Source organism: Phocoena sinus, chromosome 3 (assembly GCF_008692025.1).
Source record: "Phocoena sinus isolate mPhoSin1 chromosome 3, mPhoSin1.pri, whole genome shotgun sequence".
NCBI lineage: Eukaryota > Metazoa > Chordata > Mammalia > Artiodactyla > Phocoenidae > Phocoena > Phocoena sinus.
In genome coordinates, this window is record NC_045765.1 from 157,944,894 (window position 1) to 158,016,982 (window position 72,089).

A 72,089-nucleotide genomic window follows, 5' to 3' on the forward strand; every position below is an offset into this window, starting at 1 on the left:
TTGGCATTTACTGAGCACTTAGGCATTTGATAAATATCTAATGTGCAAAATTTCATAATTGATGGGTAGAATTTGAAATATATTCTATCTGAAACTTAACCTATGTGACTCTAAACTAAAATATGACCTTCCATTTCTACAGGAGACCAATTGCTGAGGAGTTCACTTTTCAAGCAAAGACTGCCCTGCATTTCAGTTCTCATTTATAATTTGAATGAGCATTAAACATAACCAGATTAAGCGAATGAGAGAATCAATAAAAAGGGGATTGCGTCTTACATGAGCTTTTGTTTCAGAATTCAACTTATGAAGCAAAAATCACCTATAATAGAAATTGTCCTTGAATATGAATATGGAAGATTAAAATAATTCAGAAAGTCCAATCCATCCAGCTTTTCTGTAGTGTTCAAATAGCACACTATTGTGTGTATGTGTATATGTGCGTTGTGTGTGTGTGTGTTCGTGTGTGTGCTGGAGAAATACACGAAGTTATTCTTTTGGGTTGAGTAGCCATAGTGAATGAGAGAAGAAGTAACTTAAAACAATAGAATTAACTATCAAATTTAGAATGTTTTTTTCCCAGCTATTAAATATCCACAGGGTTAAGATCAGCTGAGGAAATTATTGACTCATGAGTCTGATCTCGTTTATGCTCATATGACTCATTACAGTGTCATACAAACCCTCATTAAAAGGTATAGTAAGGGAAAAAAAAAAAAGGTATAGTAAGTAGAATTATTTGCATTTTCTTTTATTTCATCGTGTGTTTGGCATTTTCTCCTCCACCCCCTCCATAATTTCAGGATGGCATTTTCATCAATTAAACATATGTTGAGAAATATTATCAGAATTTACAAAACAATGTACTCTGTTAACTCTTGGCCTTTAAGCATATGTGATACCATTATTACTGTAATATTCAAACTCCTAAGTGTATAGAGACTTAATTTATTTAGTTGAAATCAATCTGTGATTTGGGAAAGTGGGAAAATAAAGAAGAGGGTTAGTTCATCAATGACAGAATCTGAAAGGAAATTACCCCAAGGGACAAGGTAATAGTGCTATCATTGTGTTAGAGCATCCTAGTACTAGAACTCCACAGATGGGAAAGAAATCTGTATTTAGTGAGTTCTCATGGGAGAATGTTTGAAGGGACAGATAGATCAGAATATTTAGTTATTAATGATATTATTAGAAAAGATGGCAGGTGGAGAAAATCAGAATAAAGTCCTAGTTAGTCAGTATGAAAAACTTCCTAGATAATCATCATCTACTTAGTTATGGAGCAATATGCAAAAAATATTCCTTGAGACACTACATAGGGGTCATGTCATATTCACTCAGGTTACTAAGTTTAGCCAAGATTCGAAAGGATGCAAATTAGTCTCCATCTGTCAAAAAGGGCGATTAGCATAGAGTTTGTGGAGAATGTCCTGCTGTAGTAGCAAGCTTAAAGCTTAGATGCTTTAGTCCACAGAGCCAGAAAACCTCTGTATTCTACACATTCTAAGCAATTGGCCAGACATTGGGGTAAGACAATTTAGGGCACTAGGAGGAAAAATTAATGAGGTAAGAGACTACAATTAAAATGACATTCTTCTCTTTTTTTCTAGTTGTTTCTGGAAAAGTGTTGCTTGAATGAGTACTTTGTTCTGGACAGGGTCTACACTCATCCCTCTTCCCTAAAAGTCAAGGGCTTAAAAAAGATACTGTCATATGGATGTCACCTTTCCGACATCTTTTTTTTATGAAAATATGGACCCAAAATGCTAAAAGAAAAAGATAGCAATCTTACCAATGTACTCTGCAGAGTAAACTGTCACATACTGTTAATAACCACTCTCTCTGATTCATTTATATGTTTTTCTATCAAGTCACACATTTGTTTGCAAAGGAATATCTTCTATGCAAAATGTGAACCACATTTCACAAGAAGTTTTACACATTTTCTTACCAAAATACGATCACATTATTCATATTGGTTGGCACTTTGCCTTATCTCCCTCCAGATTTATCATAGGCGTTTTAGGCTAATAAACACAATCTACCTTGTTTTATTCTAATGGTTGCCTAACATTCAATTGTGTAGATATGACATGATTTATGTAATCATTCCTCTTCTGAATAGCATAAACTTTTTGCACAGATTAGCTATTGTAAAAATGCTGTATTGACTGTATATATATATATATATATATATATATATATATATATATATCCCATGCTCTATTCTATATCAAATAAATATATCTAAGGGAAATTGTTGAACACTAAAAAATATGTAATTAACATTTAAGGGATGCAATTCAATTATTTTTCAAAATTGGAATTAATTTATATTCTCATCAGCAATAATGGATATTTCTAATCCTGCCCCTAATGTCTTCCCAACAGTGCATTCTAACAGCTTTTTAGAATAATTTTGCCAGTATTTTCACTTTAAAAGTTTTCTCTATGTATTAATTTACATTTTTAATGCTTAAGGTGGTTGAGAATAATTTCAAATATTTATTGACCATACATATATCTTCTTTGACAAATTGTTTTTCACTTGTTCCTGATAGCTCAGACATATTATTCAAAGAATTTTCAGGGCTTCCCTGGTGGCGCAGTTGTTGAGAGTCCGCCTGCCGATGCAGGGGACACGGGTTCGTACCCCGGTTCGGGAAGATCCCATATGCCACAGAGCGGCTGGGCCCGTGAGCCATGGCCACTGAGCCTGCGCGTCCGGAGCCTGTACTCCACAACGGGAGAGGTCACAACAGTGAGAGGCCCGCATACCATAAAAAAAAAAAAAAAAAAAAGAATTTTCATTAGACATTACTTTGCCTCTGAATAAATGGCAAGAATTCAGCAATACACATATTGATTTGGACACTCAGTGGAGATAGTGACCATAACTCCAGGTCCACAATGTACATAAATGTTTTGGTCTCTCATGCTCTGATGATATACTCAACTTTCAACCAAACGTTGAGAATGCTGTAAAGAGAAACAAGAGTCAGGCCGGAGAATTAAGCAGGGGTCAGTCCATGTAGTGTCTTGTAAGGCATGTTAAATAATATTCAGGACTTTTGTTATATGGAAATGTATCTGTGTTGCCTGGACAACTAGCAGGGAGCACTTCGGTTCTCCCTGAAAAACCAGTTTCCCACATGACTAGTGATTACTTCTCCCCACAGTATGCACCTAAATCCAACCCTAGACAGGCTCCTAAGTTCACAGAAGCAGGGCAACTGTCACCTAAATCAAGATTTATGTTACCTCATTGACATATTTGTCCACACTGAAAAAGTCGCTAGCTTTTTGAACTATGAGAAGGGAAAGGAAGCACAGCCTGGGTTCCTTTTTCTGGAATGTAAACCCATGTTGTTTGTCCATAAGCACACTCTGGCCACTGCTATTGTCTTTCTGATTATAATGAGTTTAAAACCCAAGTCTTCTCTTTTTTGGCTGAACTTGTAAGTTTCTTTAATGAAAGGTTTTTTTAATGTTTTATTTATTTATTTATTTATTTTCCTTATTTGTTTGGCTGCATTGGGTCTTAGTTGCGACACACAGGATCTTCGTTGAGGCATGCGGGATCTTTCATTACGGTATGAGGTCTCTTCATTGAGGTGCTTCGGCTTCTCTGTAATTGTGGCGTGCAGGTTTTCTCTCTCTAGTTGTGGCACGCAGGCTCTCTCATTGAGACACATTAGCTCAATAGCTGTGGCGTGTGGGCTTCGCTGCCCCACAGCATGTGGGATCTTAGTTCCCTGACCAGGGATCAAACCTGTGTCCCCTGCATTGGAAGGCAGATTCTTTACCACTGGACCATCAGGGAAGTCCCAATGAAAGGATTTTTTTCTTAATGCATACTATGTAAAATAGTGGAATTAGCTAAGAACCCCCATTGCCTATCAGGTGGCAACTGCTAAGAAACCTGTCTTGTAGGATTCTTACCCAGCCTAATTCCAATGTCACTTTTTAAATTAAAAAATGCACATCCAACACATTTGCTTCTTGCTTATTTCATTGTACTCCTATGGCAAAATCCCAATCCTAGCTAAATCCATCTCTCAGAATTTTCCTTAAGTAGAGTGGGATCTGACTGGTGAAAAACATACAACCATAATGGCTGGTGTCACTGAATGACAATTTATCTCAAGTGACTCATTAATCATGCTGTTAGTCTATTACTTTCCCCCCAAATATGAACAATTTCTTTCCATACTCAGGCCCAGCTAATCCTCTTTTCTTTTATTTCATTGAGTAAACCGAAGCATTAGTAAAGAACTTCCAAGACTTGCCATTGTCCTATCCATTCAATAAGCTACATCTGTGCCCATAAATTGCCAGCCTTCCTTTTACCATGAACACACAGTGTGTGCATCTGTCTAGGGTCAAATATTCCATATGTATTGTACTTCCTCCATAGTTGATTTCATCCATTCTTTTGAATTTAAATGCCTTCTCTAGATTGACCACTCTCTTATGTATATTTCTATCTGACAATTGTCCACTGAATTCCTTCTTAGTGCTCTCATGAGGATATATAACCATTATTTCAAACTTAATATCCCAAACTAAATTCTTCATCTCTCCAGCCCCCAAACTCTGGTTCTCCCACATTGTTAGAAAAACAGCACATTGATCCTTTCAGTAGTTAGAATCAAATATAGTAATTTCTAAACCATTCTTTTTTTTTTTTTATCCTGTATTCAATGTATCAGCAAAATTGTTGATTGTGCATTGAAATAATCAGAATTCAAAAGGTTTTAATGCAAATGTCTTGGTTCAAAAACCACCATCTCTTTCTTTCCAGGGTAGTTGCAATAGCTTTCCTGGTGATACTTAACCCCTTCCAGGATATTCTGCACAGAGTAGACACAGTGTTTACTTTAAAACTTGGTCATGTCAGTTCATTTCTGCCATGGAAACCAATGACTCCCACCTCCGGAGAGTAAAATGCCTATGAGTTTTCAATAACCTACAAAATCCTATGCTATTTATCTCCTGTTACCTTTGGGATCTCCTTTCCCACAGTCCTCACCTGGATTGTCAGTCACGGTATAGGTACCTACCTTTTTTGTGCCTTTTTCTGGGAATATTCTTCATCAAATATCCACATGATACACTTCCCCCTCCCCCATCTCTTTGAAGCCTTTCTCAAATATCACCTTCTCACTGAGGTGCCTGACCTCTCTATTAAAAATCACACCCTCCAGGCTTTCTCTTTCCACATTTCCACAATTCTTATTTTTTCAATTTCATCATATTGCTTACCACCATTCACAATCATATACAATTCCTCTCTCTCTCTCTCTCTCTCTCTCTCTCTCATTTTCAAAGGGATCTGTAATTATCCATTTATCTCTGGTCCTTTACATAGAACACTACCTGGTTAGTTAAATAAGGCAGGCTCTTAATGAACGTTTTCTATCTTAATGTTACCGTTGGTTCAACAGGATAATTCAGCATTATTTTTAGTAGCTGATACAAAATAACAGCAAGTAGGGAGGCTTTAAATTTTATAATTGTTATCAGGTAAGATGATAATTTCACATATTTTCAAGCTTTTAAAATTAGGATTAGAAAACATGAAAATATGTTCTACAAATAAATACAAAGCAAATGTATTTAACAATAATGATATTGTACGTAAATAAAATAAAATCCTCAGGCACACATATAGAACTCTACGATTCTTCAGATACTTAACTAACAGGAATGAAGATCCTATCAAAATGTGAAGATATGGTTACTGAGTAAAATATATATATTTGCTAACTCCAATCTAATGGGATTTTTTTTTTTTTTGGTTAAAATCTAGTTCTTAAAAAATACTCAACTATTTAAACTAATTGATCAGTTCAGTTACTAATTCAAACAGATTTCGTTGCATGAAAGAATATTCTTCTCTGCTAAGGGAAACAGTAATAAAAAACTAAATGAGACATAGATATTTTCCTCAGGAATCTTAGTCATCAGCTCTTTGAAAGACAAATATTTTTCCAGAAGAAGGTATCATCTGACATAAGTAGCCAGGGAGAAGCTTTGCAAGACGGCATTAAATTTAGTCAATTTGACACAGTATGGGATTAAACCTTCTGCCTTGAAAATTGAGTAAATTTTTTCAGTGCCCCGAAGTTGATTGAATATGAGAATTTGACTCACACTAAACAGATTTAGTGACTTCAAATAATACCCATTTATTGTCTCACAGTTTCCATAGGTCAGGAGTTTGGTCACAGCTTCTGTGGGTTCTCAGATTAGATCTTACAAGACTGCAATCGAGATATCAGCTCAGTTGTTAATTCTCATCTGAGGTTTGAGGCCTCCTTTCAGGATTGTTTAGACCATTGACAGAATTCAGTTATTGCTTTTGTAGCACTGAAGTCCTTGCTTTCTTACTATCTGTAAGGAAGCCAGGGATGCTATCAGGTTATAGGTTCCCTGGAGATGTTTTTGTCCTCTATAGTTTGTAGCATGGAAGTTAGTTTCTTCAAGGCCAGATGGCATCACTTTGATTTCTTCTTTTCACAGTCTTCTGTAATAGCCTTGAATAGTCTCCCTTATCATTTTAATGTGTCAGAATATTTTTTTCTTTACAAGATGAAATGCCTCATAACCAAATAGAATTACTGTTAATTGTAATGTTTGTGAAAGGAAATGAACATTCAGTGTAATGTGGAGTAATGGGGGCGGGAGGAGGGGCAAATGTTGGATATAGGAGTGAAGGAGAGACTCTCTTTATAGATCAGCATCTCCAGTGAGACCTGACAGATGAAAAGAGCCAGATATTTGAAGACTCTCAAGGGAAATATTCTAGGGAGCAGAAGAGTAAATTCAGCATACCAGTGCCAGAAAAGTACTTGAGGTCTTAGAAAGAGAGCAGAGAGGAGAGAGTACCATGTAGCTAGAGTCAAGTTAGTGAGTGAGAAGTATGACACACTGAAGAAGAAATGAGATTGACATGAGAAAACATCAGCAAACCCAAACTGAAAGACATTCTCAAAATAACTCATCAGTACTCTTCAAAGTATCAACGTCACAAAAGTCAAGGAAAGAGCGAGGGACCATCACACAATGGAGGAGACCAAGGTGATAGGACATCCAAATGGATCCCAGATTGGATTATTGAACAGAAAAAAATGACTTTGGGGAAAAGTAGTTATATTTGAATAATTTCTGCAGTTCAGTTATTTGTATTGTACGAATTTGAATTTCCTGGTTTTGATCATTTTAATATAGCTATGTAGGATGTAAACATTAGGGGAACCTGGGTGAAGAGTTACAGTTATCCATATTATTTTTACAACTGTTCTGGATGTCTAAAATCATTTGTAAATAAAAAGGAAAACACAAACAGCAACAACAAAAAAGAAATAAGATTGACATTATCATTTCAGTGAGAGAAGTAAACTTTTTTCCTTTGATGTTAGACAGTAACTTGCAGGGACATTTGGGTGGCATGTTTGTATCAAGATCCAATCAAGGAAACAGTTTTAAGGAATAAGCAATTTATTCTAGGAATCAGACATTGCGCATTTTGAGAAGGAACCAGGGACAAAAGGGTCCAGAAAAGGAAGTTGGACAATCAGGAAAAAGTCACAAACCAACCCACCAGAAGTTCTAGTATATGTGGCATATCTAAACTAGGTTAGATCACTTATTACTAACGTTCAAATCACATTTGGCATTCCTTCAAAGGCCTATAAGTCATTTTAAATTTATTCATATAACTAAAAATACAGCCCTTCTCCATTTGACTGCAGATTTCATAGGCAGAAAATATACCATTTTTCCAAATACATTCCTGGGTCTTAGCATAATATCTAGAACTTATATTGTTTATGGAGTAAATTATTTAAAATTTCCAGACTTTCTTTCATGCAAATGTAAAATGAAAAAGTCTAACTTTCAAGTGTTGATGTAAGAATTAAATATAATAATGATTAAATAACAACAGTACCCGGATTACAAGTACTGAATATCATTAAATCACTTAAGATCTCATAATAATCGTTTCTTAAGACAGATATTCAATCAGAGTGCATTTAATGAAACCGTGTCACAGCATTGTGCTAAACATTGAAAAATGCAATCTTTTGAGACATTCAAAGTACATACTGTTATTATCATGTGAAGTTGTGAAAGCAACATAGGGTTGGATTTAGAGACAATGTTTAAAATTTTCCCTCCTTGTCTTACCTGGTCTTTCAATTTGGTAAATTACTTATCTTGTCTGAATGTCAGTGTTCTTATATTTTTAATAATGGCAATAATACGTATTGGCAAGGGTTGTAGTGAAGATTAAACTACAATATTTATAAAGCATTTGCTTAAGGAAGACACTGAAAAGTATTGTTTCTATATCCTATTTAGAGAAAGATGAACCTTCAATAAAAACAGACTTAATGTCACTCAAAACATTTCATATATTATATTTTCTAAGAAACTAATTGGTTACAATACAATTCAAATTTAATGTCTACACTACAGACATATTTTCTAAAGTACCAAAAATAAAACCACTTCTCAAATGCTATTCCCATAGACTGAAACTGACTTAGTAGTTTGAAACTAAAATAAAAATAAGTCAAAGAACAGTTTTTATCAACTAAGAAGTGAGTAAAAAAACTATAACGCATCAAATATTGCCACGACAGGAAGTGAAATCTGCATATTCTAATTAATTTTAACGGGAAAGTTGAATACTTGAAAGATTGCACAGAACTTTGTGTGCAAATGATGACATTTCACAACTCATTCATGAAAATCTTTTGAAGAAGAGTCCATACATCATTTGAAAGTATATGTCAGTGCAATTCCATCTAAACTAAATGACATTTTCAAAAACTTTTATATCTTTATTTAATGGTTTCTTCCAGCACTGTAAGTATTAATAGATTATCAAATTGAAAGATGTTTGTTCTGACCTTCACATAGCTCCATTTCTCTGGTGACTTAATGTCTCTTACAAAGTACCGGAAGTGCATTAAGTACTTTCTCATTTCTCTATGATTCCATGATGCTATTGCCACAAGGGATGAATCAGTGAGTGGCTAAAAATCCAAATAAAAGCACACAATAAAATATATTTTTTTCTGAAACCTTAATTCATAATTCTTCAACAGAAAGACATCTAGATATTTCAAATCTACACTCTGTTTTCCTGTGAAATTTTGTTTACTTAAATGTTAAATATTTGGTGGAGAATAATAAGATATATATATGATTCATATTTATTTTTAGAAACTAAAAATAGAAATTAAAAATGATCAGGGAACAGCGGTTTGGCCGCATAAAAGATACATAAGGATCTTTGAAATATACTCCACAAAGTCTTATTTATAAAGCAAATTAATATCTTATAATATCAGATATCATTTTTATTTAGGGAGAGCATCAAGGATGTGCTCTCACAAAATGATGAAACTACAAAAGAAATGGTGGATATATTAAGAGGATAAAGAAGTTTAGCTCAGCAGAGTAGTCATGGAAAGTACTATGAAGTTAAATTTACACTCAACCAAGAAATCAAGAGTTCAGATAAAATCAGAAAGTGGTGGGGCTGTGAGAAGGAAATCTACAAGAAAAATAATAATACATTAAGTAGATTTTCAAGAAATCTATTAGAGCATAATGTGAAATTAATATAGGAATAGGTACATAAAACACTAACAAAATGGAAAATTCAAGGGAAGTATTAACTTCAGCAAAATTAAGTCTAAGAGTAAGAAAAGTTAACAGTATTACTTGGCTCAGCACTGAACAAATGTTTATGTAGAGGCAGTATATCACTGTACATATGAGCACAAACAATGGAACTAGAGGACTTGCGATTGAATCTACTCTTCAATTTGTAAGTCATGTGTCTTGGTTTCTTTATATGTACATTAATAGCACCTTTACCATTAAGTGAGTTTATAAATATAACATGCTTAGAACAGTGCTCTGCACTGTTGCTTTTTGTTTTTTGGTAATAATTCCTATTGTATTAACTAAATTTATGAAACAACTCATTCAGAGGAGATGAGCTAAAAATAATATGTTTATTGAAGAAGATTAAGAGCTAAATCTTTAATCATACAAATAGGCAGTTAATAATTTATTTCTTTCAGTTATTGAATTATTAATTAAATAAATTATTAATATTAAAGATTTTTTAAAAAATACTGAATATATTGATTGCCAAAAGAGAATTTTTGCCAAATTGCCAAAAGAATTAAAAAAAAAATGTTGGTAAGTATTATGCCTAGAAGATTTGGACAGCTGCTTTTTCTTAGACATGTAACATTGATTCTTAACCTATGTTCATAAGTTATATTTATAAATAATTAAGAAACACTTGTGTAAATATATTTTTTAAATATTGTTTGCAAACAATTTTTATGTCAGATTTGTTCTCAAATGCATGAGACTAAAGAGAAAAAAAAGATAAGGAGGAATACTGTGTATTTATGTTGAAGGATAATACTCCATGGGATTTCTATACATCTTTTAAGAGGCCTTGTTCCAGATTTTCAAGGATATTTGAATAGCAAACAGCCTTGGAAAATGGAAGTAGGGTTTCCTTCCAGGGCAGAGGACAGATTCATTTTCTGACCAAGATAACAAAGATAATACATACCTTCAGGGAAAAAGTTCAGAAGGATTGCTAATTGCCCTCTTACAAGACTTTTTTTTTTTTTTTTGGTTTGTATTTTCTGAGCTTAAGATTCCTCAGATGCGGTTCAAACCTATTTGTGCAAAATCCACATAGGATGCTCCGTGGGAAACATTCCTATGGGAACTGGGGAATAAAGCAAAGGGATGCAAACATGATGTCAGGCTGCCAGCTGTGCTGTAATGACTCTATTGTTTCTGAACCAGAGTTATGTCTTCTGCCAGTATCTATGAAACGGTGGCAAACTGATCTGTTAGCTCATTAGTAGGGTAAAATCTCAGTGTCTTCACAGCTCTTGACATCTTGAGTTTGTTTGTTTTTGTATTTGTAGGAAAGGAAATACTGATGGAAGGATTCGTGGTGTCTAGCTGAAGTAATTATTCAGTGACTTGAAGTGACAGCAAATTTATTTCATTGGACTTGGTTGTTTAAGTGGTTCAAAGCCATCCTGAGTTAGGCATGAACTCTTATTTTAATTTTGATATAGTCCATCCTGTTTGCCGTAAGGTTCATGAGATTTAGAGGAGTTTCTAGAGAGCACAGGGAAATGTGGATGGTGCTATTAAAATAAAAAGGAAAGAGGGAAATTGAATTTTTAAAGACTAGTTTAATTTTGTAACTGAATCATCACACATATAGGGAATAGTATGCTAAATAACGATATATAAAAGGAATTAGTAAAACAAAACTATAACGACCACCATTTCTAACATTCCTGAAGCTCTTAGTTTCCCACCTGTTTACTCCCCCAACTTTATCTTGGTCAGAAAATGAATCTGTCCTGATAGTGATGAAAACTATCATGATTCACACATCAAAGGAAAGTTGGAATACATAAAATGACTTTCGACCATTCGGATATTTTAATGTGACCTAAATTACAGTTCATGTAACCACTCTCAGTGACCTAAACCACTTAAGGTCACTCTTTAATATGACCTAAATTACAGTTCATGTAGAGATTGGTCAATTATTAAACATATCTATTAGACTTTTAATTAGATCATCATGTTTTTAAATTCTAGAATTTTATTTTGGTTCTTATTTTATGTGCAGATATTCTTTTTAAATTAATTTTTATTGGGGTACTGTGTAGATAATCATATTTTTTTGGACCACAATAGAGTTTTTAAAAAGTCAGATAACTTAATTGTCAAAATTTATTTTGAAATCAATTTTAGTCTTTACTCTTTTTTATGTTTGTTTTCTTCTTCTGTCATCTTAGGTTTTCATATTCCTAATTATTTTGACTTATCACGGATTATATGAAAAAATGCAAGAAAAATTTAGCCCAGGATCATGCTATTTTCTCCAGAAAATATTTATGGTTGTTTCTGGCAGGAGATAAGAGATTTTAGCAATCCCTGATCACTTCAATCTAATTGGAGCAATTTAGGTATTTTGAGTCTTGGCTTTAGTTCCTATGAAGGCTTTATTATTTCCAAATATCTTATCCTAGAAGGTATCATTCAGAGTCCCAATTAAAAAATATGTGGTATTTATTAGGATTTCTCTTATGTGGTATATATTAGGATTTCTCTTATAAGAGATTTTAGCAATCCCTGATCACTTCAATCTAATTGGAGCAATTTAGGTATTTTGAGTCTTGGCTTTAGTTCCTATGAAGGCTTTATTATTTCCAAATATCTTATCCTAGAGGGTATCAGTCAGAGTCCCAATTTAAAAATATGTGGTATTTATTAGGATTTCTCTTATCTGGCAATATCTGAACTCCAATCATTTTGTCCCTAGGTATGACACACTAAAAGGTTGTACCCATTGATGTACTCTCTCAGGTACTTCTTTCTCTAATCCACCCGTGTTCCCTGGGATAAGCTATCCCAAATGTTGGGCTAATTTTTTGTAATTCCTCCTCTCAAGAGATCTTGGTCCCGTAATTCATCATTACTTTTCAAATTGACCTCAGGAGATTTGTTCTTCTGCATTCCCTAATCCAATATTACCAGAAGTAAAAATTTGAGGTAATTTTCAATCAAGGAGAAGGCATGAAAGACAGGATGAAAATGTTTATTTTTTTCAATATTGTATTTGTTTCCTAGGATTGCTATAAAAGTTTGCAACAAACTGTGGTTTAAAACCATATAAATGTTTTTCTCTTAAAATTCTAGAGGCCAGTAGTTGGAAATCAAGGTGTTGACAGGTGCATATTTCTTCCAAAAGCTCTAAGGCAGGATCCTTTCTTACCTCTCCCAGGCTCTGGTGGTTTGAAATGTTCCCTAGCTTGTGGCTAAGTAATTCCAATCTCTGGCTCCATCTTCACATGGCCTCCTCCTTTGTGGTTGGTGTGTTTTCCTCTTCTGTCTGTTTTGAGGATGCTTGTCATTGGATATAGGACCCATCCATGTAATGCAAGATGAATTCATCTCAAGGTCCTTAATTTAGTTATATCTGCAAAAGGTATTTATCTAAACAAGGTCACATTCATAGCCTCCAGTGATTAGGATGTAAACATATCTCTTGGGGACCCATCATTCAACTCACTGCAAATATGTTAAAACTTATTCTGAAACAACCTCAGTGTACAAAAATGTTTTAAGGAATCTGGGATTTTAGGATTTAAAGTCAAGACATGAAACTCAACCATAGTATTAAACAAAGGATATTTATTATATTAATTAAATATAAAGAGAGTTTTTTAAAAAAATAAACTGAAATGGACAAAGAATAAACGTAGCTAAGTTTCTTCTTTTATTGGATATCAATCAGTATTTAGTTTTCTTTATATATTAGAATATTATAAACATAAGCACAAAGTAGATCACATGCATGGCAAACAGTTAAACAATAAAATGCATAACTTGGATGGGCCTGGTATTTGGGTCTGTGCAGACTGGTCTGGTACTGAGGCAGGCTGGAGCCTGGCTTCCCTGGATTTGGCCTCAAGGTTGGGGCCAAAGGGGGGGCCTGACACTGGGGCTGTGGGAATCAACCTGTAAAATGGGGCCTCAGTGGCCAGACTCAAGGCTGTGTCTGGCAGTGGGATGAAACAATGGGATCCAGGTAAGAGGCTGAAGATGCAGGGAATGTACCAGGGACCTGGGCCCACAGGAGCCAGCTTGGTGCTGAAATACATGAAAAGCCTGATTGTAGGGTAGTCAGCCTTCTGCTGGCTTTGAGCTTGGTGTCCTGGAGCCTGCTAGGACCCTGGGACCATGTGTCACCTGGGGCCATGAGAGTTGGCTAGTGCTGGGGTGAGCCAAGAGTCTGGTGTCACAGGAGCTGCCTGGGGCTTTGGAAGCCAGCAAGCACTTGGGAGTGAGGGGGGCCACTGTTCATAGGAACCCTCCAGGAACCACCTAGGGCAGGGGAAGTAGGCCAAGTGTTGGAGTCTGGGGTGAAGCTGGGTTCTCACTTCAGTCTCCTTCTCCCACTAGGCAGGTGTCTCAGAGCTAGGCTGCTTGGGCTTGGTTGAGGAGTGACAGATGGAATATGAATGTATCTTTCCTACCCTCCTCAATGCATCTTATTTTTATGCTTCATTCAGGTTCTATAACCCTTCACCTGGAATCCTTAGATCTTGTGAAGACATCTTCACAAGCCGTTAATTATTCAAATTGATGTTTCTGGGAGGGGATGGGCACCTGAAATTCCTATACCACCATTTTGCTCTATTCTTTTATTTTAAAATTTAAAAGGAAATTAGCATGGCCCCCTAATGGGCAGACACTGTCCTAGCAGTGTTTCCTAAAAAACTTCTACTTCTGAAGGAAAGTCTCTTATGAAAAGTGAGCATCCCACTAGCTCACTCCAGGCTCACTGTTTACCAGTGTTTGACACATTAAATATGAGAACTTAATAGGTTTTAATTATGCTCTGCTGTGTCTATGAGTAGGAGAGTAGCTTATACAAAGCCATACAACTGGCATCACTCAAACATATGCAAAAATAAGTTTGAAAGTGAAATTTAAAAGCAATATTTAATAAGGGAAATGCACTAAAGCCTATGAGTAAACTGAAGAGAAATACTGAAGAGCCAGTTTAATCCCCAGAAAGTTATCATGACTTTACATTGCCAAATTTTATAGATTTATTTAAGATGAACTTATATCATTTTGAAGAAAAACTCTATTGAGGAAAACTATTTTTTTCTCCTCTTAAAAACCTGATAGTCTGCAAATCAGGAAGAAATATTTAAAACATTTCAAGGTTGGTGTTTGTTTTACAGATGTAATCAGAGTGCCCTATTCTTGTACATTTTTCTTGCTTTTCTTCCTTCTTCTCACTCTAACTTAATGCCCCTTGAAGTTCTTATACCCTTCCAAATTGTCATGATCATATTTTCTAATTCAGATCTCTTTCCTGGTTTCTACACTGTCTTTAACCTACTCGTTCCTTAGGATTTTCAGTTATTATGTGATGTAGCCACTGCTTCACTCATCCTCCTCTCCTGAATTCACTCATATTCCAGTATTTATTTTTCTGATTAATGATACTGTCTTTTACTCAGTAACTAGAAGAAAGTATAATCTAACATAGGTGCTTTTCTTTCCTCTGTCACCGAACCTAAATCCATTGCTAAAGACACAGGGAATCTCTCTGTAGCTCTCTAGCACTCTCTCTCTCTCTCTGTGCACAGTTTCCACTTCCCCAGTAATCTGCCCCACCTATTCTAACCACTTTGACCTCTATGATCTCCAAACTCTACCTCCTCAACTCAGCAATACATCTGGTCTGATTGGGAACCTTCCTTTGCATTCATTGTATCCTGAAAACTTTTGCAGGCAGTGAACTGGGTACTGCTGGAGTCCATCCCATGTGTTTTCCTTCTCCCAGGAATCATTATCCTTTGCTACTTATTATTTAATGGTAATTTATGGTTACCAGGGGATAAGGAGAGGAAGGATACATTGGGAGATGGGGATTGACTTATACACACTACTATATATAAAATAATTAATAAGAATCTGCTGTATAGCACAGGGAAATCCACTCAATACTCTGTAATGGTCTATATGGGAAAATAATCTAAAAATGAGTGGATAAATGTATATGTATAACTGATTCACTTTGCTGTACACCTGAAACTAACACAACATTGTAAATCAACTATACTCCAATAATTTTTTTTTTTTTTTTTTTTTACATCTGGAGATGGGCTGGGGTGAATGGTGAGCCAAGTTATCTGGAGCACATATTAAATTGTTAGATGTATGAATATTGTCCTAGAGGGTTTATGTCATACAAAGTCATCAAGAGTTTTCTTTCAATATTTAGAAATTAAATTATTATATTCAGTTTTTTAATTTAAAAAAAAAAGATTACACTGATTCTAAAACCAGTCTTCACATGAAAAATATGGACCAATATTCCTAATCAACATAGACACAAAATTCCCTAAGAAAATTTTAGAATATAAAATGTAACAATAGGGCTTCCCTGGTGGCGCAGTGGTTGAGAGTCCGCCTGCCGATGCAGGGGACACGGGTTCGTGCCCCGGTCTGGGAGGATCCCACATGCCGCGGAGCGGCTGGGCCCGTGAGCCATGGCCGCTGAGCCTGCGCGTCCGGAGCCTGTCCTCCGCAACGGGAGAGGCCACAACAGTGAGAGGCCCGCGTAACGCATAAAAAAAAAAAAAAAAAAAAAAAAAAAAAAATGTAACAATACCACTAACATGTATTAAATAGATAACTAATGAGAACCTGTTGTATAGCACAGGGAACTCTACTCAATGCTCTGTGGTGACATAAATGGGAAGGAAATCCAAAAATGAGGGGATATATGTATACAGATAGCTGATTCACTTCGCTGTAGAGCAGAAACTAACCCAACATTGTAAAGCAGCTATACCCCAATAAAAAATATGCAACAATGCATAAAAAGGATGATGCATTGTGACCATGTGGAGTTTATTCAGGTAATAAATGCAAAGTTGATTTATCATTGAAAGTAAAGCAGTAAAGTAAATTCTAAAATAATTAATCTAAAGTAAATTCTAAAGTAATTAATCATTTTAGAATAAGTCATATAACATTACTATATTATATAACATTACTATATATATATTATATAACATTACTATATTACTATATTATAAATAAGCACATGGTCATCTTAACACATGAAGAACATATATTTGACAATATTCAACATTCATTCATTAGGAAATCTCTAAGCAAAGTACAGATATCAGGGAACACATTTTACATTATAAATGGTATCAACAAAATGCAGCACCTAAGACCATACTTGATGGTGACTACTGAATGCTTTCTCACCAAAACTGAAAGAAAAGCTAGGACCATTAGTTTCTCCACTTAGACCTTGTACTGGAGTCTTTATTCTGTGCAATAAGTCAATAAAAAGAAAGAAAACCCAACCAGATCACAAGGGGAAAGTACAACTCTGGTTATTCACAGAGGACACAATCTATAAGCATCTATATAGAAAAATTCTAAGGAAAATATAAAACTTATGAGTTTTAAAAGATCATGGGATACAAGGTCAATATAAAAACATCAGTTTTATCTCCATATGCTAGCACTAAATAATCTAAAAATAGTTAAGAAAGATTGCATTCACAACAGCATAAAAAAGAATAAAATAGGAATAAATACACAAAGAAAGTGCAAGCATTTTACAATCAAAACTATAAAAATTGATGAAAGTAACCAAAGGTTTAAATAAATGGAGAGACTCCATGTAAATGATTCAGAAGACAATATTAAGTTGATTCTCCCCAGATTAACCTATAGAATCGGTATAATCCCATTAAAAATTCCAGCATGATGTGTATGCTTGTAGAAATTGAAAGATGATTATAAAATTTATATGCAATTCAAAGGCCCAGAAAAGTCAGAACAATTTTGAAAAAGAACAAATGTGTTCTTGTATTTAGGCCTCAGATTTTCTTCCCAAGGCTTAACCTACCCTTGATGGATTTGTGTCCCTTTCCACTTACAAGGGTTTTACATCTCAAACTGTTTTTAACACTGATCCTCATTTTATCAAAATAACAAAAACAATTAGAAGGAAACTTCTATATCACTCCCACCATTGAAACTGCTAGCCCACTTGTGTCTTTACCTTTATTCTGTCTTTTTTCTTATGTTTCAGTGCATGGACTACCCATACCCTATGTAAAGACACCCCCATTGGATCCTATCTCCTCTTCTACTTAAGCAGTGATACCTTTCCTGAGGACCTTATATAAATTAACAACCTTGTACCATTTTAAAGTATTTCCTCTGCATTTCTTATAGTGCTTTAAACCAATATAATTTATAATGTTTAGTTGTTTATTTTTATTGAACTTTATCTCCAGTTTGCCATCCCATTAAAATGTGAACTATAGGGGAGTGGGACCTTTGTCCTTTCACTGATATGTCTTCACTGTCTAGAATACTTCCCAGAATCTGGTAGGCTCTTAATATTCTTTCCAGTGTTAGGAATTTTTTCCAACTGGAAACAATTGCTGGAAAAATTGTTTCCAGCAATTTTCTATTTCTCTTTTACATCATTAATATTGCCCTTTCTACTGATCATCATCATCATCTGCATACACCCATGTTACACTATAACTCATTTTAACCAAAAAATACAGAACAAACACATTAATTCTATATTATAGCTACTACCTCATGTCTCAGATCGTTTTTAAGGTAAATTCCTTTAAAAAGTTTTTGATGCTTTACACATTTTGTCATTTCAAATATTAAAAGCTATCAAGTGTTTATTTTCTCCACTGCTTTGATCCTTGTCCAAGAGACAAAATTCTGTCATCTGGATTTCTGTAATCATATTCAACTGGTCTCTGTCTTCTACCCCGGACACACTTAAATGCCAGATGGACTCTTTTAAATTACTTAGGTTATTCACTTGCTTGAAATTCTTTGACAGCTTCCCATTTTACTGTAGCAGAGACCAAAATCTTAATCAAGTCCCCATAGATCATTCACAATATATCTCCCTGCTAGCTTTCTCACCTGTTTTTCACTCTTACCTTTTTCATGGCACACACAAACATCAATGCTGTTCCTCAGCATAATAGCTTGAGCTTCAGGGCCGTTTGTTGTAAAGAAATTCTCATGCTTTAACCTGTCAAATCAGAGATTAGCAACATTGTTTTTGTAGGTCCTATGTTGGAGCAGGTACCAGAATTTATTTTTTATAAATTAACAGAAATTGGGGATACTGTTGACATTGAGAGATTTTTAAACCTGTTATTTCTTTTAATTCCTCATGCTCATTAATGACAATGATTTATTTTAAACATGATGGGACAAAAGCTTTAAAGACTGGAAAGGTAATTAGTTTCTGTATGTTTTTGAGAGATATGAGAACTAATTTGTGCTACCTTGGCACTATTGAAAATAATATGGTCAATTGGGTAGAGGTCACTTATTTTAAAAGATTAGTATAAAAAAAAAAACTATAGTGTTTCTAAGGAAAATCTATTTGCTATATGAGGAACAACTAAGGGACACTGAATTATTGACAAGAAACCAAGATTTAGGAGCTCGTGTGAACAGCATTTAAAAATATGAAGAGTAAATTATTTTATATAATCTAAACTGATAGACACGGCAACAAGTTAACACATTTCTAGAAGACAAATACAGCTCAAAATAAGGAAAATGAGAGCTTTCTGAAAATGCCATGACTTCATACAGAAATGGTTTTCTTTTACCGGTTGTATACTAGGGTAGCCTGAATGTCTGTTAGGCAAGCTCTTTTAAAAGTACTTAATAGTCATTAGAGTAGAAAATCTTTAAGAACAACTTCAAACTTGAAGTCATTTCATTTTCAACATTACAAGTATCTTCAGGACTAAAGCACTCAGTGATTTGCCCTCATCCCTGCACTTCTTGTATACCATATTGTACAGATTTCCCTTTGAGATAATAAAAATACTGACTTGAACTTCTATTTAAATGTTATAAGTAGCACAATTTTAAAACACATAGGCTAAGTGAGCATCACCAATAGTGTTTAATAAATTTAAGTGGAAATAAAATCTAGGCATTAATTATCCAGCCTAAAGCAAGGCAAGGAATACTAGTTAATATCTTTAAAGTTTGTCAATATTTAATAACATATTAGAACTGTAAAGGAAGTCTAACTCAAGAGCAATCAACCTTGTTCCATGTGCATAGACTAAAATTGTGTTATGGAGCAAATAAAGAGAATATTTATCTTTGTTGAAAATCACTTTTCCCTTTTACAGTAATCATTAGTAAATTCAATTATTTCATACACATTCATGAATATATTTCTTGAAAGAGAAAAGCTATGTAAACTCCAGGTTATGTCAGTGGTAGTTTCCTAATATTTGATCTTTCCTAAGCCCTAAAATCCTAAAGGAGCTTATCAAACATGAAAAAAAATCAGCTTTTTATTAACATCTATTGCTTGGGAAAATGAACTTGCTCTTCTCAAAAATTTTTATCAAGTGACAATTTTAACATGAATAATTTTATTTTAATGAAATTTGCATTTAAGTGGTGATACATATTTTGAGGTAAAGTTCAGTATCTCCTGTTCATTTCTGAAACTGTCCTGCATAGGTAAATTGGGGTTGTGTCCAATAGTTTTAATTATTTAACATTATTTACCTGCTATAATGGAGTCAGACAATTTTATTCCAAATATAGACCCATCATTTATGACACTGTGGCCCGGAGGAAATTGCCATAACCAATAAGGATCTTTATTTGTAAAATGAAAATAAAAATGGAATGTTTTTCCATCTTATAATATACATCTTAAAATGTTATTGAGAATTAAACAAAGTACAGGTTAAAAAAATTAACAATGTCTTTAAATAATTTTGGTCAATTTTATGAATTTTAGTTTAGTTTTTTTTTAATTTTTTATATATTTTTTTTATCAGCACATTTTCCTCCTACAGCCTCATATATGATCTAGACCACGGTTCAGAAAACTGCCTAGGAGCCTCCTCTAACTCACTGTTTTTGTAAATGAAGTTTATGGGAACACAGCCACGCTCACAGCCACACAAAATCAAGAAGCTGACACAGATCATATGGCCCACAAAGTTGAAAGTATTTACTATCTAGTTCTTTAAACAGTTTCTGATCCCTAATCTAGAGAACTAGAGAAATCTATATATTGATATATGTTTTAATTTACCCAAATTTCTGATGAATTCATGCACAGCTACTTTTATCATAACTTTATTTACTCTGTTCTAAAATAATTTTGAAAATCATTGTACTTACATTTTTCAATTGATATTATCATCTCTATTATCAAAACTGATAGGACTTCAACAGGTCAGCATCCTAAAATTGATTGTAAGTATATAGTATAGATATTTTCTTTCTATGATTTAAACTACAAATATCATTACATTTTTACATGATTCTAAGTTTTAAAAGGTCTTTAAATGTTGGCTGTTATCCAGTTGTCAGAGGTTATTCTACCCACTCTTCTTTCAATTTTCAGGTTATTTTACACTTATTCTATGGGAGTTGATTGTTCCAATTTTAGAACTCCCCCAGAGTTAAAGTGGCTGAAGCTAGATAGTGTTCCATTCTTTTGCAAAAACAGACTCTCCTTCCTGGGAGATGTGGGAACCCTTGATGAGAGAGGTGAAGGTGCTCAGACTGCAACATTTGTGCAAGATTTGACGTGCCTATATCTATGTAGTAATCCTGAATCACAGTTATTATTATTAGTTTTATAACCTTTCTTAAAAAAAATTTTAGTCAACTTCTCCAAATGGTCAAAATTATTTGCATGTGATTGAGAAAAATATTTCCTTATTTTACTTTCTTTTGTATCTATTATTGTAGTTCCAATCATGCTATTATTCTTGGATAATTCAAAATGTAACTGCTAGTGGGTTTTTTTTTAATTTTTTTAATTTTTTATTTTATTGCGGTACGCAGCCCTCTCACTGTTGTGGTCTCTCCCGTTGCAGAGCACAAGCTCCAGATGTGCAGGCTTAGCGGCCATAGCTCACGGGCCCAGCCACTCTGAGACATGTGAGATCTTCCTGGATCGGGGCACAAACCCGTGTCCCCTGCATCGGCAGGCGGACTCTCAACCACTGCGCCACCAGGGAAGCCCCCTCTTCATTATTTTTTAATAGACACTTAGATTTAGTTATGACCCTGCATGTTAGGTAGCAAATTTCCCTGGGTTCTACATTGTACTATTTTGTTGATTTATGTCTTACTTTAACAAATTCTCATCTATTAGATCTTGGGCTATATTTTTTCTATTATGTTTCACAGAAATACAAAATACTTTTAACTTTTGTCTACCACCTATATTTTTTAATTTTCTATTTTGCTTGTAGATTTTTGCTCTTCTTTGCATCTTGCTTTTCCTCATTTTTTTTCCCCTTAAATATATCCTTAAATGTGTCTGAATGTTTTTCATCTGTCTGCTTTTATTTTCTTTTTCTAACATAACTGAATTTAATTATTTATTTTTATTTATCACTATCATCTCTTTTCTGTTTTCTAATGTCTTATTAACTAATCTCTTACATGTCTTGTGTCTGTTTTATCCCTTGATCTAGATATCTTATATGTTGCTTTCTTCTTTATTGTGTATATGTCCTGCTTATTTCTGTGAAGATTTTCTTTCTTTTGGCTATGATTTTGCTTTTCCTATTTTTTTCTTTTTCTCTTTTTTTTTTTTTCTTCTGGTATAAATTATAAGTTCCACACAGGTTCTATTTATTTATTTTACACATTGTAATTCAGGCAAACCATTCAGTCCAGCTACTTGTTGAAAGAGACTTTAGTTAAGACGGCTTGGAAAAAGTGAAAAATAAAATCACTTCTCTTGCTGATCTTCTCACTTATCGCAGATCTCCCAAGCCATGTGGTATGTTTCAGGGTATGCACACACACTGGTGATTTTTTTTTTTAATCATTTATTTTCTTCCAAAACATAGTTTCTCATTAATTCCTTAGATCAATGCCTTTCCTTTGCTAGGTAGTTTCCCCAGGGTTGAAATTAGCACCTAGTGCTGGTTGCCATCTCGACAGCAGCCAGAAGCCAGTCTTCCTTATATTTCTTCCATTGATTCTACCCAGCCTTCAGTAAGCACATTCAATTTTAAAACGTGCCTTCTTCATTTATGAGAAATGCATTTTTTATAATTTATTTCTTCTCTTCTTATTCTAAGATTCCTTTTATTTCAATGTTAAAATTCCTGGCCCTATATCCATGTCTCTTAGATTTATCGATATAATTTAATTTTTGATTTTTTATTCATTTGCCATAAGACCTGATACAGTTCCAAGGGTTTATAGTCTAGATTACTAATCTTCTTTTAGCAGTATCTATTCTATTTTTCACTACTTGCCAAATTACTTATATTTAACTCTTTTTTGATTGTTTTAATTACATGACACTTTTCTTATTCACATATTATATCTTCTTTAAATTTTCCAAGTGCATTAAACTGTATATTATGTACATGTATTTTATTCTCTTCTGTTTGTTTTCACTATTAGGTCTACCCAAGAAGTAAGTAGGCACATATTCTGATATTTTTTGTCTTTTGTTCTATTTCCTTCAAATTCCTGAATCATATTAATTGTCTGGGAATAATTTACTATTTGCCAGCATGACTCAGAATATACCCAGATTGACCAGCCCCATATGAGGCAATTAGATTCCTGGGCAGCCATGTGGGGATATTTGCTGAGTCTCCCAGATGGTGGTAGGCTGGTAAGCCAGGTGGGGGTCTGTGGCAGGATCACTGGCCCAGGTCAGTAAGTGTCCAGATTTGCTGGCTTCTCCTTCCTCCAAAGAAGAGTATGTGAGTCTCCCTTCCAAGGGATTCCTGTTCTGAATCATCTGTATAAGAACCTTAAGTTATGAGTACATAAGGGGGCTGCAACCATAGATGAAATGTCATCTCCACAAATTGGATATAAGTGGAATACATGAATCACACTAGCAGAAATGTAGAAGATATAGAGAGAGTTCTATTGTTGAGCCTAAGCCAATGTATTCCACAGAAATACTGTTAGTGGCTTTTGATCAGTTGATTATTTACTGAGAATAGCAACATAGAAATAATAGGAAAAAACTGCACTTTTAAATCTGTAGACACACAGATTAGAATAACATTAACTAATGTCAATTTGAATATTACTCTATCACTGTCTGGAATTCCTTTTATTTCAATATTAAAATTCCCCACTTAATAACTTAGAGGCCTTACTTTGTAAGAATAGTTCTACTATAAGATATAAAAGAAGCCAAGAATAAATGGTGAACATGGTATTTTCCTAAGTAGGAAGGTTTGTTAATACTAAATATCATCTTTCCTCCCATGTTAAATGTATACTTAGGAAACATGAACACAAACTAAATTGTACTTTTGTTAATTTGAATTTAGTAATCTGAATCTAAAATTCATGTGGAATAACAGCCATGTGAAAAACTCAATTTTAAAAGGGTAATTTGTGTTACATCTTTTTGTTATAACAATAGATTTAAAAAAACTAATCTGTATGTATTATCTATCTATCTATTAATCTCTCTCCTATCTATCTATCAATCTATCTATCTATTAAGATATATCTATTTAGCCAATTTATATCAGCATGGGCAGTTTTTGTGTCTTGTTAGGTCAAATGGATTAGTGTTTCAGAAGAAAAAAAAATAAACTATGTCCTTAACTTTTTAATTGATTAAAACTAATCCTATGAGTCAAATATATAAAAACAAAAATTTCAACACACAGAAATTCTAAAAGGGAAGTAACTGAACATCTTTAGGACATTGAAGAAGATGTAGAATTTCTAAGCATGAATTCTAAAGACATGCACAAAGACTAAATACATTCATAAATACATACATATAATGTTCAACTAAATTATAGTATTAGCATCAAAATCTTTCATTATGGGAAGAATACATGAACAAAACCATAAAAAACAAGTTATAAAACAATTCATCCAAAGATATATGGTAAGGACTTTTTATAAATAAAGAGCTATTTAAAACCTATATGAGAAACAGTAAACATTTGAATTAGAAGGTGTTTAAGATTATGCCCCATCAGTTTTAGCTCAGTGCATGGACACAGCTGGAGTCTATATTTTTTGAACTCCTTACTGCTGGGTGTGACAATATAACTAATATCTGGACAATTAAAAGCAAGCAAAAGTGATGCCTATGGATCATGATTTCATAGGTTTGTGTTTTCCTGTTTACTTCCTCTTTCTTCCTGATTCCTGGGAAATGAAAGGAAATGGAACAGTGTCTTAAACTCGAAGATGAGGCCATATTTGTGGAAACGAAGCACCACCCCATCAACCCTGGACTCTCTGTTCACCTCTCATATGAGAGAAAAATAACTCACCCTCAGTTAAGCTATGACATTTTGAAAACTTTTTTACTATATCATCTTACACTGAACCCTAACAAATAAAAATAACAGAACCCATGGGAACACACTTTTGAAATGATGAGAAAATATTTCACCATTTGTGAAAAGAATTTTGATAATATTCATAAAAAACCCTTAAAAAATCCATTAAAAAACCCTAACTCTCATTGACATAGCAACTTTAATTTTGGAAATAATACAAAAAAACAAAGCACAAACAAACAAAAACCCACAAGTACCCAAAGATGATTGTGTATAATAGGAAGAAATAAGAAAATAAAAATTATTCATCAGCAGAGAATTGAGTAAACATTTTGCAGTATTTGTTAAGGTCTAGTAGAGACCTACTATTTCTGCCTTAATAGCCCCATTACCCCTTCTGGTAGAAATCCTTTCCTCAGGGGATCCATTCTTCCCCTACTGAGCTCTAAACCTCCTGTTTCTAGAGTATTTTGGGGATGTAAACAGCTTACAAATTCCAAAGGAGTAAAGGTGGAGAGTTGCTGCCTAGATTATAGAACACACATATTCTATTTTAAACTCTTAATTGTATTTATTTTCTTGTTAGGCTTTTAAAAAGACAACTACAAAAGCTAACACTCCTGCTGCGTTTAAAGATTATTGGTTCAAACATTCCTCCTTTAAGTAGTTAAATAATCAGTAGGAACTATAGCAACTGGAACTGCTTTTGATATGCAATCTTTTGAATGCTATCTGAATGGTCAGAGGGATCATTTTAGCCATTTTCTACATATTTATTTCCTATTCCAAAATGTGCTAATGTCAAAGGATAATAGATATGTACTAAAAAACAGATATACCATTTTCCCTTTTGGGTACTTGTGTTTCAACTTAGCATCTAACTAAGGAAACATTAAAAGTGGTAATAACCCGAGCTCTCTGTTTGGCATAGTCTCAGAAGGATGTTTTGTTTCTCTTTTAAAAGTAGGCTTTCAGATTCTTAAAGAAGTTGAATTTTCATGGAACTATCATTGCTGTTAGCCATGAAGCAATCATGACAAACATGTCATTTCCTGGTCATATAGAGATGGGGTCATAGCTGTCCAAGTAGTCATATTTACAGTTAATTCATTTACATTATTGACACTACATGTTTGGAATTGATTACCTCTAAATGTCTTCCAAAGATTACAATATAGTTTGAAAACAAAAGCGACTTTTATATACCTCTAGAAGGAAACTAGAAGAGAGAATCATTACATTGGAAATAAAGAGAGTGGCACAAATTTGACAATATTGAAAACAATATTTATGGTTGTAGGAAAGACTGCAATTTCTTATTTCCTTGCAAAGTATAAATTGAGTGTTTTGTGAAACCTATGAATGGAAAATACAAACATATAAATAAAGCTGGGTTACAAAAGGATTGCTTGTCACATGATATAAAATGCAACTGAGGGCATAGGAAATTGCAAGATCTTTCATGTCCGTGAAATTCACAACAATGATGGGCTGGAAAGATAATTGAAGAAAAACATTGTGTCATATTTTAACTGTTAATATGTTTTCTTTATTAGAGGTATAAGAAAAAGTGGTGCAAGTTACAGTGATACTATCATATTTTGTGAAGTATGACATTCAAAGTAAAAAAATGTAAAATAAAGATGAGGAAAAATTATGAAGAACTTCAACATTCTCCCTAATGACTCTCCAAATTCAAGTCTGTTTCTAAGAGCTCAGTTGCCACTGAAAATTAGATACTTTTAATCTAATACATAGATACACACAAAAAACACTATATATATTTAATATATATAATACATACATATATACATAATATACGACATACAAAATCATACATTGGCATTGCAGACATATATATGTGTATACACATATATATTCATATAAATATATATATGCATATATTCAGTGTCTAGAAATACATATATACAAACTTAAATTCAGTTTTAGTTTCTCAGATTGTAATTGGCTTAATTTATTTAAGAATAAATTTCCTATCACGCTTACTTTTTGGAATTTCTTTTTTAACAGTAGATCCTTGTTAGTTACCTATTTTAAATACATCTGTGTATCCATGTCAATCCCAAACTTCCAATCTATCCCTCCCTCTCACCCTTCCCCCACTGGTAACGACAAGTTTATTCTCTAAGTCCATGAGTCTGTTTCTGTTTTGTAAATGAGCTCATTTGTACAATTTTTTTTTAAGATTCTCTGTATAAGTGATATAATATATTTGTCCTTCTCTGTATGACTTACTTCATTTAGTATGATAATCTCCTTGTCCACCCATGTTGCTGCAAATGGCATTATTTAATTCTTTTTAATGGCTGAGTAATATTCCATTGTATATATGTACCCCATCTTCTTTATATATTCTGTCCATGGACATTTAGGTTGCTTCCATGTCTTGGCTATTGTAAACAGTGCTGCAATGAACATTGGGAGGCATGTATCTTTTTGAACCATGTTTTCCTCTGGATATATGCCCAGGAGTGAGATTGCAGGATCATACGGCAGCTCTATTTTTAGTTTTTTAAGGAACCTCTATACTGTTCTCCATAGTGGCTGTACCAATTTACATTCCCACCAACAGGGTAGGAGGGTTCCTACCTTCTCCAGCATTTATTATTTGTAGGTATTTTGATGATGGCCATTCTGACTGGTGTGAGGTGCTATCTCATTGGAGTTTTGATTTACATTTCTCTAATAATTAGCTATGTTGAGCATCTTTTCATGTGCCTCTCGGCCATCTGTATGTCTTCTTTGGAGAAATGTCTATTTAGGTCTTCTGCCCATTTTTTTATTGGATTGTTTGTTCTTTGGATATTGAGACACATGAGGCTCTTTGTAAATTTTGGAGACATCTCTTGTTGGTTACATCATTTGCTAATATTTTCTCCCATTCTCTGGGTTGTCTTTTCATTTTGTTTGTGGTTTCATTTGCTGTACAAAAGCTTTTGAGTTTAGGTCTCATTTGTTTATTTTTGTTTTTATTTCTACTAAAAAATGAATGGGTCACTGAAGAAATCAAAGAGGAAATCAAAAAATACCTAGAGACAAATTAAAATGAAAGCAAAATTATCCAAAACCTATGGGATGCAGCAAAAGCAGTTCTAAGAGGGAAGCTTATAGCAATACAATCTTACCTCAAAAAATAAGAGAAATCACAAATAAACAACCTAACCTTACACCTAAAGCAACTAGAGAAAGAAGAACAAACAAAACCCAAAGTTAGCAAAAGGAAGTAAATCATAAAGATCAGAGCAGAAATAAATGGCACAGAGTCCAAGAAAACAATAGAAAAGATCAATGAAACTAAAAGCTGTTTCTTTGAAAAGATAAAATTCATAAACCTTTAGCTAGACTCATCAAGAGAAAAAGGGAAAGGGCTCAAAGCAAAATTAGAAGTGAAAAAAGAAAAGTTACAATGGACAAAAAAGAAATACAGAGGGTCATAAGAGACCACTACAAGCAATTATATGTCAAGAAAATGAACAACCTGGAAGAAATGGACAAACTTTTAGAAAGGTGCAACCTTCCAAGACTGAACCAGGAAGAAATAGAAAATATAAACAGACCAATCACAAGTAATGAAATTGAAACTGTGATAAGAAAAAACAAAAAAAACCTCCCAAATAACAAAAGTCTAGGACCAGATGTCTCACAGGTGAAATCTATCAAACATTTAGAGAAGAGTTAACATCCATCCTTCTGAAACTATTCCAAAAAACTGCAGAGAAAGAAATACCCCCAGACTCTTTCTATGAGGCCACCATCTCCCTGATATGAAAGCCAGACAAAGATACCACAAAAAAAGAAAATTACCTGCCATTATCACTAATGAACATAGATTCAAAAATCCTGAAACAAAATACTAGCAATCCAAATACAACAATACATTAAAAGGATCATATACCAGGATCAAGCGAGATTTATCCCAGTGACACAAGGATTTTTCAGTATCCTCAAATCAATCAGTGTGACACACCACATCAACAAATTTAAGAATAAAAAAAAAACATATGATCATCTCAATAGATGCAGGAAAAGCTTTTGACAAAATTCCATACCCATTAATGATAAAAGCTCTCCAGAAAGTGGACATAGAGGAAACATACCTCAACATAATAAATGACAAACCTAGAGCTAAGATTATACTCAATGGTGAAAAGCAGACATTTTTGAAATATAAAATGAAAATAACAATGTTTCAGGGTAGAAGACTATGGTAAACCATTTTAAGAAAAATCATCAAAGAACAATAGATTTCATTGTATATGAAACATAAGCTTTTCATTCCCACATGTATGTGAAAGAAAACTGAGTGAGATTTTAATACTTTTTAAGTACATATAGTAAAGGGAGCACTTTTGAATTTATTTCCTGCACATTACCCACTGTCCACACATGTACACCTCTGTGCTCTCAAGCTGAATACAGATTCAATTCAATATCCTTAATATATTAGATGTGATAAGTCAATGACAGGGTTAGTGCTTTCAAGAGCTGATGAATAATATGCTGCTGTGAAATAGGCAGGAGCTCAGCACTGAATCTGTCTCAGGAACATATGCCCACTTTTAAAAATTAATGTTATGTTCATTCCCTATTTTTATTTTTTTCTTAAGTTTTAAATACTAAACCTACTTTATCATCTTAATTTGGCAACATTTCAAAAGTTCTGAAAATTATTTTAATGAGTTTTAAGATAGTTTGTCCTTATTTTTAATATTATTAAAAATGTTTTTATATACTGGACATTTTATAATTTATGCATTATTATAAAGAAAAATAAATCACAACCAGTCTTTTCAGATTCCTATTCTAAAAAGACTCTCAGAGTTATGGTTATGTCCTCTACATTGTGCTTTCCTTGATAGTGTAATTTCTATTATATCATGAGTAATTTATTTTTAGGCAACAGATCTGCTTGAGTATGATAAATAGAACTCAAAGTTCCTTCAAACTTGGGTGAGAAAAATGTTTTTCCTTGGTTTTACTGACCTCTAACTAAGAAGTAACATTTTCTTTTAAGTAAGAACATAGGTAAAATCCTTAGTGGTAATCTGTATGGAATAATAAAATTTGATTGCAGGTCTAATAACTACTATAATTTTCATGTAATGATATCTGCAAGTAATATAAGAGAAACATTTATCATTCTTGTTGGTGACAATGGCACATCAAAGAATTACACGTATAGATTATGTATATGTATGTATATATATATATATATGTATGTGTATATATATATGTATGTGTAATGTACAAATATATAAAATAAATGTTTCTTATACTTTAATAATTGTACATCAATATCATTAGTTACATTTTATCCTTTATATTTTATTTTATATATATATAAGATAAAACACTATTCTGATACAGAGTGTATAGACTATAACAGAAAGCTTTAAACTTTGTGTATGTGTATATATGTATGTTTAGAGAAAGAAAGACACAGAGAGATTAAACTAGAATGGGAATAAAATAAGAACAAAGTGAGAAGAAATAGTTAACAGATTAGCCAGTGTCTGTCAGCTTAGACTAGCCATGGCAAGGCTACAAAGGTTTCCCTAAATTACAATGGTTTATGACAACTTATTTCTTGCATGTATGCTCCATTTTCATCATGGATCTGCCCTGTATTGTTTTGTTTTTTTTTTTTCCACTTTCAAGCTGATGAAGCAGCTTCTACCTGGAACATGGCTAATATGGAGACAGAGAGAAAACTCTGTCACACACTCCTCTTACAGACTCTGTTAGAGTGTGACAGTGGCACTCATGTTCAATTTCACTGATAAATTACATGGCCAATATGGCTTTCCTAGGATGTGTTAATGGCTATCTGTAGACCCTTGTATCTCCTAGAACACTCCTCCAAAACAAAGGTAGCCCTTTAAAAGTATAGCACTGGTGGATAGCATTAATTTAACAAACAGTTACTGATCTATTGTATTTGAGACAATGTGGTAAGTTCCGGTGATAGAATTTTTTGATAGTAGTCGTGGCCTTTACCCTAAAAAAACCGTACATAGTCACAAAGAATACACCCATTAAATGAACATTACAATACTGCATGATGAATATAGTGATAAAGTACATTACACAGATGGGGATGGAGTCAAGTGGATAGATTCAAAAGACTCTCAAAAATAGAATGTAGAGTTCCAATGATTGGTTGGATTTTCCATATTAATGAGAAAAAACGTTCATAGTGACTCCTTGGTTTCCAACTTGGAAACTGCTCATACCATGGCTCTATTCATATTAATAGAAGACAGAGGGGAGGAATAATGATTCAAAGGGTGAATTCACCTTGTATGTATTGAATTTGGAATTTATTTGAACCACTAAATTGATGATGGAGATTGAATCTCAGATTGAAACCATAGTATTATTACAGAATTAATATTTTTTATATTCTAATTGAATATTTTTAAATGCTAAATTTGAGATTGCTAGCCTGAGTTATTATAATAGTTATGGTATTCCTGAGAGAATTGGGGATTTCTAAGGCAAAGTGATTTGGTGAGTAAATACTAAATGTTGATTTTAAGAAAGTTTTCTAACTGTGCAAATCTGCAGCATTCAAATTGAATTATTTAGTTGAAAATATTACATAGTTGAAAATAGAGATTTAAATTTTGAAACAATTAGTTTAGAAGCAACATCTCTAATGGTAGTTACTATCATGAAAAAAGAACAGAATGATCTAAGAGCCAAGGCCCTGAGTCTTGAGTCACACTTTATGTAGGAAGTAGATAAGTCAGTGGTGGGCAACAATCAACATTAACAAAAATACAGGAAAAGAAGAATCAGGATAATAGAACTAGAGAATTAATACAGATAACCAATGATATGAAATGTGAAAATTCCTGTTTATTCTCCAAAATCCCATGAGAACTAAAAATTTGAAACTGTCATCACAGGGTCAAATAATTAAAATATTTAAAGTTGTATAAAAATCTGCAATATAAGCCCTGGATTCTTAATATTTTAATATAAAAATATGTTTCTCTCACAAAGCTTCATGGAGGTTTCTAACCCAAAGTCTTCCATGTGGATATTCAGGAACCCAGGTTCTTCTGTGTTATGAATCTACTTTTATCTGAATCATAACAAATCTCTACATCCAGTGAGTAGGTAAGGGAAGAGATAAATGGAATATTACAAATAATATTTTATATAGCCAATCAAGAAAAAACTGCATAATTTCCATCACATTATATTGTCCCATATTCTATCCCTTGGCCTCACTTAGATGTCACGCTGTTTTGGAAATGTAGTCATTGCCTACACAGCCAATTCCCAGCAGAAACTTACAGTATGGAAAGAAGGCCCAAATATTTGATGAGAACTGGCCATCTATTTCATAAGAAATAATAATATAAACACAAGTACAATATAAGCCAAAGTGCAAACCAGAGGAAGGGAAATATAACATATGACTTTCAATATTGATTTAGGCTTAAACACAAAGTCAGTGCAGAAAGGGATCTGGGATTTAGGTAAAGTATTTAAGTAAATTAGTCACAGATTGATGTGGACATATCTGTAGTGGTAACTGAGTGAATCACACACACATGTGCACACACATAATTATAAATAAACCACACATAAGGAAAACAACCAACAGCTGATAAAAATGGAGAAAAAAAATATACAGGCAGAACAATAAATCCACCTAACACATATCCAGTTGTTAAGATAGCCAGGAAGATATCATAGTCAAATATAGCCTCTGAAGGTCACAGAACTGGATTTCATGGCTGCACAGGTAAGGAGATATGGTCTTCTACCAACACCAAGGAGGGGTTTGGAACTGAGAGCCTAGCCTAAGTTGGATTGCCAGAAGGGCTTGGTATTCCAAATAAGGGCTAATTGTGAAACTTCACAAACCAGCCTGTGCCATGAAAAATAAAGTTGATTTATAGGAAATATTTTCTTATCACTGTGTATAAGATGAAATTAAACTAACAACAACAGAAATGAACATACAACTAGTCACCATTCAGTGAAGCATTTGGAACCAAAGTAAATGCCAAAATTGATCTTCAGGAATATATCCATATTTCAAACAGCAAGAGAATGCCACCAGGAACCAAATATAATCCATTTACCCAATGAGGAGATTGCAATAAAAGTTATGAAATCTTAAAAGAAATAATCTACCAGAAAAAGATAATAAAGTTCAAAAGGAGAGACTCACTAACCTAGGAATTTGGATATTAGAACAGGTTGATATAAACTATAAGTTGGTTTGTTAAAATGTGTGAAATGACAAAAGAAAGATTAAAATTAAGAGGAAAGAAAATAACACCATGGAAAGTGAAAACTAAAACAAAACTTGCCAAATAGCAATTTTACCAATACAAAAATATAGTGATTGACATGAAAACTCAATGGGCAGATTAAGCAGCAAGTCTGATAGATCTGGAGAAGGAATTAGTGAACCAGAAAAAGGAACTTAGAAATACTTACAAAGAATGAGGTTAACAAAAAGGAGAAAATGATGACCAGATACAAAAGAGAGCTGAAGGGACATGGAGGGATGAATCTGAATTTACAAAATAAATCTAGTGAGCATCAATCAGCCCCAAATGCTCAAGACTTGGTCAATAACTGTCAGCTTCCCTAATCTACTCCCTACCCCCACTTGCAATTTAGGACCAATGAGAGAAAGCCAGATGTGTTCCCCCAACCCATCCCATAAGCTTCCCCACTTCTAGTTAAAAAACCTCCCCTTTCCCCATACTAACAGCCCCCAATCAGGGCACACCTGAAGCCTTCCCTTTTTTTCCACAATAAAATTCTCCAATTCCTCTTCCCGCTTTGTGTCTCTGACAAATGCAAACAGTGGTGGCCAACTCCCTTACTATAGCAAGCTCTGAACAAATAGCCTTTGCTTGTTCTCACTAAGGTCATCTCCATTTATTTCCATCATACACTGCCCAGATATACTGCAGTGATTCTTAATATTAAAGACAAAAAGACATCAAGCCTGCCATTCAAAAGAGGCATTGCTACCGATGTATTATAATGAATTTAGATTTATACACTAGGTTACATGAGGAATATTTGAACTTCTAGAAAAAACACAATGTACAAAAATAATTTTTGACATGAATTTGCTTTTCAAATATTAAACATGTCTAGGTTGATTGTGTCTTGAAATCCACCTGCTAATGCAGGGGACATGGGTTCTACCCCTGGCAAGGGAAGATCCCACATGCCACGGAGCTACTAAGCCCATGCGCCACAACTACTGACACCACATGCTGCAACTACTGAAGCCTGCATGCCTAGAGCCTGTGTTCTGCAACAAGAGAAACCACCACAATGAGAAGCCTGTGCATTGCAAGAAGGAATAGTCCCCACTCGCCACAAATAGAGAAAACCCACAGGCAGCAACGAAGACCCAACACAGCGAAAAAATAAATTAAATTTAAAAAAAAAAGATTGTGTCTTGATAGGATAGAAGAGGTTGTTAAATGTACTCTGAATTCTGAAATTTAATTCCTCTAATCACTTCTACAAATTCAAAAGCCCATTCTGGAAACACTTGCATGAAATAATAGTAATAATAACAATAATAGCAACAACAATAATTAAATGTGGCTCTGAGGCAGGCACACCTAGGTACCAATTTTACCTTCAGACTTTACTACCTATGGGGTATAGAGAGAATTACATTTAATTTATTCTTATATGAAAAAGTATTAATAGTAAATACTGTGTAGGGCAGATGTAAGAATTAATTAAGAGACAAGGAACTTCATCTTTGCTTAATAAATAATAGATCACATGATTAAAAATTTGAATCTGATTTATACAATGTCCTCTTTGGATATACTCATAAAATAATGACACAATTTCTTTTAAATATATTTGTAATATAGAACAATGATTGTTCTCTTTGGAGTTTAAACTGTACTGTGCTTGGTCTATTCAATCTTTCATGTATTTACAACTTCTCTTAGTGATAATTTGTGTGATGACAATTTGTATGTCATTAATATCATCACACGTATTAGTACATTCTACAGGATAGAGTGGCAAAAAATGTTAAAGCTTTTCTGTTTGTTTGTTTGTTGCCAACTAACAGAACTACTACCTGTATTTTTTTTAGGTAAAAAAATAATTAGTTCCATCGTAGACTGTGGAGTGAAGTGGGAAAAAGCCTGAGGCAGGAGCATTAGGGTCTGGTATAACTATTACCATGCTGTGTGCTTGAGTAAATCCTTAACTTAAACTCTCTGCAGCTTGTGTGTGTGTTTGTGTGTGTGTGTGTGTGTGTGTGTGTGTGTGAGTTTTTCTTTTAATCTGTAAAATAAGAAGGCCTTGGAGAGCAGTCCATTTATAATATTTTGAGAAAAAAGTATTGTGTTAATTTTCACTGTTGGATAGTTTGAGAACTTCCATGCATACCCTGACAGAAAGGTTGACATGAAATCCATTAGGAGATAGAATATTCATATTGTGTATAACAGGGCAAGAGAACTTAAATAAATACTGTACTTGTAGATGTTTGTCTTATAAAATGTTCATGAGAATAAAGGCTATTTATTCATCCTTAAGAATAAAGCAGGGTGTGTAAGGAATGGGCAACAGTTCCTCAAGCTCATGCAAAATACATGACTAAATTTTCACTAAGAATATGTAGCTACATACTCACAAGGTGAGAGAAACTTAGCCTCAATTAGCTAATGATAGCTATGTCTGCATATTTCATATAAAATAAAATAAATTCATTTTCAAAGAGGTTATTTAAAAGAACAGATACACAAAAATGTATTATAACACAAATTATCTTAAGGGACTCAGAAATGATTTAAATATCAAGAAAATGACTCCACATCTGATATACTACTTACTTATTTTAGGGTTTGATTATATTTAAAAAGCTAATTTATTCAACATGCTTTACTTTTACATGATAAAATCAGCATTAGTTTGCTCTCTGAAAATAACATGGTTTATTTTGAAAACTGCCAGCATTTACCTGATTTTGATTTTGAAAAAGTAGTGGGCTTTCTAGCTAAAAAATGAGTTTATACATAAAATTAAGATACCTTTATGTAAAACCACATCACAAAAACAATTATTATCAAATAATTTAAAAACTGTCTTCACGATTTTGTAGTAAGTTAGGTAATTAAGTAATTAAGTGAAAATATTTGTGTTTCATCCTTTGGATGCACAGATAAACTGTACAAGTATTGTTCTTTTAACTATTGATTCAATGTAGAATGGGAGCATAATGAAAACTTTTCATTGAACTAAGCTTCCTGAAAAACAGCAAAAATGGTACAAAGTTTCAGTTATGCAGAAATAATAAGTCCTAGAGATCTACTGTGAAGCATAATGCCTATAGTTTAAATTTTATTATATTGTATACTTAAAAATTTACTATGAGGGTAGATCTTTTATTAAGTGAAAGAAGAAGAAGAAGAAGAGGAAAGAGAGGAGCTTCAAGATGGCAGAAGAGTAAGACGCGGAGATCACCCTCCTCTCCACAAATACATCAGAAATACATCTACATGTGGAACAACTACTACAGAACACCGACTGAATGCTGGCAGACCTCAGACTCCCAAAAGTCAAGAAACTCCCCATGTACCTGGGTAGGGCAAAAGAAAAAAAGAATAAACAGAGACAAAAGGATAGGGATGGGACCGGCACCAGTGGGAGGGAGCTGTGAAGGAGGAAAGGTTTCCACACACTAGGAAGCCCCTTCGCGGGCAGAGACTGTGGGTGGCAGAGGGGGAAGGCTTCGGAGCTACGGAGGAGAGCACAGCAACAGGGGTGGGGAGGACAAAGCGGAGAGATTCCCGCACAGAGGATGGTGCCGACCATCACTCACCAGCCCGAGAGGCATGTCTGTTCACCCGCTGGGGAGGGCGGGGCTGGGAGCTGAGGCTCGGGCTTTGGTCGGAGCGCAGGGAGAGGACAGGTTGGCGGCGTGAACACAGCCTGAAGGGGTTAATGCACCACGGCTAGCCAGGAGGGAGTCCAGGGAAAAGTCTGGACCTACCGAAAAGCCAAGAGACTTTCTTCCCTCTTTGTTTCCTGGTGCGCAAGGAGAGGGGATTAAGAGCACTGCTTAAAGGAGCTCCAGAGATGGGCGCAAGCCGTGGCCAACAGCGCGGACCCCAGAAACGGGCATGAGATGCTAAGGCTGCTGCTGCCGCCACCAAGAAGCTTGTGTGCGAGCACAGGTCACTCTCCACACCTCCCCTCTCGGAAGACTTTGCAGCCCACCACTGCCAGGGTCCCAGGATCCAGGAACAACTTCCCCAGGAGAACACACGGCGCCTCAGGCTCCTAAAACGTCATGCTAGCCTCTGCTGCTGCAGGCTCACCCCTCATCCGTACCCCTCCCTCCCCCCGGCCTGAGTGAGCCAGAGTCCCTGAATCAGTGGCTCCTTTAACCCCGTCCTGTCTGAGAGAAGAACAGACGCCCTCAGGCGACCTACACGCAGAGGTGGGGCCAAATCCAAAGCTGAGCCCTGGGAGCTGTGTGAACAAAGAAGAGGAAGGGAAATCTCTCGCAGCAGCCTCAGAAGCAGTGGATTAAAGCTCCACATTCAACTTGATGTACCCTGCATCTGTGGAACATCTGAATACACAACGAATCATCCCAAATTGAGGAGGTGGACTTTGGGAGCAACGATGTATATATATTTTTCTCTTTTTGTGAGCCTGTGTATGCTTCTGTGTGTGATTTTGACTGTATAGCTTTGCTTTTACCATTTGTCCTACAGTTCTGTCCATCACTTTTTTTTTTACTCTTTAAAATTTTAATCTTAATAATTTTTTCTTTTAATAACTATTTTATTTTATTTATTTATTTTATTTTATCTTCTTTCTTTCTAATTTTTCTCCCTTTTATTCTGAGCCATGTGTATGAAAACCTCTTGGTGCTCCAGCCAGACATCAGGGCTGTGCCTCTGAGGTGGGAGAGCCAAAATCAGGACACTGGTCCACAAGAGACCTCCCAGCTCCACATAATATCATGTGGCAAAAATCTCCCAGAGATTTCCATCTCAACACCAGCTTCACTCAATGAAGAGCAAGCTACAGTGCTGGACACCCTATGTCAGACAACTAGCAAGACAGGAACACAACCCTACCCATTAGCAGAGAGGCTGCCTAAAATCATAATAAGGCCACAGACACCCCAAAACACACCACCAGACGTGGTCCTGCTCACCAGAAAGACAAGACCCAACCTCATCCACCAGAATACAGGCACTAGTCCCCTCCACCAGGAAGCCTACACACCCACTGAACCAACTTTGGCCACTGCGGACAGACACCAAAAACAATGGGAACTATGAACCAGCAGCCTGCGCAAAGGAAACCACAAACACAGTAAGTTAAGCAAAATGAAAAGACAGAAAAGCACACAGCAGATGAAGGAGCAAGGTAAAAATCCACCAGACCAAACAAATTAAGAGGAAATAGGCAGTTTACCTGAAAAAGAATTCAGAGTAATGATAGTAAAGATGATCCAAAATCTTGGAAATACAATAGAGAAAATAAAGGAAATGTTTAACAAGGACCTAGAAGAACTAAAGAGCAAACAAACAGTGATGAACAACACAATAAATGACATTAAACATTCTCTAGAAGGGATCAATAGCAGAATAGCTAGACAGAATGACGGATAAGTGACCTGGAAGATAAAATAGTGGAAATAACTACTGCAGAGCAGAGTAAAGAAAAAATAATGAAAAGAACTGAGGACGGTTTCAGAGACCTCTGGGACAACACTAAATGCACCAACTTTCGATTGTAGGGGTCCCAGAAGAAGAAGAGGAAAAGAAAGGGACTAAGAAAATATTGGAGGAGATTATAGGTGAAAACATCCCTAATATGTGAAAGGAAAAAGTTAATCAAGTCCAGGAAGCACAGAGAGTCCCATGCAGGATAAATCCAAGGAGAACCACGCCAAGACACATATTAATCAAACTGTCAAAAATTAAATACAAAGGAAACATATTAAAAGCTACAAGAGAAAAACAACAAATAACACACAAGGCAAATCCCATAAGGTTAACAGCTGATCATTCAGCAGAAACTCTGCAAGCCAAAAGGGAGTGGCAGGACATATTTAAAGTGATGGAGAAAAACCTACAACCGAGATTACTCTATCCAGCAAGGATCTCATTCAGATTTGATGGAGAAATTAAAACCTTTACAGACAAGCAAAAGCTGAGAGAATTCAGCATCACCAGACCAGCTTTACAACAAATGCTAAAGGGACTTCTCTAGGCAGGAAACACAAGAGAAGGAAAAGACCTACAATAACAAACCCAAAACAATTAAGAAAATGGAATAAGAGCATACATATTGATAATTACCTTGAATGTAAATGCATTAAATGCTCCAACAAAAAGACATAGACTGGCTGAATGGATACAAAAACAAAATGCTGTCTAAAAGAGACCCACTTCAGACCTAGGGACACATAAAGACTGAAAGTGAGGGGATGGAAAAAGATATTGCATGCAAATGGAAATTAAAAGAAAGCTGGAGTAGCAATTCTCATATCAGACAAAATAGACTTTAAAATAAAGACTATTACAAGAGACAAAGAAGGACACTACATAATGATCAAGGGATCAATCCAAGAAGAATATATAAAAATTGTAAATATTTATGTACCCAACATAGGAGCACCTCAATACATAAGGCAAATACTAACAGCCATAAAAGGGGAAATCAGCAGTAACACATTCATCATAGGGGACTTTAACACCCCACTTTCACCAATGGACATATCATCCAAAATGAAAATAAATAAGGAAGCCAATCTTTAGATGATACATTAAACAAGATGGACTTAATTGATATTTATAGGACATTCCATCCAAAACCAACAAAATACACATTCTTCTCATGTGCTCATTGAAAGTTCTCCAGGATAGATCATATCTTGGGTCACAAATCAAGCACAAATTTAAGAAAAGCTGAAATCATATCAAGCACCTTTTCTGACCATAACACTATTAAACTAGATATCAATTACAGGAAAAAAAATATGTAAAAAATACAAGCACATGGAGGCTAAACAATACACTACTTAATAACCAAGAGATCACTGAAGAAATTAAAGAGGAAAACAAAAGAATACCTACAAACAAATGTCAATGAAAACATGACGACCCAAAACCTATCGGATACAGCAAAAGCAGTTCTAAGAGGGAAGTTTATAGCAATACAATACTACCTTAAGAAACAAGAAACATCTCAAATAAACACCCTAACCTTACACCTAAAGCAATTAGAGAAAGAAGAACCAAGAAAAAAAAATCCAAAGTTAGCAGAAGGAAAGAAATCATAAATATCAGATCAGAAATAAATGAAAAATAAATGAAGGAAATGATAGCAAAGATCAATAAAACTGGGCTTCCCTGGTGGCGCAGTGGTTGAGAGTCCGCCTGCCGATGCAGGGGACACGGGTTCGTGCCCTGGTCCGGGAAGATCCCACGTGCCGCGGAGCGGCTGGGCCCGTGAGTCGTGGCCGCTGAGCCTGCGCGTCCGGAGCCTGTGCTCCGCAACGGGAGAGGCCACAACAGTGAGAGGCCTGCGTACCGAAAAAAAAAAAAAAAAAAAAAAAAAAGATCAATAAAACTAAAAGCTGGTTCTTTCAGAAGATAAACAAAATTGATAAACATTAGCCAGACTCATCAAGAAAAAAAGGGGGAAGATTCAAATTAATAGAATTAGAAATAAAGAAGAAGTAAAAACTGACACTGCAGAAATACAGAGGATCATAAGAGATTACTACAAGAAACTCTATGCCAATAAAATGGACAACGTGGAAGAAATGGAAAAATTCTTACAAATGCACAACCTTCTGAGACTGAATCAGGAAGAAAGAGAAAATATGAACGGACCAATTACAAGCACTGAAATTGAAACTGTGATTTAAAATCTTCCAACAAACAAAAGCCCAGGACCAGATGGATTCACAGGTGAATTCTATCAAACATTTAGAGAAGAGCTAACACCTATCCTTCTCAAACTCTTCCAAAATATAGCAGAGTGAGGAACGTTCCCAAACTCATTCTACAAGGCCACCATCACCCTGAAGCCAAAACAAGACAAAGATGTACCAAAGAAAGAAAACTATAGGCCAATATCACTGATGAACATAAATGCAAAAGTACTCAACAAAATACTAGCAAACAGAATCCAACAGCACATTAAAAGGATCATACACTATGATCAAGTGGGGTTTATCTCAGGAATGCAAGGATTCTTCAATATACACAAATCAATCAATGTGATACACCATATTAAAAAATTGAAAGAGAAAAACCATATGATCGTCCCAATCGACACAGAGAAAGCATTCGACGAAATTCAACACCCACCTATGATAAAAACCGTGCAGAAAGTAGGCATAGAGGGACCTTTCCTCAACATAATAAAGGTCATATATGACAAACCCACGGCCAACATTAAGTTTTATGCAAGTGTTAAAGATGCTGAAGGACTAAAATATTTCCACTGACCCCAGCAGGATTCTTGGTTCTTAAATCTTCCATCTTACCACTCTTGCTAAACCCAGTTTGACCAACTAGCTCATGCTAAAACCACAGCCTTGGTATGGCAGACCCTGTACAAGGAACACTCCAGTTTTCTGCTCCTTTTGAAACCTGAACAATTAAAACTGAATTTTAGCTTCCCCAGTCTACCATATATGTGCTTTGGGTTTTCTGAACTATCATTTTGAACTCTTCTTATGCTGCAATATTTCTAATAAAGCTTTGAATGAATGACTTCCACAGATGTTAGAGTCCACTTTTGTCACATTTCCCAGGACAGCGTTCTTCTAATTATCTATTTGTAATTCTTCTGGGGTAACAGACTTGAGAAACTCAAGTCACATCAGAAAGACCCATAACTCCCTTACTATATGGTTGGCCAACCACATACTTCTGAAAAATTAAGTGAGGAAAAGTGTTGATAGATTGAAACTCCTTGATTCCTTAGTCATTCTCTGAATGATAGAGACACCCTTCATATATACAGACACTGTGCTATCCCCTGGAATTGTGGTTCTCAAACGTTAGCACACGTCTAAATCAGCTGGAGTGATTCTCAACATCCCCAGAACTTGTGGTTCAGCATTTCTAGGGTTAAACCTGAGAATTTACATTCATAAAAAGTTCCCAGGTGATGTTGATGCTGTAAGAATAAGTCCACACTTACTTCAATCACTTATGAGTTAATATTCAGATATTTCATACAATAATTATTCAGTTATTGGAATTTAATGTAGGGTATCAACACCATCTCCTGTATGTAAATAATCTCAATTAATCTTCAAACTATTTGTGATATGATTTCTTATCTCATATTTTACAAATATGGAATGGTTGGATGAGGGCAATATTTTGGAACTGAAGTCTTAGGCCAAAGCATTTCCTCTGAGCAGTTCATCTAAGACAAATTGAAATAAAGACAACTTTATATGGGTTTAGAAATACTCTATCTCCAAAGGCAGGACTTAAATAAAATTTTATTGATTTAATTATTTTATATGTCTCCACTTCTAGTGATAAGCCATGATAATTTTAAATAAAAAGCAATAAAATCAGGCTAATTGAACACAATCCATTAAAAATACCATTGATTATTATGTGAGAGAAAAAAAAATCCTTTGGTTTTCCTAAAATTTCAGATTTTTCAAAAATCACCATGGGTCCAAGCCTTTCTAATCAAGCAGAATGTATAATATTGATAGAGCTATTTCTTTAGTTTTATTTACAAACACACATACATACATAGGACTAATAAAATATTTTTTCCCAGGTGATTTCTTAAAATGTGATGTTAAATTGGATTACAGATGATCAGGAACTAGAATATAATGTCATAAATTGCTACACTTAGTCAAGTGTAAGAACAGGTGTTTTGCATACAATTAGTTACCTCAAAGAATGGGATAAGATATGTGCAAAAGCAAGGTTTATAGAAATAATAATATCTTTGATAAGATATGATTGATAATCTATTGCTTCTCTGCCAGCTTAGTAGAGATTAAGGTAATCTATAGCCTGTTGCAAATTCAAGAAAGTCTGTGACAGAGTAGCTTGGAGCATGACTCTCTTCCTCATATTTATTCTGGGGCAGCTAGAAAGCAAAACTCACTAAAGTGATTTAGCAGTAAAGCTCTCTCCATTCTCCCAGCCCATCATTAGACCATACACTAAAGTAGCAAAATGCAAACCACTCCTCTTGGAGAGCTGAAGTGAAACTATTTCTTTTCATCACTCTTTCAAGCCCACAGGAGAGAGTATGATTTAACCTAAGGTTACATCAGAGTGTTACTGGCCGACCATGAGAGTCAAAGCTTATATACTTTTTTAAATTCATTACTGTGTTCTCATGCGCCTCACCTTGTGTTAGGCAACATTTTCAGGTTTCTTGTCTATTTAAAGTCTTCAGTGCTGCTTACAACTCTCCTGATAAATAGTAATACCCTAGAAAGTAAATACTCTAGAAGAAAGAAACTTTTTTCTTTCTTCCATTATGCACACATTTATTCATGTATATGTTAGATGATTCGATTCTTTCTTTCCCAACCCTCCTTCCACTTTTTTAGTCAACACACTTATCTCATGTACATTACATCAAATAATCTGCTCTATGATGTCACTCTCATAAATTCATTTTGGATAATGCTTAAACTATTTAAAATACTCTGCATTTTGGCAATGTTGTACATTTGCAGGGATAGTGTTTTAACAAACACCTAGTCCTCTGCTTTTGAACTTCACTGTACGTTCTTTACTCACACATGCTCGGGAACATCAGGTTCACATACTAAGACAGTTTTCAGAGTTGAAGGTTCTAATGTACCTATGTGCCATCAGATCCTTCTGCTTCTTGTTCTTCTCTTCTTCCTCCTCTGATTAATACAGTAATGATCTCTAATATCTGTTCAGGAAAAGGGCTAATTTATATGTACAATACAACAAAATGAATGATGCATATTTTTTTCTTGTGGAGCTGTGAGATTTCTGGAACGTCTTCTGGTATCACCTGGAAAAGTGTTCATTTCTTTCAGCATTGGAATAAGCCTTTATTTGTTATCATCTCAAAATCTAATTAGATGAAACAAACAAAAAGCTAAAAATGCTACAAAGAAAAAATTGTAAAATGCAATTAATATAAACATTTAAATAAATAATTCAAAACTTTCAGTAGATTCCCAAGCATATGATTTGTTCTGATAGGCATAGCCCCTGTGAGGTGTAGGTAGGACATTATTAAATTACAAAGTTTAATTTATTAATAAAAAAGGAGTTAAGAACAGAACCCAAGTTATTTGTATTCTGATTTGAGGACCATTATGCTCTGTGAAGCAGCTTCTTGGGAAATGATGCTGTAATATCTGTTTCCTAAAGTTCATGGTGTGTTTAATTACTGAGCACAAACATGAACTCACATTACTGCTTAAATAGACTTTATTCCCAAGGAACTTTATAAAATCTTAAACTCCTTCTATTTTACTGATAACACTGGAAAAAGTAATGGAAAGGATATACATAATTCCAATCCTTTCCTTAATTCTGTAAATTGATACTCTTTTTTAACACTGAGGAAACAACTCAGCTTTCCTAGACCTTACTTTTCCTATCTGTGTAATAGGCTTATAGTTCATGTTTCTCAAGAAATGCTTAATACTCCATTGGGCTGGAGGGGAGTGGTATCGTGGGTTGGCAGATGGCAAAATAAATCATGAATCAGAAGATGCGGGCTTTACATGATATGCTTAAGGTCAGAAAGTCACAGAAAAGTTGATAAAACTGAAGTTGCTCCTCCCATGTGTGAAAAATATTAGAGCCATCTTGAGAGACTTGTAAGCTTATGCTTGTCCTTTATGAATTTGCTCTCAGTTTTGCACGATGGGAATTAAAAATCACACTGCTGAATAACGATTACTAAAATTAGCATACAATTACATGGCACTTCAAAGCAATGTACAAAATCAATTGAGAAAAAAGAAATAAAGCTCAGAGTTACTAAGAATCATGTTTTCTAACCATTTTGTTTGATGCTTTCTTAAGTCACAGATTTTCATTTTTACAAAAGGTAGTATGATTTTTAACAATGTAAATCCCTAGAGAGACCTGTTGAAAAAAAGGGAGAAAACTGCTTTTAAATGATTTATTTAATTTCTACACATTTTAAATTTTAACATCAGATTGATGGTAAGGACACATCCTTTAAAATTTTTGAATTTTTAAAGAACTCGAATATTTTCAATAAATACAAAGAAAGTTATATTTGTTTTCTTTTACTGCTCTTGAAATATTGTAAAGAACTGCCTCTGTCATATTTAAATAAATTGTAATTAAATTACAATTTCTTTAATAAATTATAATATAGAAATATTTTAAAATCTTCTACCTGTAATCTGATTTACATACTTCTGTAATAAGCAAGCACATTACATAGAGTTCCCTTGGTAATGATAATTTCAATGATGCACATCTGGGGAAGAATTTGGCACTAAAGATTTAATTATTTTCTAAAATAATCTGCAAGCTGAAAGAGCATATTACATTTACTGGAGTGCCTGTTAGAATTTGTTAAACGTAAGAGGCATGTGAAATTTCTATTTTCTTTGGTCTTACCTTATAAGGAAAAGCATCAGAAAAGCAGATGAACACAAACTGAAAAAAACTATTTTGATATCCATATGAATGTCAATCAATATTAATAAGAATGAAAATGTGATCGTGAAGGATTAGCTTCAAAGAGAAGTATAAAAATATAAATAATACAAGGTGTCAGTAGGTCTTGTTGTTATTGATGATTTTATGTGCATAATATTAGCCATAATTGATGAAATTAAATAATGTAATCAACTCACACTACACATTATACACACATATATATGTGTGTATATAAGTATGAATATAAATATATATAATCTAAAAACCTTAAGATCAAGGTTTAAGGAAAATGAAAAATCATGGCAGGATTCTGGAATAATTCAGAATAGAAAGTATAATCAAATGGATGGTAATTTTTCCTAAGGTTAGATCTCTGATTAACATAAAATACTCAGAATACAAAATTGTCTATTCTGAAAGGGGGGATGATTAATTATTCCTTTTCTCTGTCCTTTAAACCCACCCAGCTGTGATTATAATACAAAGGGAAAATTTGAGAATGAAGACAGTTTAAATAAAATAGTGACTTAGGGAAATTGTACAGCGTGAGTACACTATAAATTTTATACATAAGAAAATATAGCCCTAAAGAGTCTATACATTTACATAAGATTGCACAGCAAGTGTCAGAGTCAAAGCTAGAATCCTATTCTTGAGACCAGTGATTTCCCACTGTTAGGTTACTTTCTGCACAAGCTAATTAATAGAAATATAAATAGAAACTCTTTCATCCCAATGGCAACAGGTCTTAGAACAGTGGCTATAAATCCTGATGCTGGATTAACCACATAATAGTTATTTAGAGCCGGGAGGGGATCTTATGCATATGAGTTTCTGTTCTGAGTCACACCTACAGTGGTTCTAATTCAGCAAATCTAACACAAGAACAGAAATCTTGTCCTTTAACAAGTTTCCGAGGTACTGGATATCAGGCAAGATGGGAGCCATTATTCTGGAAGACTGCTCAGTGGCGGAGTTCAAAACTAACCATAAGGATTTTTAAAAATTATAATATTTTGTATAGGTTTTCACAGAAAAAATCCTGAGATAAGGATTTGAGAGCAAACCTTTGAGTAAGGTTATTCGTTCTTGAAAGTTCAGAGAACATCACTTAGGTAGGGGATAAAGAATTAGATCAGTAAAAGAAGGGGAGAAAAATACAATGGTGGGTGCAGTGGCCACTGTGCACAACTGGACCAAGGAGGCTGGGTTACTGATCTACCAACTCTCTGTCCATCGTTGATTAAGGGCTCTCTCCAGGGCCATCACTAACATAAAAACACTCTCTCTCACGCACACTCAAGTATATACATCTGTGGCTTACACTGTACTAAGAGGCTTACTTGATCATATATAAAAGCCCTCTGGCAAAGAATCCTGAGTGCTTGAAGGAAAAAGCTTTGTCATGCAGTGGGGTATGTTGAGGGCATGTAGGTGGGGTATTGGCAGTGTTTGCTACATAGAACTCAGAGTGAGTAAATTGACTATTCACATAAAAGAACAGTTGCAACGTGTGTGTGCATGTGTGTGTGTGTGTGTGTGCACAAGTATGCTTATCTATTGAAATCCAATTACAAATTATCTATAGTATAATGTGCATGGCTTTGGAAAGTGTTCACAAGTTTACCACAATAAAAATACAGGACACTCAGTTAAATTTGCATTTCAGATGAACAGTGTATCTTGCTTTAGTATAAATATGGTCCAAATATGGTATGAGACATATTTATACATTCATTACTTATCTGAAAAGTAAAATTTCATTCATTACTTATCTGAAATGCAACTTTAACAGTGGATCCTGTATTTTATCTGGCAAAACTCCTCTGGTAGCAGATTTATCAAGGAACTAACTTTGCATGATTATTGGGGTCAATCATTACCGTCAAGAAAATTCTGAAAGTTTTTGACCCAAAACCCATTTTTACCAAATTAGCTTAAGTGCAACCTATTCAAAATTATCTGACACATTTTAAAGATTAAAGGAAGCTTCCTTTCAGTTGACTACCTTTATAGTGGATGTGAATGCATAAATACAGTAATAAATCTTAAACATTTCAAAGATATTTGAATTATAGTTATTTCTTCAAATGCTTTCTGGCCATGCTCAGGTAGATTTTTACCAATTTGGAGGTGGCTGATTACTTTTTTGCACCAAGTGTAAATAAAACTGGCCTGTGAAATTAATTTCAAGCCCAGAAACTTTTAAATTTATAAATATCCATTATGAATAGACATGCTTATTCAGAAAATAGAGATTTTCCTAGTCGATATTTAAAACTGTGGGAGAATTCGGTAAACAACCCACTTCACCTCAATTTCTAAGTAAGTATAAAGTTATTTTATTTCAAAGGACAAAATTTGATCAACATCTTATAAGTAAAACAGAAACAGAAACCAGCAACACTTACAGAAGAGTCTACCCTTCAAGTGATAGAGGCATAAGCTTTCACCAAAATTGCGAAGAGCAGTAGCAAAAAAACAAGGTAACCGATTAAAATCTTTATTATTCATGGTGGAAACCTTGCTTGGGACCCCACTTTTGCTCTATGGGCTCACTCTCCTTCTCTAGATAACTTACTTCTTCATCATATACAAGAATGATCTAAAATCTACCAGAGTCTCCTCAGAACTCTACGTGGCTCCACCTTCCCTAATCTCCTTAATGAAGTCAATTAATTTAACTCCTTACTCATAGAAAAAAACAGAAGCTCAAATGAAAACTTCTGCAGGTTTCCACCACCAGTTTTATAAATCAATCTACATTCACAATTACGTTCTTCCTTCCCAGAACCTCCACCTGCATTGTAAATCTGATCACAGCCTTCCTTACCAAGAACGTTGCCTGAGAATTGTCCTTTCTTTGGTGTCTTCAACACCTCTCTATCTGTGTACTAACTCCATTATATGCACCTTGATAAACTCAAGTTACCTTATACCCTATATATATATATATATATATATATATATATATATTCAACATATATATATATATTTAATATTTCACTGTTAGCCATAGAACATTGCCTTTCATGTGAAAATGTATTACCTAAAAACATTAGCTAAAGTAAGTTTTCACCTTACAGATTTATCCATATTTGCTGTCTTCCTTTCTCTTCTGTGTACATATACTTCTCTTTCCTGGTGCCTTAATTCACTATACATATGAATTAACTTATAACACACTAATTAAAATATCTATATTTATAAATGTATATATATTTACATATATGCATTTTATGCATTATATACAGGTATTAATTTAATGAATAGTTTCTTAAATTTATGTTTTTATTAGTTATAGTGTGTCAACATTTCCCAAGTTTGTTTGGAAAACTTTAGAGGACCAAGTAATCTGTTTTTCATTGCAAATAAATTAAGGAAACAGTGGATTAAACAAGTTTTTAAATATATATAACTTTTTGATAAAGGTTCTCATTGTCTTAATGTAAAAAAAATGCATGATGAATCTCCAAGGAAGAAAACATTTTCCTAAACTTATATGATCATGGGATCTCTAATACTAAGTTCTCACTTGATATCAACTTACAAGGAAATATAGACTGGCTAATAAATGAACATGGACTATCAAAACAACCTGTTCATTAATTTATTTTAATTGATAAATAAAAATAATTAGTAGATACTGTCAGTCACAAATGCTCATTTAATGACGTATAAACCCATGCTGAAATACCGTCTTCTAGAGGAAAAAAAAAAAAGAAAAATTAGAATAAAGAGATGTAGTAGCTAGGAGATAAAGTCTATAGCAATAATGCAGTCTCATTTACATTATAGTATGAATAGTTCAATATGAAACCCATAATTTTGATCCTTTATGATTTTATCTGATCTTTAATGTTATATTCCTTTATAGCAATTTAAACCAGAAAGGACTAGAGGATTATTTCAGATATTGCAGATGTCATTAAAGAGAAGGTACTTTCAAGGGACATATATTCTTTGATTACAAGCTGAATTAAAAAAAATGCCTTGGGAATATGGCTGCAGATCAATCCATTAAATTGTATATGTGTTTGTTTTCTCACAATGAGGTTTAAAATATGTTTGCCATTTTATAGGATAGCTTATCTTTATTACATAGGTGGGAGGGGGAGAGAGAAAAATTAAACATGCATCTGGTGCTTGAAGAATGCATTCGATATAAATATTTTTGTAAATCAATGAAAGTGAGTACAAGAGATGATAAAAACAAAATCACTGTGAATGTACTGTACCATACTCAGCATCTTATAAGACATCTGAAAAATTCAACTTCTATATTGACAGATGTTTTAAAATACTGTGTGAACCATCTTTTAAATTTATTTTGAAGTGAATTGATCCTAGAGTAACTAAGAGCAGGACCTTGAATGACGGCCAACACATACTCCATAAATATACACAGGCAAGGCTGAGTCTGAATATTAAAGTCACAGAAAACTCTACCTTTTAAAATATTTTCCTTGTTTTTTTTTCTTTTCTTTTTGCTTTTTTTTTTTTTTTGCAGTACGCGGGCCTCTCACTGTTGTGGCCTCTCCCGTTGCGGAGCACAGGCTCCGGACGCACAGGCTCAGTGGCCATGGCTCATGGGCCCAGCTGCTCCGCGGCATGTGGGATCTTCCTGGACCGGGGCACGAACCCGTGTCCCCTGCATCGGTAGGCGGATTCTCAATGCCTGTGCCACCAGCGAAGCCCCTTTCCTTGTTTTTTTGTTTTTTTTTTTTTTCTTCATCTTTGCCTCCCTTTACATGCAGGACTAATTTTGCTTTATGAATGTCTAAATGCATATATTACATACAGTTCAAATGACACAGCCTTGTTTTATTATTCTCTTCTGTTCAGAGAAACATGTATGTATTATTTTGTGTTTCTATGCCTTTCTTAAGGTTATTCTAGAAATCAGCTTTTTCTGTGCTCTAAAATGTCAGTTAAGATCAGTCTTGAGTCTCCTACTGACAATTCTTTATTTCTATCTGCAGGAGTTTTCCTTGGAGAACAACCATTTTCAAGGAGTTCCTCAATCTCATTGCTCCATCTGAGCCTTGGTTTGCTTATCTTCACAAAATATACAAGACTCATGTGTTCTTTTTAACTGAGTTTTTCTTAAGAGGCTCTATTTTGTAAGATCTATATTAAAGTGCCTTTAAAATGTTTAAAACATGATTCTAGAACGCTGATCATTGCTTTTTACAGTATTCTTTGAGTCAACAATTTTGTCATTGTCCCTGGTCCCTAAGAAAGATTTGGTGATAAGCTCAAAACACTATCTCATAATTTTTGTGATTTGCTGCTAATGTTTCCGACTCAAAGAAAAAGACACATACATGTCTATGACTTGTTTTGCCAGAATAGGATTGTGGGCATGAAAGCTGACTTCACATTTGAGGGAATTTCATATATATGAAAACAGACAGTAAGAGGCTCAAAGGAACAACTTACTGGGACAAAGATCAAGCCTTAATATATGGAAAACAGTTGAAACATTTATATTCTGCCATGGGACAGGAAGTCTCTCATGGTATCTAAACAAATGAAAGATAATTATCTGGCAGAAGCATTATAAGATGAACTCTGGCACTAATATATATATATATATATATATATATATATATATATATATTCCAGTTAATATTTGAGGACATTTTGACTCTTACTGATATTTTATAATGTATTTCAATATTCTATACTAGAAAATTAATAGTGAAATTTCTGTTTCTGGAAAACAGAAACAGTATCCTAAAAAAAACCTCCCAAAACCAAGCAAACAAAACAAAAACTCTCACTATAAAAATAAGTAGAAAAGCACATTAAATACAAAAATATTTCAATAATTTTCTGATATTAAAAATAAGATCAACAACCAAGATTGAAAGACAAAGAGGGACATGGAAACTAGACTTACAAACTGAAATACAAATTTGAACTGCTAGAGGAATTTACTAGTTTCAGTAGACTAGAACGTAGCGTTTTTGAAGACTAGCCCAGGAGAATGAGAGAAGGCATGGGCTTGAACAAAGTTAGAATTTGGGGGAAAAAAGTCTACCACAGGAGCCATAGAGCCAAAAGGACAATCTTATTAAGAATAGGCTTCAAAGACAGATAAAGACTGATACCACATGGTTTCACTTACATGTGGAATCTAAAAAACAAAACAAATAAACAAAACAAAGCAAAACTCAGACTCAGATACAAAGAACAGATTGGTGGTTGCCAGAGGGAGAGGGGTTGGTGAGGAGTAAAATGGGTGTAAGGGATCAAGAGGCACAAACTTCCAGTTGTAAAATAAGTAAATCATGGGGATGTAATGCACAACGTGGGGAATACAGTCAATAATATTCTATTAATGGTATGTGGTGACTGAAGATAACTAGACATACAGTTGACCTCTACTCAATAAAATTAACTTAGATATCAGTAACACAGAGAAAACTAAAAATAATAGAGTCTGTGTGCTTGGAAATTATTCAACACAGTTCTAAATAAGTTATGAATCAAAGAAGAACTCACAATAGAATTAGGAAATATTAATAATTAAATAATTATAAAAATATAATGCAATGCACGAGTCTATCAGCTTTACCTGTCTATATATTATCTTATTTAAGTTTTTAAAACTACTGTACCATCTTATCCCAATTTTAGAGGTGCAACACTGGGGCTCAAGCTCAGATGAGCACATAATTTATTCAACACTAAAAAGCAATCCATGGGCTTCCCTGGTGGCACAGTGGTTGAGAGTCTGCCTGCCGATACAGCGGACACGGGTTCGTGCCCCGGTCCAGGAAGATCCCACATGCCGCAGAGCGGCTGGGCCCGTGAGCCACAGCCGCTGAGTCTGCGCGTCCGGAGCCTCTGCTCCGCAACAGCAGAGGCCACAACAGTGAGAGGCCCGCGTACCGCAAAAAAAAAAAGTCTAAAATAAAAAGCAAACCATAAGGCACACTGAGGATCTGAATCATAGTTCTGTAGTTCCAAGCCCAGCGCATCTGTTCTTACACCATAGTCCCCTTGGGTGGCTTTCACCAGTTCTGCACCCTCATACCTCAAGTTCTGGATGCTTTACTTCCAGCAGTTTCATCCCGCCTCGTTAATTAGAGGGCTGCTCCTGGGCTACTGGAGCTGCTTCATCAGGAATTCATAGAGCAGAGGGTACCTGGGCAGAGGTGGAGGGTGGCACCTTGTAAGACACCTGGAGGGACTAACATTAAAGTGTAATTCCTACTTGAGGTCTTCTCAGGACCAAGCTAAGGCTGAGACTTCACCTGAATCTGCTCTCTTGTCTTGTGTCTTTCTTCCTCTACCCTGTGCTGTCTTCCATGCTCTCTTACTGATTTCTCCTGGCGGAACTTTCTTAAAAAAGAATCATTTGCACCTGGACTTTTACCCCAGGGTCTACTTTTAGAGAATAAGAATCACCTGGAGAAATAATTAAACACAAGTACCTGGGCCCCACCGCCCAAGATTCAGTAAGTCTGGAAGGAGCCTGAGAACTTCCACTTCTAATGGACTCTAAGTGATGTTGATCCCTGTGGTCCATGGCCCACACTATGATAGCTTTATGTAGACAACCCAAACGAAGATGATGTAATGGAGAAGTGATTTTTCTACCTTTATTGTGAATCCTAATTTCCTGGAGGTCTTATTCAAAGGTAATGTCAGGCCCCTCCCTCACAGTTGGTATATGTCACTACATTGTGTTTTCCAAGAATGTCATACTTTTAATTTTAAATTCAGTTTCAACCATTGAGATGAAAAGGGTACCTTTTTCATCCTGACAGTAGAAAAAGAAAAATGGTTTCATAAAATTTAAAATATTTTCCTAATAAATTTTCTTCAGGTTAATTAGTTTTTTGATTCCAATTTTTATTATTCAATTATTTTAAAGATGGATACCTTACTTCTCATTAGAAGGATTACTATATTACTATATTATCATGGTGCTTGTCTGATTGTGGATTTCGTGGAAAGGAGTAAGGGGAGAAGGGAACTTCTGAAATGGAACCATTTATGGCTCAGATGAATGTCAGTATTTGACAATAAATGTGCAGCCATCGGGCTTCCCTGGTGGCGCAGTGGTTGAGAGTCTGCCTGCCGATGCAGGGGACAAGGGTTCGTGCCCCGGTCTGGGAGGATCCCACATGCCGCGGAGCGCCTGGGCCCGTGAGCCATGGCCGCTGAGCCTGCGCATCCGGAGCCTGTGCTCCGCAACAGGAGAGGCCACAACAGTGAGAGGCCCGCGTACCGCAAAAAAAAAAAAGAAAAGTGCAGCCATCAACAGAATGATATCATTCTTGATTGTAATATATATCTTGTTACTTTCATTCACATAACTATGAAAATTGATAGTGCATATTTTTCTTGTGTTGCTCATTATATGACATTATTTTTCTTTTTTACTAAAATAATAGTCCTTTAGAAAGGCATGTTAAAAAAACTAAACACACACACAGAAAAACATACTCAAAAAATAGAAACAAAAATCAGTGACTTTAATATGAGGAAACAGACTTCATTTTACACATTCATAGTTATAGTGCACAACTGAATTTATTGAAATAAAAATGTTCATTAAAATGACTAAGAAAAATAATTATTCATCATTTAATGATGAATTATTCATCATTTAAACACCATACTATAAATGTATTTACATAAAAAGCTGTCAAATTCTCATGGTTATTTCTCCTTAAGAGCAATTTAACACCAAAGACATTTCTTTGTAGTTTACTTTTGACCTCTTTTTTTGTATAGAAGCACTAGTATGAAAAATGTTATGACAGCATTATAGCTTTTTTAAAAGAAAGTCAATGAATATGAAACTACCATGAAGAAACCTCTTAAGATAGTCTACTATAGCCAATAATATGAGTTTTATTTGAATAAATACAGACATTTATGACTTAAAAATTATAAATTTAACATCAGATATATTAATATACCTAAAAATGTCAATGTCAAGGATCAACCAAATGTTATCATTAGGATTGGATTCAGTTAATTTAACAATATCTTATTTTATCCATATAGTATATTATCTCTACATGTAATATATTGGTATACAATTCATTGCAGGGTTTCTTATATACACAAATAACTTACATGAAATAAAGCAGCTTAAAAAATGGCAAAAACTTTACTCTGGAATTTCAATTTTTGTAAAAGTTGTGCCATACAACTTGTGCCTTTCCTGCTTCATTTAGACATTCGAATGTGACATTGACATTTTATATCATAAGAAGCAATATTTCATTTTTAGGACAGGTCAAGGGATAGTAATGATAGATTTATGGCTGTGACAAGATCATTATATGGATAAAAATACAACCGAATCTCCAAGAAATCCTTTGTCAGCTCTTTGAGTAGCCTGAACCTTACATCTTTGGAGGTGACTTTGATCTTAATTCCTGTCCAGAGCATCTCACATTACAGCTACATTTGTCTTATTTCTTATAGAACATTTCAGGATTGGGAAATTTTGCAAAACCTTTTTTGAAAAAATTGCCTTGTATGATTACACCAGGGACAGACGAACAATTTGTTTCCTTGTCACATTTAAAGGCAAAAACCATACCATGTGCACCAAGGGAGAAATAGGCAGACAGAATAGTCCAAGCTGGAAAGTTCATACTATGGTATGAAGCTGTGGCTGAAACACATTTTCCCCTGAAGCAATTTAATATTAATCATCTTGCAATTATAAAACAGTTTTGAAAGTATATTTTTATGTGTAATTTCAAAATGATTCATAAATATTAAATAACACATTCATATTTTCTAATTGTACATTATATGAGTGGGTACATTTTCTGGAAAATAGTGTATAAATATATTGGTCTGTTAGCATAAAGTATAATAATCAATAAATTATATATTCACACAAATTCACAGAGGAAAGCATTTCTGCTTACTTATAGGCTGCTTGTTATTTTTCTTGCATCACTATAAACAATCTAAATTTATGACATGAGTACATTATTAGGGAAATGTTTATTAATTTATGTATATAAATGAGTATATGTTTATCCATGCAATGCCATGTTAATAGGTATGTGCTTTACATAAAAACAAAGTGAATATGAATCTTGAACCTAAGGAGTTTATCAGTTAGCAAGTATGATAGGGCATGGTACTAAAAAAAAAACATAATTAAATAGAAGGGTGATAACAGTCCTAAGATTTTTAAAAATAAATATGTGCAATATCTTATTCTGTTAGTATCTCAACTTTTGATTTTCCTTATTTCTCCCCAATATCTTACATATAATGAATATTTTATACTAGCAGCAGTAAAATCATTTGCATAATTAATCCACAGTACTTGGGATGCATTTGTTGTTTGCAAGTAGGAAAAGTAATATGGAGCTAATTTTTTAAAAGGAGGAGGTTATTTGTCATCAGACAGAAGGGATCTCAGTACCAGAGTTGGGAAGGCTCTTGCTCTGTAAATGCACTGGAAGCTGGGGATGAAATGCTGACAGCAGTGCCATCAAGGCTCACTCACCATTCTCCCTTCTATTTGTCTCCCTGAATCTGAGTTGTATCTCTCTCTTCTCTATTTGCCCCCCTTTCTCTGATCACTGTAGTTTTTTCGAAATTAATATTGGAAAATATACCTATTTAAACATTTTGAAAGAACATCTGTGTCCACATGATTTAGCTGGAATTAGGTGCTTATAGTAAGAAAGAACACTTGTACCTGGGGTGGCTGGGAATTTAGAATGATCTTTTGTAAAATTATTCCATTTATGAACTTCGAGTAGTTTGTCTTCTTTTGATCCTTCTTTTAATTTAGGTCATTTTGAACTTCATTTATTATTATTGTTATTATTATTTTAACAGTAATAATATTTTATGTAATAATGGCACATGCATTGTACACAGTTCCCATTATATGGAAGAATATATGTCATGCATTCCCCTCCCATGACCACTGCCATCCACCAAGTTCACTTGGCTGTAAAGGAAACACCATTAAGTATTATGAGTATCTTTCAAGTGTACTATAGGCTCTCATGAACTCAGTGTGTCCACCCCAAATTCATATGTTGAAGCCCTTATCCCTACTGTGATGCTATTTGGAGATGGGACCTTTGGGAGCTACTTAAATTTAAATGATGTCATGGAGGTGGGAACCCGATGAAGGGATTAGTGTCCTTATAAGAAAAGAAAGAGACCCAAGCTCTCTTTTTGATTTTTGCATAAAGAGCAGTACACCACATATATATTATCCTGTTCCTTGCTTGTTGTAATCCATTTAAAATAAAGGCTGACAAATACTTTTTATCATTTGATAAGATTCTGCCTTATTCTTTCTAAAAGACTATTGTGTTTCATTGCACAGATAAATGATAATTTAGAAAAATCACCTATCAACTTACCTTTCCATTTTAACCAATAGTGTTACCATCAACGACATTAAAATTAATTCTGTGTACTTAAATATATTTCTTCACATATCTGAGTATATCTCTAGGATAATTCATATAAATTGAAATGTTATGTTTAAAAGTAGTCAATTTAAATAGATGCATATTATCAAATTGTTTATTGATAGAGATTTTATACTCTCATGAGAAAATATATATTCTCAACACCTCACCAGGACAGTGTGCTTTTTGACCTTTACAAAATAGTGAAAAACATTCCTTACATTTATTTTACTTTAATATTGGGAATCTTTTCTTATGTTTCAAGAGATATTTTACTTCCTTTTTCAGTTAATTGTTTGTTCCTATCGTCCCTTTTTCTATTATATGTTATTTTTTTATTGTTTGTACTATCTCCATTTTAAAGAAATTTTAATTAGTTTTTGTTTGTTTGTTTTGTTTTGTTTTTTGTTTTGCGGTACGTGGGCCTCTCACTGTTGTGGCCTCTCCCGTTGCGGAGCACAGGCTCCGGACGCGCAGGCTCAGCGGCCACAGCTCACAGGCCCAGCCACTCCACGGCATGTGGGATCCTCCCAGACCGGGGCACAAACCCATGTCCCCTGCATCGGCAGGCGGACTCTCAACCACTGCCCCACCAGGGAAGCCCCTTAATTAGTTTTTAAACTAATTTTTAATTAGTTTTTTTCCTATGCCATATAATGCACACATTTCTCCCTAGTTTGACCTTTTCTTTTAACTTGTTAGTGATGAGTTTGAATTTTGCCATGCAGAATATTTTGCATTTATATAGCAGGCTTATCTATTCTTATTTTATTTTTTTTTTTTTTTTTTTTTTTTTTTTTTTTTTTTTTTTTTTTTTTGCGGTATGCGGGCCTCTCACTGTTGTGGCCTCTCCCGTTGTGGAGCACAGGCTCCGGACGCTCAGGCTCAGCAGCCATGGCTCACGGGCCCAGCCGCTCCGCGGCATGTGGGATCTTCCCAGACCGGGGCACGAACCCGCGCCCCTGCATCGGAAGGCGGACTCTCAACCACTGCGCCACCAGGGAAGCCCCTATTCTTATTTTAAAGACTTCTGGAATTTTTATATACAAAGTCCTTCCCAACTCTAAAAATATTTCTAAAGACAATTACATATTTCTTCTATTTTATCTAATCTTAATATTCATTGCATTCATTTAGATATTAGTCCAAATGAAACTTATTTGGGTGCAAGAGATGAAAAGGGGTTCCAATGTTTTATTTTATTATTTTTGATTAGTTAGGCTTGCTACAAATCATTTATTATATAAATCATCTTATCTCTACTGATTTGAAATCATATTTTTCCATGTGAATCTGTTTCTATTTTCAGAGCTTTTATGTTCTTGCAGTGATTTTTATAGCAAGACATTATACATGTAAATATATAATTTATACAATAGTATGTCATCATCTTCTCCTTCTCCTTATTATGATTATTACTACTTTTCCTCATTATTCTTAGTTTATTTGTATTTCCACAAGATCTTTAGAATCAGCCTGTCATTTCCCCCAGCCCCAGGTGTATATTTATTTGGAACAAATTAAATTCACAGATTAATAGAGAATGATTTTTGATGTGTAAAATTTCATTTCTTGCTCACAGCAATGTTTTCTTTGCACTTTTGCTGCAAAATCATTGTTTAGTTTATATTTCAACATTTTAAGATGTATCTTTAATTATCTTGTCAGTATATTTTTGTTTGTATCTTATAGTTAAATATTCAGCAGCCCTTCTTTCTGATCTGAGTTGTAGAAACATTTACAAACATAAAATAAACTATGAGAGTAATAAATTTATTATGTCCATACATTGAGGCAATTGGTTTGTATGTGTTATTTTTCATCCCTGCAACAGTCAGTAATGTGTAACTTTTCTTGGTTTTGATCTCTATACATATTTATTGGGGAATTAATTAGAGTTTATTGGTTATTGCTAGTGGACTAGTGCTTGGAATAATTTTAGGCCTTTGCAAAAAAATCAATATCTTTGCAAAGGATTTTCAGAACCCCCATTCCTAGAGTTTTTTTTTTTTATTTTTTCTGGCACTTATTTATCCTTAGAACATGTCTACATAATTTTAAAAATCCATGGACTCTACCTACTTCTATTTGTTTCTACTACTTGTTCCATCAGTGTCTTTTATACAGATAAACCCAAATATAATAAAGGGGGAAAAGAAGAATAAAATATTATCTTACCAACCAGTAATGGGAAAAATTGTATACTTACCATCAATAAGTACATTCAAATTGAAGAATTGCTCACCAGAAATTTTAGTTTCTGTTGAAATATTAAATGTCACTAATAATTGCCATACTTATATATTCAGCACATTTTTCACTAATGGATTTATATCTTTAAAATGTCCTTTTGTAGAATGCCTCTTTTCTTATATAAGGTTTGAGATTTTGATTGAATTTTTCATTAAATAAATTAGTACAGCCAATCTAACTTAAGAGTATTATATTCATGGATCAAATAAGCTAACTAGTAAAACTATAAATTTCCAAAATGACAATGGTTGCCTCCTTCCCAAAATAACATGCTAAGAAAAGTCGATGGATTGGATGATACAAATGATATGATTGGAGAAATTTTGAGGAAAAGGAATGACAGCAAACATAACCTAACTTTACTTGAGGTATTTCTGATTTATACTTAGAGATGAGCATAAAATGATAATTTCTGGAAACTAATAACTAATACAACTAACAGCATAAAAAGGTAGCAACTTTATGGAAATTTGTGTTTCCAGGGATACAGGAGAAATTTTAAGACATATTCAAAGCCAGAGCATATCTCCATAGGAATTTTTCACAAATTCTAACAAGTTGGTGTAAACACACACACTCATACACACACACACACACACACACACACACAAACAGAAGTGAGGTCAGAGTGTTGCGTTTGTAACAAAGATGAGTTACAGCCCCAGGGAAATTCCTCATCCTTTCACCACCATATCACATGAAGCTAAGAAAGAAAACAGTGGGTATGATGTCAAGATGTCAGGGAAATACACTACTTTATCGGTGAAATAAACAGATTTCTAGTATGTCAAAGAGTCACCAGCACAATTTCAAAGCAAGTGGCAGGCCTCCACAAGCAAAGTGGAGTGAGTGAGATTACATATAAAAGGGGGGTAGTGATTACACAAACAGAGTCTGCAAAACATAAAACAAAACAAACTATATATGTATATATACACACACATATATATATACATATATATACACACACATATATATACATATATATATATATATATACACATATAAAACATGCAAAAGACAGACAAAATCTCATTCTAGAAGAAAATGTAACAGAAGAGCAGGAGGAAGTTTCCCACAGCAGAATCAAGGTATGGAGCAAGTTAATAAGAAAAAGTATCAAAATGAGACAATAAATGAGAGATAACAGTAAATAGAATGCCATAAATGGTAGATAGCAGACCTCAGGAAATAAATTCAGTGGCCAAGAGCATTAATTCCGGATATCATAAAAAATTAGTAACCTTAAGGAACAGAATATGGTAGAAAATCAACTTTCAGACACAGACCTAAAGCTTGATTTAAATAAAATGAATTATGATAAAAAAGAAATATGACAATGTATAAATATATATACATGTGTTATATATACGTATATATGTATACACATGTATAGATATATAATTGTGAATAAAAGATGATTGATAAAAAGGGTAACTAGTGTTCCTAGATAGGAAAAGAAAAACTTGAACTAAATTATACAGAAAGAAGAAAATGTTGCTTTTCAAAAACGTTTGGTTAGAAATTCTCTTCTTCTCTGCCATATACTTGTAAAATATGTAAACTCAAAGGTAATTACAAAATTAGATTTCCAGTTAGCCAAAAAAATCTAAATCATATCACATACAAGCAAGGAAAAAGCAGTTACATATCAGAATTTCCTCAACAATATAAATACAGGAGAAAATAATAGTGTAACAACCAACAAGTTAGAAAGAAAAAAAAAAAACTCATACATATAACTTATACACATAACTAAGGTTATATGCATTCATAACTCATACAGATAACAAAGGTTATATGAATTCAGATAAGAATATTTAAATTTGAAGACTGACTAGGACTGTGAAGAAACAATATGTAAGACCTGAAGTTAGTACAGAATATTCTGCTGATACCCAGAGCTCTTCCTTTTAAGTCCTAGTGGCAAAATGAAATGCCATATCCAAAAATAATATATTGAATCAATTGTGACAACTATGTATTATCTTGTATTGATTATACAAATGCATGTAAAAATAACAATTCTTAGGATCTTGCTCTACTGCTGTGAAAACTGCTGTCAGACTTTCAGTTCAGAAAGGGAATTATAGCATTTGATGGGAGAGGTACAGGAAGAATATTTTCCTGCAGAGGTTAAGTCCACAAAAAAAGACATGTTACAAAGAGCCATGTCCTCTGACTTGAACATTTTCTTCCCTTAACTGACACTGTGCTACAATTTTTCTTCACATTTCTGGAAGGTTTTTTCTTTTCTTTCTTTTTTTTTTTTTTTTTTTTAGCTGCTAAACCCACAGATTCCTGGTAACATTTTGGGTCTATTTTTATTGTTTCAGCCTCTTTGGGAAAAAAAAATGGATCCTAAGTGTGATTCCTTATAATTTTAAAATCTTTTACATTATGGTAGATTATTATATAGATATTTTTGCATTTGCATTCTATTGATTACAATGAGAAAATTGTTTTCTGGTAAGGGATGAACTAGGATAGTGGGTAAAAGACATTATATAAGCAATACTTCCAAAATTTGTCACAAGGGTACCATATTGATTGTTTTCATACCTACACATGTCAAGTATATTAAATGAATTTCCAAAGAAAACATTATTCTAAATCACTGGTAAAACCAGTATTAGGCCATAAACAAAATTTGGCCCTATAATTAATCAAAGTTATACTTAATTCCATGTCCAATAATCTTACAAACAGTTAATCAGCCCAAAGTATGGAAAATTTAGCTTAAGAAATTGTGGTGGAGTTTAACTTAAGGAACACCTGACAGTTCTCTTCAATGAACTGAATTTATTTGTATCTTTTTCCATTCTATATTTCCTTGAAGGAGAAAAATAAAATGAATGGTAAAAGCTAATAGGATGAGATTTTTACCATATCATAAAAATCTTAAGAGTAATACACAGGGAATCATCATTTTTGTTTATTTAACCCCTATTCGAACTACAAAGGGTAACTCATATCCTACTTTACAGGTGAAGAAATTAAAGCTAGATATTGCTATTTGCCTAGTATTGCAAGGCTTAAATTGATAACGCGCATACACAGAGACTAAGTTGGACTAATAACAAAGTCTAGGTATTTATTTGTTTGTTTTTAATTTCCTTCTTCCCCAAGAGCTGACCCATAATCTCTAAACACTTGAGAAGGATGGATGAACACCAACACGTAGGAAACTGGATCAAATAACCTTTCCAGGTCCCCTCCAAACTGAAGATTCTATGGAGGAGTTACAGATCAGGACCAAGTCTCTACGGAGTTGTCAAAGAGAGCCAAAAGACTAAGAACTAAAAGAAAGAACTAACCAGTGGTGCAGAAACTTGTTTTGTTTTGTTTTATTTTGTTTCTAACAAACATAAGATATGCAAATAAAGTCAACTATGGATTTTCTCTGCTTCACAGTCTGATGCCTACCTGTGCAACTTTTCCTGTGAAGACTTTGTGGTTATGAGAGGAAACATAAGCAATGCAGTACATTTTTTGCACATGGCCAGTATTTCTATCCCCTTCATGCTGTGGCCCATAAAATTCCAAAAGCCATTGTGCAACATTTACTTTGTTTTCTTGTTGCTCCTATAATTAATGTTGGTCTTTAATATCTGACCCTTGAATTCCCTCTGTATCTATTATCAGTGCTTCTCCTTTTCTGCCAACGTAATTAATTTTGACATATTGGTCTGATTGGTGTTGGATTAATTTATTGGGTCTCCTTATGACAATGTTAAAATTCATGAATGGTCTGATGGTCTTCGTGTTGCCCCTCTTTATGCAGGGCCACCCAGCATGTGGATATGAAATTGATTTTTAAGAAGTCTCCTTCTTAAATTACTCCATGTCTGAAATTTGTAGGCTAACACTTTTTCACACATTTCTATTTTTTTTTTTGTTAGTTTGTTTTAAATGACACTTTATACATGAATCTGGAGGGATAATATCAGAGGGAGAGTAAATTGTGAGGGGCAATGTCACAGACATAGTCTTGGATATATATATATATATATATATATATATATATATACATATATATATATGTGTGTGTGTGTGTGCGTGTGTGTGTGTGTGAATTTGTTGAGTGATTTGATTTAGAGGTCAACCTGTAAAACTACAACAACAAAACAAAACAAAACAAAACAGTGTATTTGGTCAGACCAGAAAGTGAAATTGAATAATGAATTCTAACACTACTTTAATGTCCCTAGTGCTCTATCTAATGACATTCTGTGAGTCAGTGAATTAGGATGCACTTGGTACATACTGTGATGGGTAGGACTCACTACTAATCTGACACCAAAAAGTAAAGACTGAGTAAAAATATTTGAGTAGCTTAAAATAACAAGGCTGACCCTGTCATGTTAAATTTGTCATGTTTAAGCCTGAAATTGCAACTTAAAAAAAAATCTGTGTTTAGAAATATGTTATGATGATGGTATGACTTGGACAAAAAGTAAACATAAAGGTAAATGAATTTGTCGAGTGCTTTCATATTACATTATCATTATGTTAATTTTTAAATATTTTACGGTTTTATAACTAGTAACACATGAAGCTGCTTGTTATAAAAATATTTCTTGATGCAGACTGATAATATTTATATCTATATCTGTATCTATAATTTTATTTTTAAAATGAAATAAAACATGTTTTTATGTCGGATGGAAGCTGACTGGGCTCTTAGATAAAAAGTCTGTCTACACATCTTTGATTAAAGCCTATTCTTGCTATTCTTCACTTTTGTTCTTTCTTGACCTCGTACACTTGGAAAACCTTCATCATTAGTCTTTCCTGACAGCTGAGAGTAGGATGTGTAGCAAGAGATTTTGAGCAAGAATAGAATATTGTCTCCTCTATCATCCTCAGATGGAAATGGTATGCTGTTAAAGCATTATGAAAGGATATTTGAGTTTTCCTACCCAAGAACACAGAGTGCCTTTCTAATCACTTGTCTTCTTTCATGTTGTTTACTAAAGTTTTATAATTTTATGACAAAAAAGACTGAAAAATATTGTTACATGTATTCCTGGGCACTGTGTGTTTTCTATCTGTTGGTTGTTTATAAAAATGCAATGGACTTTTTAATATTTATCTTACTACCTCTGATAAACATAATTTTTGTTAATTTTACAATATGTATTTTGTTAACTTTAAGGTCTCCCTCTTATTAGGTTTACATGTAGACACCCAATCTAATAACTTCCAAATAATGAACGTTTAATTTTTTTCCTTTCTAAATAGTTTTACTTATTTATGTTATAAATTTCACACTCACTGGCATATATTTCCATTAGAATGTTGTAGAGATAATAGTTGACTCCTTGGACACATTCCCTGATTTAAAGAATATGCATTTAACATCTCACCTTTACAATTTATTTTTGACATAGTTTCTGATAAATATAATTTATCAAGTTAAGGATTGTTTAATCCTTTTCCAAGCTTGTTAAAGGTTATTACCATGAAGTATTCTGAATAACATTTATTTTTTGAATTTATGAAAAGTATATTTTATCTCATATTAAAATGCATTGAAGGATTTCCTATTGGTGAAGAAAATTGCATTCCTAAAATACCTAACATTAAGATTTGTTAACTTCTTTATCTGCTTAAGATTAGTTCATCTATGTTTATGAACTAGGATTTGAATAATGCCAACTGGGATCAGGAGCCCATGTCCTTAATCGTTGCATCATGGTGCCTCTCCATGACTCAGCAAATACACTAGTATGTGTGTACCAGCAGATATTTGTCTGACATGTAAATTACTGAAATTAAAGTAACTTTAAATCAAGAGGGTAATGAATATACTGAAAGCTTATCATAAATAAATGTTATAATATTGGACCCATTAAGGAAAACATGCTTCTGCATCTACATCTATGTCTACATCTAACTCTACATCTACACCTACATCTTTATGTATATATGTATATACATATGTATGTATGTATGTATGTGTGTATCTATCTATATCTATTATCAGCAAGGGTATAACTCAAGCACATAAGGATGAATTCTACAGAAAAAATAAATATGTGGATAATAAAACTATTGGAAATTGAATCACTCATGTATAAATACTATATGTTTCATATACGAATACTTATATGAATGCACAGTTAAAAGCAGAATCCTAATGTTTGCCCCTGGAGAACAGAGTAATGGAGTGAAACAGGGAGAGCTGACAAAAGGGCTATAATTTTATATATCTTTTTATTTTCTATGCATGTGTGTGTGTATAAATCCATAAAGTGAGAAGATGATTAATGTCAGATTGGGTAAATGATGGGTGTACAGGTATATGCACTTAAGTGTTAAAATTTTGTATTTTAAACACATATAAAATAAGTCGAATATTATGAAACATAAGCTTTTGAGACAATTGTAGTCTCATCTGTCTGCCGTTCTTTAATAACCTCTTAATTATTATTTCATCCTCAATGTCAGGAGAGGAAGGGTTAACAGTTTAGATATCTTAAAAATTAGTGACACCAATTATTTAATTGTCTCAAGTGAACTGTGTGTAAATTATCAAAATTGTTCATGTTTCAGTTTAATGCCTTTTATATTTTCTGGCTTCTTAGACAGCACTTTAAACACTGAAATAATTGTTTAATTAATTTAATCACTGTTTCTTCCCTAACTCAACATATTATCTTTTCTCATGGATCTAATGCAGGTTATTTTAGATTTAATTTAGACACTTTAATTTAAGGTTTCTGAGTTTGTTTTTAACACTGATGAAAAGAAAAACAGAAATGTAGAGATGTTTTCTTACACATGCAGTCTTCCTTATTTTGTACGTCCGTATCTGATTCCTTTGGCAAAAACTAAAACAGCCTCCTGGAAGCCAGCCAGATTGGTTCAGTCCACTCTTCCATGGTACAGCACAGGAGAACTGTGAAGAATCTATAGGCAAAAAAAGAATATAAGGAGGGGGCACTGCAGGTGACTTTCAGAATAAATGGCTGAGTCACTGAAAAAAATAAATGATTAATTCTTTGCCTCACCTCATTTCCATTTTAATCTGCCTGAATACAAATAAAACACTAAAATCGAATATGTTCTGGAGAATGTACATTTGGATATTTTACTTCTAGTCAGTTGAATTTAATTCTATTTATGGTTTAAAAATTCCAGCTGAAATATGAAGAGTGGTGATAATAGTCAAGTGGTCGATAACTTGCTGATGAGGTACATTCTCACATTCTTCTGCTTCATTTGCAAACTCTGTAAAATGAGCTCTATTCTCTGACAGGCCACTTGTCATTCTTTCCCATTTTATTAGAATGCAGAGCAGTCAAATTTGGTATTGGGAATAAGGCAGCTATCTTATTTTATGTTACCTCTTTGGATTTGGTATTTTATATGACAAGGATCTAATCTACAATACATTTTAATATGTCACTATTTTAAGGGAAAAGGGCTACCTCAAGAGCATTAGTATAGTGGCAGCTAGTAGTCGTGGGACACTGGGCTTAAATGGGAAGATGTGAAATGAAACTGTTATATCACTACAGGTATATACAGTGTACACTATTTATCTTCAGATTTAATTTAAATCAGCAAGACTGGAGCTTCAAGAAATCACACTTCCGAGATAGGTGAGCTCTTATAATAACATAATTCTTTCATTTAATAAATGGGAATATTAAGATTTCTATAAAAGATTATTAACCTTCTCAAGGCTATCACATAGCTATTCACGGTAATATAAGAATAATATATTTTATTTTATAATATCTATATTTACATAGCAATATACTAACAATAAATAATTAAATTAAATTAATTTAATTTAATCAGTTTCCTTAGGCCTTGAGAAGAGACTCCCCTTTGGGTGGGCTGTCTGTGTTACTCTCAATACAAATTTGAAAAGTAAAACCTCCAGTTAAAGCATACAACACCCAGTTAAATTAAAATTTTAGATGATCAATGACTTCTTTAAGAGTAAGTATGCCCCATATAATATTTGTGAGATAGATATGCAAAATATATATATATTAACCATTTATCTAAAATTCACATATAAATGAGTATTTTTGTTTTCTAAATCTGGCAACCCTAACTTCAGAGTAAAGAATGGAACAAGCAGAGTGGAAAACCTCCTAATTCACAGAACAGTTTGTAGGTTTTTATTAACTTGTATTTCTTTATGTGTCATACCTGCTAATCCTTTGTTGGGATTTTGTAATCATGAATATATCCTCCATATTGACATTTTTCTTCCATTTACATTAAGTTATGGTTTAATGAACAAAGTTTGAAGTTTGAATATAGTCAAATTTAATTAGTCATTTCTTTTATACTAAATAATATTTGTGTCTCATCCTTCCCTTTAGCAAAATATGAAGAACTTGTACATATTTTCTACCAAAATTTTGAAAGTTCAGTTTTTGTTGTTTTTGTTTATTTTTGCAGTACTCGGGCCTCTCACTGTTGTGGCCTCTCCCATTGCAGAGCACAGACTCTGGACACGCAGGCTCAGCGGCCATGGCTCACGGGTCCAGCCGCTCCGCGGCATGTGGGATCCTCCCGGACCGGGGCACAAACCCGTATCCCCTGCATCGACAGGCAGACTCTCAACTACTGCACCACCAAGGAAGCCCCTGAAAGTTCAGTTTTTAAGATTTAAGTCATAATCTTGATGGCACTGATTTCTGTCTATAATGTGAAGTAGAAATCTTATTTCTTCTTTTACATAAAATAATCATTTTTTTTCCTAGCTCACCTCTACTCTGGAGTGACATGCTGCTTCTCTCATAGGCCACAGATCCATACATGCATGGAATGTATGTCTGTGGAAAATGTTTTAAAATTGTTTGGGGTAATGATTGCACAATTCTATGAATATATGAAAAACCACTGAATTTATACTCTAAATGGGTGAATTTTATGGTATGTGAATTCCATCTCAATTAGTGGGTTACAGACACACAATAGGGTCACTATAAGCCTATCAATAGTGCCCAGGGGCTCAGGAGAGCCCAGAGTCAAAGCCTCTGGGCTTATCTCCATCAGTTGGGAGATAAGCATTCTCAAATACACCCCATTCAGTTGCAACAGTAAGCGTGGGCTGTAATGAAGAGAACTTGCCTTATTATTTCAGGCAATGCCTGTGACACAGAGAAAACATACTCCAGTTCTCTTGAAAGACAAGCTAAAGCATTGGGTGTCTGTCTTGACGGGTATGGGAGATGGGTCAAGACAGGGTTTTGGCTAGTGTGATGAGAAAGACGTGAGTCATCATTATCCAAGGTTAAAAGCAAACAAAAATTTGCAATTAAAGCAGCCCAAATAAAATCTCCTTCTAAGTATTTCATCAAGCAATAGTCACCAGATATGATGTAGCAGCATTTCAGTACAAAGGGGATGGCAAGTGTCAATTGAAAAAAATGCACAACCTAAAAATTGAGAATTATGTTTTATTCAGTGGACAAAACTAAGAACTTAAGCCCAGAACACAGCATCTCAGATAATTCTGAGAGACTGCTCTGAAGAGGCAAGGCGAGAGCCAGGATACACAGGAGTTTTTGCAACAAAAACCAGGTAGTTGGGACATCAAAAGATTACTGTTAATTAAAGAAAACTGGACATCTCAGGTTGAGGAATTTAGCTCTTTTCTCTGCATGGAAAGATGCAAGAGTCTGGGTGCACTGACATCATTCCTTTGATATGCACCTCAGCTATCTGGGCCAGTATCCTGTGCTTTCTCATCCTGAATTTCCTCAAGGTGCACCATGGGGGGAGGGGTGTTTGCAGTGGCTGACGATTTGATGGCGGGCATCCTGTGTCCATCCGGAGTTCCCTCAATGGGGGCAACTGTTGTAGCTGTTGGCTGCAACATCCTTTGTTTACTCATATGGCAGGTGGCATTCTTAGTCCACACAAAGATAAAACTCCACCGAAGATAGGGGATTTTAAACACAAGCATAATGGGTGGGAGGCTTGCAGAGAACACTGCTTGCACTGGGAGAAAACAGCTTAAAGAAAGTATTCAAAAGTCAAAAGCCTATAAAATACAACAAAGAACCAGGAAATCCATAGAAAGTGGATCATTTGTATACTAGTTTGTCCCAGATTGAGACAGCGTTAATAAGACCTACATAGAGGGACAAAGAAAACCAAAGCTAGTCTGGAAACCAGTGGGCTTTACCAGCAACAAGAAAGGAGGCCTGGAATTCTGGTGTATGTTGTCCCAGCCATGGCTGCAAACCACAGAGACAAACCTGAAGGAGCGGCCTGACCTGCATGCCTGCAGCAGTTGATAACCGAAAAGAGCAGCCTGGGTTATTAGTCTGGGTGGAGAAACAGCAACAATTCCGTTATTGGGGAGAAGTATTTCCTGACCACAGTCAATAAATATTTCCATAGTTAACTCTGCTTTCAGATGTTTTTCCTCTGTTCGATATTTTGCCGTAACAAAAATCTCTTTACTGTAGCAAAACAAACAGGCAGTTAGAATGCTAACTATGCTTCTCAAGTGAAAATATTTCATTTGCTGAAGGTTTACTACTTGAAATGGGCTTATCCTGCTAGTGCAATAGCAATTTTCATAAGATCTGTAGGAACTCAAACTGGTGTTGTCTGAGTTTATTGATTACTTCAATTAAAAAAAATAAGATTTGGGGCAAATTGTTTTATTTATGATACATTCCACCCAATGTAAAAAACAGAAAAACAACAACTAAAAAACTCTCTTCTTGGTTTAAATGTTTATCGATGGATTAATTTATTGCTAAGATAGTTGTGTAAACTGAAATACTGTATTATTAACTATATATGTTTTAATTTACAGGATGAGCAATGGGAAAGGTACAAAGATTGGAATTTTAAATGAATTAAAATATATGCTTGCATCTTAAAGTTTATGAGTGTTTGTGAATCAGAACTTTAGTAAAATGTCTGCCTCTCTTTTCCTTTAATAGCAACAAGACAATTTCTCTTGTGTTTCCTAAATGCCACCTTAGATATAAGGGTGATAGGAATAAGGAAGGAAAAAAAAAGAAAAGGAAAAAGGAAACAATAACTAAATAAAAACTCCCTTTCCTACAGCTTTAAAGACACTCATAAAGAAACTCTATGGCACTTTTCTGCATTTCTTTCTCTCAGATCCTCCTTATTTCACCTTAAACATGAGAAACCATGAGAAACTCAACTTGAATAGAAGAAACATGAGAAATTCAACTTGAATAGAAGCTTTCTCACATACTATTACCATTCCATGAGCTTACAAATGTTACAAATAAGCAGAAAAACTTCTACATCAGTAAAGAAAATTGTCTGATATTTTCTAAAGATAATTACAAGCATTTTAGAGACTGTCTAATCACATCGCTGATGAATAGCTTGGTTATTTCATTTGTAGTCATAGAAGAGGTAAGCAGCACATTCATAACCGCCAATGAGAGTGATTGTTTAACATTTTAAGGAATCTACTCAAACTAAACAACTTCAATAAACAAGGTTTATTGACAGTGGTTGTGAGAAAGGTCTGTATTCTTATAACAGCCTGCCATTTTGTTTGCCAGAACTTGTAGTCAGTATCCACTATATAGTTTTAAAGAGGGTTTTTCAACGTTCTTTGTGAATCAACAATTTATCATTATGAACCTCCGTATCAATATTGTTCCATTCCTATCCTGGAATAAAAATGTCAAGAGAAAAACATTGTAAAAATTTTAAATAATTCTCCTGAGGGAAAGAACTGCTTCTTTATTCAGAAAACAAAATGAAACAAACAAACAAAACCCCACAACACCTTAGTGAGACTCCTTTGAGCATGGCATAATTGGGAGAGATATAAACCAGAAGTTAATTTGTTTCTTTTAAATAAAGTGATAAAAACTATGAAGTTGCCTGCTGATACCACTTGTAAGGATGTAAGAGGAAACATCTAGAAAGAGGAAGATCAAGAGGAATATGACTAGGACTTCCCTGGTGGTGCAGTGGTTAAGAATCCGCCTGCCAATGCAGGGGACAGGGGTTCGAGCCCTGGTCTGGGAAGATCCCACATGCCGTGGAGCAACTAAGCCCGTGCGCCACAACTACTGAGCCTGCGCTCTAGAGTCTGCGACCCACAACTACTGAAGCCGACGCACCTAGAGCCAGTGCTCCACAACAAAGAGAAGCCACTGCAATGAGAAACCTGTGCACCACAAGGAAGAGTAGCCCCTGCTCGCACCACAACAAAAAATAGAGAAAGCCCGTGCGCATCAACGAAGGCCCAACCCAGCCCAAAATTAATTAATTAATTTTAAAAAGAGAAAGATGACTAAAAAACAGTACAGCAGTTTGGGATATTATAACTGCTACAAGCAGGAGGCAATAACTGTGGAAAATGGACAATGAATTTCCAGAACAGTGTGCTATATCACACTCTGATAATTCATAATCTTCAGTAAATGAAATTTACATGCAAAATCTTGTGACACAGAAGGTGGAGACAGAGTGTATGATGACAATTCAGTGCCCATGGACCCTGCTCTTGGATAGATCTTTAAAATAAATCCTTGAATCTTGTTCCTTCCTGATATATTCATTTTTAAGGCAAGTTCAAGCATGAATCCAGCAGGATAGAGAAGAAACGATGACAAAGCATTCTTGATCACCTGCTTCATTCCAGAAGATTTCTTCCATGTTTGGCTCTTTGTTATTGGGCATGCATATATATATATATATATATATATATATATATATATATATATATATAT